General features: G+C 40.6%; 1 protein-coding gene and 1 pseudogene across 1 annotated transcript; both read left to right on the top strand.

The window, feature by feature from the left end:
- The first annotated feature begins 16976 nt into the window (after nt 1-16976).
- Nucleotides 16977-17158, top strand: LOC118665633 (annotated as a pseudogene).
- A 5715-nt stretch (nt 17159-22873) lies between these two features.
- On the top strand, nt 22874-55898 carry CFAP300 (cilia and flagella associated protein 300). Its single transcript, XM_036324601.1, has 7 exons — nt 22874-23012; nt 23233-23314; nt 35231-35303; nt 43082-43248; nt 47831-48003; nt 53127-53193; nt 54003-55898. Exons 1-7 carry the CDS (start codon nt 22903-22905, stop codon nt 54129-54131), a joined length of 801 nt encoding a protein of 266 aa, XP_036180494.1. The 5' UTR covers nt 22874-22902; the 3' UTR covers nt 54132-55898.
- Nucleotides 55899-69306: the final 13408 nt, after the last annotated feature.

Below are 69306 nucleotides of genomic sequence, written 5' to 3'. Positions count from 1 at the left end.
TTAGCAATGGTCATTACTTGAAAAAAAAAGAAATTTAAAACATTTTAAAGCCAAAGAATCCCCTTTGCAAGTAAAATGTTACCCAGTACTTCTATTTCTAAAACAGATTAGAGTAGGGCTGTTTTAACTGAATTGGAAAGCAAAGACCATACTCTCGTTTCTCCATTCCCCAAAATAGAGCCTAAGATACCAAAAATTCAGGGTTTCAAGGGAGACAGACTGAAAAACATTGAAGTAGACAGAGAGGTTGCCAGAGACCCAGTGGATCTTAAAGCACCTCATGATGTTCTAGTAGACAAGGCAGATAAATGTGACTTGTGAGACAGTACAGTTACTTGCAACAGTAAACCTGCCTGCCTAATGGAAGGTCTTTAGTGTCAGACGACTTTATATCTGGTTCCATCTACATTTTTCATCAATAACTTGGATGAAGTCATGAAAGGTATGCCTTTGGAACAAAATGAAAAACACTTGTACATTATCACCAAACATAATCAAAGAAAGTGTGAGCTGCAAACAGTTCGGGAATATACATTTTAATTTGCTGAATATTTTCCACAGAAATCTGTTCTGGTCAGATCTAGTGTGCAGCAGTAGCCCCCTGAAGGGGTCAAAACCCTCAAGATTTCATCTTCATTTTAACAACCCGGAAAGCTCACTCACCTTCTTCTTACACAGAGTTAACTTTCCAGCTGTGTGAATCCCTGCCCCCTTCCCAGGCTGCAGGAATGGAGTGCTCACAAGACCACAGGGGATGCCAAAGTAAAAAAAAATAAAATAAAATAAAAACAGAAAGCTAAACTTCAAAAAGCCAGAGTGAACTGCAAATTAAATGGTTTAGAGGCAGATACTAAAACCAGTGTAAGGCGCCAAGAAGAGTACAAAAACCAGGGAAACAGGCATAACTGATCCATGGATACAAAGAGAGCTCTGGGTCAAATGTTCTTTTGTTTTGCTTATGTAAACTGCCCAGAGTGAAAATAGACACCATTCTGCCCTGGCCTGTGTGGTTCAGTTGGTTGGAGCATCCTCCAGTACACCTAAAGGTGGTGGGTTCGATTCCGGGTCAGGGCACATACCCAGGTTGTGGGTTCCATCCCAAGCAGGAGGCGACTGATCAATGTTTCTCCCTCATATCTCTCTGTCTCCCTTCCTCTCTCTAAAATCAATTTTTAAAAATAGACACCATTCTCTCCAACGTAGGGTAGAATCAGCATTTTCCTAGTTTTCCCAATGGGGAGTTGTAAGAAGTCCCAGGCTATTCTTGAAGTGAATGCATAGTTATATGATCTCTTTCAACCCCCCAATCACTATTGTAAATGTACTAACTACTTAGCTGAGTTAGTACCCAAAGCCATCCAATGCTTTTCCATTCTACAATTTAGTTTCCCATCTCAAATTAACAGAGTGCAGGGAAAGGGCAGGGTTTCAGCTGGCTGGGTGAAGCCAAGATGGTGGTGAAAGATGGGGCAAATAACCATGGAAGAGAGGAATTACAGTGGGAATATCGTAGCATTAGTGAAAGTCCACAAAGATGAAAGACCTAATCTCCAGTTGTTGCTGTCTTTGTTGCTGTTTTTGTTTGTTTGTTTTAATATATTTTATTGATTTTTTACAGAGAGGAAGGGAGCGGGATAGAGAGTTAGAAACATCGATGGAGAGAAAAATTGATCAGCTGCCTCCTGCACACCTCCTACTGGGGATGTGCCTGCAACCAAAGTACGTGTCCTTGACCGGAATCAAACCTGGGACCCTTGAGTCTGCAGGCTAACACTCTATCCATTGAGCCAAACTGGTTAGGGCTGTTGTTTTTTATGGGAAAGCAATGCTACATGTTGGAAGGAGAGATAAATAGTATCTCCCTTGTTGCCCAGTAACAATAGGTCTGTGCTTTGTACTATGAGTAATACCCACATAACAGTGTTTTTTGAGAGAACTAAGTGATAACCCAGGGAAAATGTTTAGAATAATGCCTAGCAAACACAGTACATGCTCAAAAATATTAGCTATTGTTTTATTATTATACTAATGGCCCGGTGAACGGATTCGTGCACATTGAAAGGAAATGAATTAGAAGAAAGATTCATGCGATAATTACATTACTGCAAAGAAGTACAAGTCAAAATAGTATATATAATATAGTATTATAAAATTAAAACACGCATTCAATTGGCGCCAGCGAGAGCTTTATATGTAATGGGCATGCGCAAGTCAACATTTATTTTTAAATTGCCAGTGCACGTCATATGTACCGGCTGGTCGGTTGGTCAGACAATCAGAAGGATGTACGGTCAGTCACTTAGCCTTTTATATATATAGTTTATCATCACTATGATTATCATCCTGGAACCTATCTATCCTCTTCAACAGCCTCTAAATTCTTCAGTTACTGGCCAGCTACTGGGACTCAGAGAGATCATGCACCATGAAGCAGGAGTGTTTCAGCCCAGGTCTGGGATAAGGACAAGGCTAGGTCTAGGACAGTGATGGCGAACCTTTTGAGCTCAGCATGTCAGCATTTTGAAAAACCCTACCTTAACTCTGGTGCCGTGTCACATGTAGAAATTTTTTGATATTTGCAACCATCGTAAAACAAAGACTTATATTTTTTATATTTATTTTATATATTTAAATGCCATTTAACAAAGAAAAATCAACCAAAAAAATGAGTTCGCGTGTCACCTCTGACACACATGTCATAGGTTCGCCATCACTGGTCTAGGACGTATACGAATGCCAACTTAAAAACTGATTTCAACTGCCTAAGGTATGTCATCTATGAGTTGCCCTGTCTGGACCACATGAATGGTGATGCTTCCTGTAGGCCTAGGCTCTAGGGAGTTTGTTTAGATTGGAGAGCAGAGTAAGAGCAAGTGATGATCTAGGATGCTCATTAAACTAGTATCTAAGTAATGGTAGCACAAAAAGAGCACTAGGAAAGAAGAGTGATGAAATCTTTACACGTTTGCAACTAGATAAGTATGGATATACTTCGTTTTAAACTTGAATAGTGACTATACAACTCACACCCTGACCACCAGCTCTGTTTTGAATGACCCCAATTTAGGGGATCACTTTCATTCCCAGCCAGAGTCTGAAAATATCCTTTGGTAAGTGCCCATTGCTCAGGATTCAAGGCCCATGTGGGTTGGGAAGCTGATGGAGAGGGAGGTTGTAGAAGAGTTTATAAGAGTCACAGATACTGGCAGCATTCACGTGTAAATGGAGCGCAGTGTGGGTTTCCAGGCACAAAAGACTAAAGAGCTAGAGGGCAACATATGAGGAAACCAATCAGTTCTCATAATTCAATCCCATGGCCTTTAGCAGAAAGTGTCCACCAACAGAGACAACCTCTCCCAGACCAAATTGGGTTTAAGGAGCAGCTGGACCAGGATTCGCAGTATATTCTAGTCTTTTTTTCTTTTGTATCATATGTTTTTACAAATAATGGGTTCATCATCACATATCTTTCACTTAGCTGCTCTTTTTTACCTAACAATATCAAGAAGCTCTTTCTATATCATTAAACAGTGCTTTATCAAATGTTTTATTCATTCAACAAATATTGACTGAGCACACACTATGTGTCAAGTGTTGTCTTAGGCCCTAAGGATATGACAGATTAGGTTCCCAGTCTCACAGAGATCTCAATCTGGTGAGGGAGAAAATCCTATCTAATAATAGAGAAACATGGTAATTAACCCTAACTTCACTACCCTTCCCATTGGCTAATCAGCGAGATATGCAAATTAACTGCCAGCCAAGATGGCGGTCGGCAGCCAGGCAGCTGAAGCAAACATGAACACTAGGCTTGCTTACTCCAGTGATGGAAGAAGTCAACATTCCCCGCCTGCCACAGCTCAGCTCTGAGCTCCGGATGAAACAATGTTGCAATTATAGAACCTAAACAAACCCCAGAAACCTGCTTTCAGCCAGCGCGGCCTCAGAGCTTAGAGCGCCAGTGATGGCAACAGAGTTTTAATTATAGAATATAAAAAAACCCAGGTACCTGCTTTCAGCCAGCAACAGCCTCATAGCTGGAGCCTGCTCTCAGCTCCAGTGACAGCTATAGAAGGTAAATTAATCCCAGAATAAAAGAAAAAGAAAAAAGGAGAGGCTGGGAGCTTCAGTCACCCACCAGCCTGAAAACAGCCCTCAGCCCCTCATCCAGACTGGCCAGGCACCCCAGTGGGGACCCCCACCCTGAAGGGGGTGTGACCAGCTGCAAACAGCCATCATCCCCTCATCCAGGCTGGCCAGGAACCCAAGCAGGACCCCCACCCTGAAGGGGGTGTGACCAGCTGCAAACAGCCATCATCCCCTCATCCAGGCTGGCCAGGAACCCAAGCAGGACCCCGACTCTGATCCGGGACACCCTTCAGGGCAAACCAGCCGGCCCCCACCCATGCACCAGGCCTCTATCCTATATAGTAAATGGGTAATATGGAAACTGACCCTAACAGCAGAAGGACTGGAAATGACTGATCACTATGACACACACTGACCACCAGGAGGCAGACGCTCAATGCAGAAGCTGCCCTCTGGTGGTCAGTGCGCTCTCACATGGGAGGAGCTCTGCTCAGCCTCAAGCCAGGCTGATGGCTGCCAGCACAGTGGTGGTGGTGGGAGCCTCCCTGCCTCCTCAGCAGCCCTAAGGATGTCCGACTGCAGCTTAGGCCTGCTCCCCGCTGGCAAGTGGACATCCCCCGAGAGCTGCAGGGCTGCCAAAGGGATGTCTGATTGCCATCTTAGGCCCAATCCCCTGGGGAGCGGGCCTAAGCCATCAGGTGCTCATCCCCTGAGGGGTCCCAGACTGCGAGAGGGCACAGGCCGGGCTGAGGGACCCTCTATCCCCCCCAAGTGCACAAATTTTTGTGCACTGGGCCTCTAGTAAGTAAATAATAAAGAGAAAATGAAAATGCTAGGGCTGACAAGTGCTATGTAAAGGATAGAAACAAGGTGATGTGATTGTATCTGAGACTACTTCCCATTGGATAGTCAGAGAAGGCTTCACTGATGAGGTCTTATTGAGATCTTATGACAACAGCCATCTATGGAAAGATTAGGGTGAGAGAATTTCAGAAAAATAGAAAACTAGGGCAAAGGCCTAAGGCAGAAACAAGCTCAGCCCATGTGAGAAACAGTGAGAAGATATAGTGGGGAAGGGAGATGAGGTTGCAGAGATTAGGAAGGCCTGGGTCTCTACTAGAGAAGAGAAGCATGTGGAGTTCTGTTCCAAATGTGAAGGGAAGCCATTGGAGATTATTGCCTATAAAAGTATATGTGTGTGGATCAGTTATAGTAAAGTATAATTTATATACAATAAAATTTCCCCAATTTTAAGTCTATAATTTCATTAATTGTAATAAGTGTATATGGTTGTGTAATCAATGCCACAATCTATGATGTAAAACATTTTAAGTACTTTAAAAAATTTTCCTTCTGCCCTGGCCGGGAGATTCAGTTGGTTGGAGTATTGTTCTGTGCACCAAAGGGTCTTGGGTTCAATTCCCAGGCAGGGCACATACTTAGGTTGTAGTTTTGATCCCTAGTTGGGGCACATATGGGAGGTAACCGATTAATGTTTCTCTCTCTCTCTCTTAAAAAAACAACAACATATCCTTAGATGAGGCTTAAAAATTAAATAAGCAATGAAAGTTTCTTCCTGCCTTTTTGTAATCAATCTCCTCTCCCCTAACAACCACTGCACTGCCACGAGAATTTTAACCTCTCTAGAATGTCTTTTCAGTGGAATCATACAGTCAAAACAGCTACACAATATGCAGGGCCCAGAGAAAAACAAAAAAATGTGGATCTCCTTCTTAAAAAATGATTAAGAATTTCACAGCAACAAAAACAGAGCACAAACCAACCACAAGTCCCTGTGTGACTGCACATATTGCACAACCATGAAGCCAGACCTACATTCAATATGCAGTTTTTATGTCTGGCTTCTTTCACTTAGCACGGAGATTTGTTCATGTTGCATGTTTCTGTAGTTTGTCCTCTTTTATTACTGAGTAGTATTCTATTGGATGAATGTGTCACAATTTATTTATCTACCAATTTGTGTTGTTTTCAGTTTGGACCTGTTATGAATAAACTGCTGTGAACATTCAAATACAAGTCTTTGTGTGATGTCTCTTTTATATATATGTGTGTATATATATATACATATATATATATACACATATATTTTTTAGTATTGATTTCAGAGAGGAAGGAAGAGGGAGAGTGAAAGAGAAACATCAATGATGAAAGAGAAGCATTGATCAGCTGCCTCCTGCATGCCTCCTACTGGGGATCAAGCCTGCAACCTGGGCATGTGCCCCAACTAGACTCGAAACGTGACCTCCCAGTTCATAGGTCAAAGCTCAACTACTGAGCCATGCCAGCCAGGCTGTGTGTGATGTCTTTTGAAGAAAACATTTTTAATTTTGATGTAGTCCAATTGATCAATTTTTTTCTTTTATGGTTCCCACTTTTTGTGTCCTAAGAAATCTTTACCTAACCCAAAGTTAAATATTTTCTTCTACGTTTTCTTTCAAGAGTTTCATAATTTTAGCTGTCATATTTAGTATGCTTCATTTTGAATTAGTTTTATATTTGGGGGGGAAAGCATGATTCAAAGTTTGGGGTGGATTTGCGGCGTGCGGGGGGGGGGGGGGGGCGGTATATGGATATTTAATTGTCCTAGCTAAATTTGTTGAAAAGGCCATCTTTTCCCATGAACTGCCTATGCACTTACATTTAGATCTATGATCCATTAAAGGGCTTTAAACAGAGGAGTGACAAGATCTTTTGCCAAGATTATGCAGGTGCTATGAGGAGAATGGATTACAATGAAGCAAAGGTGGAAGCAGGGAGATCAGTTAGAAGACTATTTCTAGTGCAGGTGAGAAATGATGACAGCTTGAACTGGTTTTCAACAAAGCAAAGACAAGATGTCATTGTGGTTTTAGCTAGCATTTTCCTAATAACCAGTGATACTGAGCATGTTTCATGCGTTTATTTGCCATCCATTTACATCTTTGGCGAGGTGTTTATTCAAACTATTTGCCTTTTTGTTGGTTATTGTTGTTGTTATTTTATATTTAGGTCTAACATTTACTGCAGGGATTTAAGCAGAGGACTGATGAGATCTCATTGCTGTTTTAATTGGCATTTTCCTAATATCTAGTGATGCTGAGCATGTTTCATGTTCTTATTTGTCATCGTTTAATGTCTTTAGTGAAGTGTCTAGTCAAGTCATTTCTCTATTTTTTTATATATATTTAGTTCTATGATCCTTTGAAAGGTTTTAAGCAGAGGAATGAAAAGATCTTTTAACAAGATCATGCAGCTATCAGGTCATTTAACAAGATCAGTTCCTATAAGAATGGATTACAATGAAGCGAAAGTAGAATCAGAAAGATCAATTAGGAGACTACCTGTATTCCAAGTGAAAAAATGGAGTGGGAGTGGGAGTGGGAGAGACTAAGGAAAATGGATGGGTTTGAAATAGGTTTTAGAAGTAGAGCTGATGGCAGCTGCTGGTAGATTAGCCGTGGAAGATAAGGGAAAGATGCAAAATCTTGGGTAATTCTCATATTTGAGACTTAAACTGCAAAGAAGATGGAAAGGCTGTTTACTAGGATGGGAAAGACTAGAAAGTGGTGGAAGAAGCAGGAGTGGGAGGCGGCCTCTTTGGGCCGTGTTAAATGGAGGTGCTTGTTCCTTATCCATGCCCGATGTTAAGGAGGCATTTGGAGATACAAGTCCGGAATTTCAGAAAGAGGTTAGAGCCAGGGATTTAAAAAAAAAAAAATATATATATATATATATATATATATATATATATATATATATATATATATATATATATATAGCAAGTTGATGGTATTTAAAACTAAGAAAACTTGTTAGGTATGAAATTGTGTGTCCTCCCCACCCCCCACCCCCCCACCCCCCATGTGATTGTATGTGGAGATAGAGCCCTTAAGGAAGTAATTAAGGATAAATGAGGTCATAAAGGTGGAGCTCTAGTCCAGAACTGGTATCCTTATAAGGAGAGGGAGAGGCACCAGTACAAAACACCTAAAAGGTCACGTCAAAGGAAAATAAAGAAGAAGCAATAAGATTTAGAAACATTGGAGCTTACTTTTGACCTTGACAAGAGCGGTCTTAGTGGATTGATGCAGAGAGAAGTTTTACTGGAGCAGAAGGAGGAGAACATGTGAAATCAGATGGTGACTAAACAAGTCTTCACGATGTTTTGCTGTGAAGGGGAATAATAAATGGGATAAACAGAAGGTGATATGGAGTCCAAAGAAGTTTTTATGGATTTGTTATTCTTTGTTTTGTTTTTAGGATGGGAAGTAACCATGGATGATGTGTTTGTGTGAATGAACACGTAAAGAAAATTAAGTAGAGAATCAAGTAGAAAATGCAGGGGCGGGGGAGGGGGGGAGGTAAGAGGTCAACCGAAGGACTTGTATGCATGCATATAAGCATAACCAATGGACGGAAGACACTGGGGGGGGAGAGGGGGGGGTTAAGGGCATGTGGGGGGGTAGGGGAGGCTGGGGGCAGGTCAATTGGGAAAAGAAAGGAGACATATGTGCTACTATTTGTAATACTTTAAACAATAAAAAAATTCTTTGGAAAAAAAATAAAATACGTTTCTTACAGAGAATAAAAAAAAAGATCTAATGCAGGTGAAAGGAAAATAAATGCAGAAGGTAAGTTCTTGAAGAAGTAGAGGAGGGGGGATCTAGGTGAAAAGTTTGATGTCTGGCAAAGTTGATGGTGTGAAAATGAAGGGATTGGCTCTGATTGCTTCTATATTTCACATTCAAATATGAGGCAAGGTCACCAGCTAAGATGGGAATGGGAATGTATAATTTAGAGGTTAGAGGAGAAGGGATGGTATAGTTGTTTTTGAAAGTGGAAAAGTGAACACACTAGAGAAATCTCATATGACAATCCAGGGAAAAAGTCTTCTCTAAAAGGCTTCCAGCTGACTTGCCTTCTATTTCTCCAGCCTACATGAACTTCAGATGTACCCCTCAACCAGGGACTAGAACTGCCTTCATTGAGAATATTGACCTCTATCTAATCTGAAAATGCATAAGTCTCTTACTAAAGAAGAAGCCTGGGTAGGCAACCAACAGTATCTGCCATACTTTGCCAAGTTGCTAAGTGAAGAAAAAGAACATCATTATTTTAATTTGCACTTATTTCTTTGATAATTAGAAATACTGGTGGGGTGAGGGTGTTTTTCATTTGGTTGATTTTTTAATGTTTTTTCTTTTGTGAATTGGATGTTCATGTACTTTACCCAACTTTCTATTTTTAAATTGATTTTTATGAGCCTTTCCTGTATTCAGAATAGCAATCCTTAATTTATTTTATTCATTTCAAAATACATTTTCCAATTGTCATTTGGCTTTCTTTTTTTGGTTATGGTGTTTTACATGTGCAGATGTTTTTATTTTCATCTGAATCTGTCAATCTTTTTCTCTCTTGAATGTAATGTCTAAAAAAAATGTCTCCAGATAACTCCTATGGTGTCATGCTTTGAGGGACAACCCCAAATTTCTATAAATATTTACATATTTTTATAGTAAGTTTAGGATTTTATTATGTGTGTGTCTTTAATTCACCTGGAAATTGTTTTATGGTGTGAGTAGATTTGATTTTTTTCTAGGTATTTAGTCATTTACCTCAATGCAGCCCTGATGATGTTAGGCCTTTAATTAAATACTATCAGTACTGCCCCTACTCTCCTAACCTTAACTCCAAAATATGTCCAGATTTCCTGTCCTGGCATTCAATGCACTCAATGGCCTGACCCTATTTATTTCCTGCCCTATTTCATGGATTCTGATTTTCCTACTGGTTCAAACTGTACTCAGATGAGACCTAGGACATGTGTGAAGCCCTCTGAGAACCATTTTGGCATAGAACAAGGGAGCCAAACAGGTAAGGACCTCAGCACTCACTCTCACTACAAGCACAGAAACTTCCCTTTCACCTGATTTACATGTTGATGCTTCCAGATAATAATTTTATTGAAGATTCAAATGCTTTATAAGAAAAAAAATATATCTCTTTTCTAGACCAATTAATTCTTTTATGCAAGTCTCACCATGTCTGCTTATCATAAATCAAGTTCCATAGAAAACAGACTTTGAGGCAGACATTTATCTATAAGAGATTTATTGAGGCATGTACCCTATAAAGCAGTAAAGGAAGTGGGACTAAGCAGAGGTGTTGGAACTAGGAGGCAGTTACACAGAGTCCAGTCAGTTAGAAGGAACTGAAGCTTGGGTGAGATGTCTCAAATTGAGGTCAGGGGGGCAGCATTGTCTGATCATTGGATTGTGGCTGACCTGACAATTAGTGTAAACTTGGATAAAGAGCTCTTTTTGGTTGTGAGCATTTCCTGGAGAGAGACTCAAGAGATGTAAACCATCTAAAGACCACAATTCCATCCGTTAGGGAAATGAGTGCCTCATTTCTGCAAGGGGTTCCGGATGGCACACATAGCAAATGCACTTCTATGCATGGACTCAGGCTATTTTTATCAAGGATAACATTTGTCACCACCTCCAAATCCTACCCATTCGTTAATCCTAGCTGAAATACTATATCCTCTATTAAATATTGCCTGATTCTTGTCATTGTAAATAATATTTTTCTCCTCTAAATTTCGAGCCCTCTAACTATATTCCTCTTATGGTACTATGGCATTTATTTTCATTTACCTTCCATTAGAACTATTTCTTACTTTTAGTAAATTGAGACCTTTCAGGGATACAGGTAATCAACTAGGACCTGGGAATACAGAATGAATAAAAAAGCTATAATCCTTTTCATACTATATAATTGGAAGTTAAAGAGTTTACAGTAGTAAAAGAGCATGTAGAACAGAATTTAATTAAAACAAAGGCATCAGGGACTGACTCTAAAGAAGTGATAGCAAATGCAAAAGAAAAAATAGAATAGCTCAGTGAAAGGAAGTGGTAGGATGAGGAGTGGGTTGCATTTAAATAAAAGAAAGCTGCAAATGCTAACGTTGACATTTATGCAGCAAATATAAATATATTGATCTCTTCTTGTGTGCTAGACATCATCTCAGGTCTGGGTAGAGTTCCATCACTAAGCAAAACAAAAAAATGTTTTCCCTCCACCCCCTCCATTTAGCTTACATTCTTTCTAGAAAATGAAAGAATCCAATATAGCTAGTGTTTAGAGAACAAAGGAAAAGGGGGTTCAAGATGGGACAAGCTGGGCCTATAAAAGTAGGTAGAAGCAGATCACTACTAGTGGCTTGTTATGAATTTGAAGATGTTAATATCCTAGGATCCGATCAGATTGCACTTTTTTCAGTTACGGTTTACTTTCAATATTATTTTGTATTGGTTTCAGGTGTACAACATAGTAGTTAGACAATCATATACTTTACAAAGTGTTCCCCCCTGATATTTCCAGTACCCACCTGGCACCATACACTGTTATTGCAATATTATTGACTATATTCCCTATGCTGTACTCATATTGCTTTTTAAATAATCACTCTGACTATAATATACATGTCCTGTCCCCCCTACCACATTATAAACTTTTAGAATATTACTCTGTAGCTAATAAGCAAATAGACCCTTTTTAAAGTAATGGGCACCCAATAAATAACAACACTTGATTGTTTTCTATGTGCAGGAGACTGGTCTAAACACGTTCATTAATCCTCACAGCCCACCATCTCAGTTGACTGGATGAATGGGAGGAGGTATGCTTATTCATTTGAAGCATTGGAACATGGACACACCTGAGACTCTACAGCAGCGGTTCTCAACCTGTGGGTCGCGACCCCTTTGGGGGTCGAATGACCCTTTCACAGGGGTCGCCTAAGACCATCAGAAAACACATACATAATTACATATTGTTTTTGTGATGAATCACTATGCTTTAATTATGTTCAATTTGTAACAATGAAAACACATCCTGCATATCAGATATTTACATTATGATTCATAACAGTAGCAAAATTACAGTTATGAAGTAGCAACGAAAATAATTTTATGGTTGGGGGTCACCACAACATGAGGAACTGTATTAAAGGGTCGAGGCATTAGGAAGGTTGAGAACCACTGCTATACAGAGTGACTCTCTGTGCATGGTAGAGGGAGAGGGAAGGAGCAGGGGGAAAAAATCAAAATGCCATACGTTCAACTCCATATGCTTTCTTATTCAGACCTTATTCAAACAAAATCATTTTAAAATATTCACAGGGAACTACAAAGATTAAAAAAAAATACATGGACATGCCTGGCTGGTGTGGCTCAGTGATTGAGCATTGATCCTTGAACCAGGGGGTTACGGTTCAAATCCCTGTCAGGGCACATGCCTAGGTTTCAGCCTCGATCCCCAGCAGGTGTGCAGGAGGCAGCCCATGGATGATTCTCTCTCATCATTGATGTGTCTATCTCTTTCTCCCTCTCTCTTTCTCTCTCTGAAATCAATAAAACATATTTTAAAAAATCTATACTAATAAAAGGGTAATATGCTAATTAAACTGGGAGATTTTCCAGGAGACCAGCCAGGGAGGGCAGTTGAGGGCCATGAGGCTGGCCGGAGAGGGCAGTTGGGGGCCATCAGGCCAGCGGGGGCAGGAGGCAGTTGGGGGTGAGAAGGCCGGCAGGCAGAGTGGTTAGGGGCGATTGGGCAGGCGGGCAGGTGAGTGGTTAGGAGCCAGGGATCCCAGATTGCAGAGGGTGCAGGCCAGGCTGAGGGAAACCCGCCGTCCCCCCACACACACACAAATTTTGTGCACCAGGCCCCTAGTAAAAAATAAAAGAAAATATTTTTTTGAATACATGGACATGAAAATGGCTTGATCCTATAGTCAAGAAAGACTATATACACATTTGCACATCTTTGAAACCCTCACCATATCATCTGTTTTAATAATTATTGAAGCGTATGTCTATAGAACCTGATGAGCTGGTTTATCAAAATGACTGTGCTTTCTGAGGAGCCATTTATTACAAGCATAACAATCTCATGAAACATCAACAATAGTCTATCCCTCTCAAAAAATATATACATTTTTAAAAATCTCCAGAATGTTGCCGAAACCGGTTTGGCTCAGTGGATAGAGCGTTGGCCTGCGGACTGAAAGGTCCCAGGTTCGATTCCGGTCAAGGGCATGTGCCTGGGTTGCGGGCACATCCCCAGTAGGAGATGTGCAGGAGGCAGCTGATCGATGTTTCTCTCTCATCGATGTTTCTAGCTCTCTATCTCTCTCCCTTCCTCTCTGTAAAAAATCAATAAAATATATTTTAAAAAAATAAAAATAAAAATAAAATCTCCAGAATGTGTTACCTGGGATCTGTAAAGAGACCTGCCTGACTGGAGACCCCTCCCCCTCCTCCCAACACGCCCCGACATTGCAACACACAAAAGAAAGGCTCCCCTGTGGCGTGGAAAGAGCCTAACCGCCTGAGAAGTTAGATATTACACTTATGAAGGGGCACCAAGAAACAGTCACAGGCTGAGCCTCCCGAGTGTAGTCCTATTTCCAAACCAGAAACAATGAGCCAGAGCATCTCAGAAGATGAGGAAAGGCAGTGAAGGTGTAAAGACGTGGCTGCTGGGCGAAGGGCGTCCCACTCCCAGTTAATATTGATAACTGGGACGGCGAGCTGAGGTGTTTTCCCGGGTGATAAATGAGCTCTGAGGAACTGAAGATTTAAGCAAAAGTGTGGAAAATTTATTACAAGCAGATTCAGACTCCCCACAAGGGGAGGGGGACTCAATCATGGGCTGCCCATGAAAGCCTTGTGTCCAGGGGCATATATTTGCTACAAGCCTACTTCTGCATTCATCCCTGTCGTCGCCGGATTGATTCCCTCAATTGTTTTTTTGCCCAGCAACTGACCTGAACTTCCCTGTTTCTATGTGTTCTTTCTCTGTTCCTATGCTGAACTTTCTCTGTTTCTATGCATTTTTACACCTTGTGACTAGAGGGCCCTCCCTTGGTTTCCCATGCCTCCCGTTTTGAGTCCTGAAATATTTTATTATTTCTGCTTGGTTGGTTTCTGTGATTAGGCCGGCTCAAACTGCTGTGTCTGGCCCTGCCTGTGTTCCACCTGCCTTTGTTTCCCACTGGACCCCTGCCCTATCTGCCTGCGTTTCAAGCTAATCCTCTCAATATGGAGGATCTTCGACCAGAATTCCATTTTAATACAAAACAGCATTAGAGGTCCTTTCCTGCAAGCAATCCAACAGTCAGTTCTTGGGCTAAGTATGGTTCAGGTATAGGTTTACCCATAAAGAAAAACGTATAAATAATCATCATGAGCCACACCCTCCCCCACTTGAGCTTAGAGCCTTATTTCTGTGCACCAGTTTCCCTAAGATTCAACGCCAGCTCGTCTCCAGCTTCTCCCTGGAAGGCGATAGGTCATAGCCCCCGCCCCCCTCCCCCGCCAGCCCTATCTCCCACTCAGTGCTGAAGGCAGGGTGGACTGATCTGAATTGGAAACTGGGGTCCCTTGCTTGATACCATTTCATAAACTTCGTTTAAACAAGTGTAACCAGGATTTTGCAATAAAAAACATTTGTGTAGAAATCAAACAGGACGAGGAAGGCAAAGGGACTGCTTTCCCAACAGCCATAAAAAGCTTTAAGTTCATGTCAGAGACAGCAGCTCTGTCACAGAACAGAGACGTGTTCCAGCTCCTACTTGTTTATATCTTCCTGGGGCCATAACTCCACCCCACCCAGCCCCCTCCACACCATCCCCCTGGGAGACAACTTCCAGAAAAAGGAGGCGGTCAGATTTAACCCTTTCCTTTACCACAAGGCCTTTTAACTGCCAGCAGAAATGTGACATGATGATGGACAGGCTGCTGCTCTACTGAACGTAGTCAAGGTCAGTAAGAAAATAATAATAATATTCTTTAGTCAGCACATACCAGGAACTGTGATAAGCACACACGTACATTTCCTCAATAAATTCTTGCAACAACCCAGTTGAGAAAACTGAGGCTTAGAGAAGGTAGCTTGCCAAGTTACCTTCACACAATTAGCAAATGGCAGAGTGACGAGCAGATTGGCTTGATTCACCTTAAAAACCTATGCTTTAGCCACAGTGCCACCCTACCTACAAATTAAATCTATAAAATGTTATGGATCAATAGGCTTCTCAATCCTTAATAGCTCAAATGGTTTGAAATTAAATATACCCAGACATGCAAGTGTGCCTCTGGCTAAACTTAATGCTTACAACAAAAATACAACTAGTTAACCTCGTCAAATTGTCTTTTTCACACATAATACATAACATAGATCAGTAAAATCAGAATCATTGATTTGCTCAATAAATTTTTTAAAATTTCCTCCTATGTAAACAATCACCAAGAATGCAATGTTAAGTAGAATTATCAATCTCCAATCTCTTGAATTTTATGGGCTAGTGGAGATAAACATTAACTACAGAAAAACACAAATATTTAAATAATTGCGCATTGTTGTACTGCTCTGAGGGACAAATATGTGTTATGAGAGAATAACCAGGAAAGCCATTATTGATTGGGTAGTCAGGAAGATCTCTTATCTGAAACCTACAGGTTGTACCAAAAGTAGCTGGGCTAAATGTGGAGGGGAGGAAGGTCTTCTAGGCAGACGACATACTTTCTACCAAGGCTCTGAGCAAGAAGAGTTTGGCTCTTTCCAGACCAGTGATCCCTGAACAGGGGACATGGGTGGGAGATAGGAAATGAGGCTGGACAGGGAGAATGTAGAGTATCAGGAGTTTGGATTTGACCTTCGTGCAATGAAAACTCATTAAAGAATTCTCAACAGTGTAGTTTCAGAATCTGATTTATCGTTTTTAAAAGCTCAGTCTGGCTGCTGGGTGCAGAATGGATGTCAGGAGTACAAGAGTGGAAGAGAGGGACCAGTTAGGAAGTTTTACTTACAGTCATCCAAGCCAAAAGATAGTGGCTTGGACGCAAGTGGCAACGGTGGAACCTGGAGAGGGGTGGACAGATTGTATACATATTTAGAAGGTTATAACACGTAATGATGAATTTGATATAGGAGAGGCTACAGTGACGGCGAACCTTTTGAGCTCGGCGTGTCAGCATTTTGAAAAACCCTAACTTAACTCTGGTGCCGTGTCACATATAGAAATTTTTTGATATTTGCAACCATAGTAAAACAAAGACTTATATTTTTGATATTTATTTTATATATTTAAATGCCATTTAACAAAGAAAAATCAACAAAAAAATGAGTTCGCGTGTCACCTCTGTCATAGGTTCGCCATCACTGGGCTAGGAAGTGGATGGGATCAAAGATAAGTTCCAGGTTTCTAAATTGAGCAATAGGCCGATGGAGGCAGAGTGCAGCTTGAAAAGAGGATGGGACTAGTAGGTACAATCGATGACTATTGTATAGACCGCCACTTCTCATGTAATGTGTATGTGAATCGCCTGAGGAATCTTGTTACCGTGCAGATTCTGATTCAGTAGGCCTGGGATGAGACCAGAGACACTGCATTTCTATAAGTTCCCAAGTGATAATGCTGTTGGTCCATCAACCACATTTTGAGTAGCAAGGTTCTACTCTAGCAACACACAGGTTTGTAAACTTTTTGCCACATAAAAAACAAACCAAAAAACAAAACAAAAAAAAAACCTCTTTTTTTAATTATCATTATTTCCTAAAGAAAGGCTATTCTAATTACCAAAAGGTGAGAATAATTTTAAAATAAAGTTCTTTTATAAAGTTTTAATTTTAAAAAAAGTACACCACTCTTATTTTTCATTTGGCCACAGATGAAGTGAATTTTTTATTAGGAACTGACTTTGAATACTGATCTAAATAAAACAACTTATTGATGAATGACATTTTTCAAGTTTCAAATAGCTATGATCATAGTCACTGTTTCATTCTTCTATAAAAGTCAAAAATCTATCATTATCAGCTTTGCGCAGTGGCAGTATCATAGCCAATGAGGTTTATCCGAGGTGTGATGATTCTAATTGGAAAAAAAAAAATCTATCATTATTTATCAGGAACATACAACCACCAGAATCAACCCAATATTGTTCTTGGTTTCTAAGTCTGTTTGGTAAATCTTTTCCAAATCATTAAAACCATAGAAAATTTACACCAAGTAGAACCACAGAAAGGGCTGCTTTGGAACATGGATATAATTTGATATTACAATTAGCTCCCTCTTCATTTTATTGAATGTTTTTATCAGATTTACTATAGGTCAAATATGTGTGTATTCTAAATTAATCAGATAAAAGCTAGTAGCTTGGCAACTTTAAACAGTGACTAGAGAGCAAGTGCACGGCCAGTGAGAACAATAGTATTAAATTTTAGATAGATGAAAAGGAGCAAGCAGAGTTTAAATACATGAAATAAGAAGGTGACAAAAACTGTTCAATAAATTCCAACTGATTTGTAAGGGCTTTGTAGGCAGAATCAATATTTTATACATTTTGTAATTCCCATAATGCCTAGTATGTAGGGCATATGCTCATTGGCCAGAAGAAAGGAATGTAAAACCTGAAGGAATAATAACAGCTAATGACAGAAAGATGTTTCACTTGGTAAAATTTTACAGTTAAATGAAGTGAAGAGGAGCCAACACGAATAATTAATACATTTATCTTGTGCCAATTTACAATCTAATGAGGCAGTCAGTACTAGTGTGTATGTTTTAAAGATGCTAAACTGAGGTTCGTAGAGAAAACAATCTTTTTTTATAATTTTTTTATTGTTGAAAATATTACATATTCCCCCTTTTCCCCCCAACTGACTCCCTCCAGCCCACTGCAGGCCTTCAGCACCCATATCTGTGCCATGGGTTATGCATATAGCATACAAGATCTTCGGTTGATTACCTCCCACCCTCCCCCGCCTTCCCTCTGAGATTCCACATTCTGTTCCATGCTCTATGCCTTTGGATCCACTCCGTTCATCAGTTTATTTTGTTACTTAGATTTCACATGTGAGTGCGATCATGGGATACTTGTCTTTCTCTGACTGACTTATTTCACTTAGCATGATACTCTCCAGGTCCCTCCATGCTGTCTCAAAGGGTAAGAGATTCTTCTTTTTACTGCTGCCTAGTATTCCATGGTGTAAATGTACCACAGCTTTTTTATCTACTCATCTACTGATGGGCGTTTGGGCTGTTTCCAGATCTTAGCTACGGTAAATTGTGCCGCTATGAACATAGGGGTGCATATGTTCTTTCTGATTGGTGCTTCAGGTTTCTTAGGATATATTCCTAAAAGTGGGATCACTGGGTCAAATCGTAGTTCCATCGTTAATTTTTCTGAGGAAACTTCATACTGTTTTCCATAACGGCTGCACCAGTCTGCATTCCCGCCAGCAGTGTACAAGAGTTCCCTTTTCTCCACATCCGCCAGCACTTGTCATTTGTTGATTTGTTGATGATAGCCATTCTGACAGGTGTGAGGTGATACTTCATTGTCATTTTAATTGGCATCTTTTTGATGATCAGTGACACTGAGCATCTTTTCATATGTCTCTTGGCCATCTGTATGCCCTCTTTGGAGAAGTGTCTATTTAGATCCTTTGCCCATTTTTTAATTGTCTTCCTTTTGTTAAGTCGTATGAGTTCCTTATATATTTTGGATATTGACCCTTTATCGGATGTATCATTGCCAAATATGTTCTCCTGTACAGTGGGTTCTCTTCATGTTGTTGATGGCTTCTTTGCTGTGTAGAAGCTTTTTGTTTTGATGTAGTCCCATTGTTTATTTTCTCCTTTGTTTCCTCTGCCTTAGGAGATGTATCTGTAAATATATTACTACGAGAGATGTCTGAGATTTTGCTGCCTATGGTTTCTCTTAGGGTTTTTATGGTTTCATGACTTACATTTAGGTCTTTTATCCATTTTGAGTTTATTCTTGTGTATGGTGTAAATTGGTGGTCTAGTTTCTTTTTTTTTTTTTGCATGTATCTGTCCAATTTTCCCACACCCTTTATTGAAGAGACTCTTTTGACTCCATTGTATGCTCTTACCTCCTTTGTCAAATAATAATTGAGCATAATGGCTTGGGTTGATTTCTGGGTTCTCTGACCTGTTCCATTGGTCTATATGCCTGTTCTTGTGCCAGTACCAGGCTGTTTTGATTACGTTGGCTTTGTAATCTGGTATTGTGATTCCTCCTTTGTTTTTCTTTCTCAAAATTGCTGCAGCTATTCGGGGGTCTTTTTTGATTCCATGTAAATTTTTGGAGTATTTGTTCTAGCTCTGTGAAATATGCCATTGGTATTTTAATAGAGATTGCATTGAATCTGTAGATTGCTTTGGGTAGTATGGACATTTTAATGATGTTGATTCTATCAATCCATGAACATGGTATATTCTTCCACTTGTTTATATCTTCCTCTATCTCTGTTTTCAATGTCCTATAGTTTTCCGAGTACAGGTCTTTTGCCTCCTTGGTTAAGTTTATTCCTAAGTATCTTAATTTTTTTTGTTGCAATGGTAAGCGGTATTGTTTGTTTAGTTTCTCTTTCTGAGAATTCATTATTAGAACAATTGTTTCTAACTCAATATCTCTAGAGCAGCGATTTTCAACCTTTTCCATCTCATGGCACACATAAACTAATTACTAAATTTCTGTGGCACACCAAAAAATAGATTTTTTGCCAATCTGACAAAAAAAGGTAAAATTTTGATTCATTCACACCAGATGGCTATTGTTTTGTTGGCTGTTGTCATTTTTTAATTTGACAATCTAAGGGGAAATAGGTCAGTGCCCCTTACTAGTCAGGTATTACATGTCTTAAAAATTCTTGCAGCACCCCAGTTGAAAATCGCTGCTCTAGAGAATAACCATAAATTGAGATATGTCAACTCAAACCTTATTTCCTATATACACAAACTATATATTGAGATTCTGTTATTAGAAGCCCATATGAAAATAGCCATTAATATTAATGACTGCCATACATTGTAAGTTTTAGTGTCATTCATTGTGGTAATCACTTCATACCAAGTAACTAATTTAATCTTCATGATAACCTCAGGAGGTAAAAAAAAATTTATCTTCAATTTACAGATGAGGCAACCCAGTAGAGCTAGAATTGGGTTTCTGATCTGACTTTATTTCCATGCTATTAAGCATAGGTATACTATGAAAATACCAAAACTGATCATAAAAATCAATAAAGATAAAAGAAACCACAAACATATGTGAAATTAAACACAATATGAGAACTGCTTTGTAAATATGAAAGGTTGTTTTCTCCCCATATATACTTGTCTGGCCAAAGTTTGTTAAAGTGAAATTTAGACTGAAGACATCTTTATCTGGTAAATCTCCCTGTGAAAAATATTCTTTATTGCTCTGAAAACTAGAAAAAAAATTAATCTCTGTAATTATGGGTATTTGTACTCTTTTTGCTTCTTTGTTGTTTTTTTCTCTATTAAACATGTGCTGTTTCTGTGATTATTTTAAAATTTAGAGATCATTGGGAGATACTAAAAAAAAAAAAACCAAAACCATTGTCAAGCCTGAATTAATAAAGGTTGTATAGACAGAATATATACCATTCATGTATATTTAAGTGACAACTAACAATTAGAAAACTATCAATTTCCAAGTAAACACTGAACTTTAAGACTATGCACTCAAAATATAATCACTGATTATAAGGTTGAAAAAAAGATGATGAATTTCATCAACACAATAAAATGATTTACTTTTGAATAATGGAAAAAAATAAGCAAAGAAGTTCCTAAACTTAAATTAGTATCTTAAACCCAAAATGAAAAGAACTATAACTCTATTTTTATTTTGGGATTTAAAATAAAACACAAAGAGCACATATATCAAACTTCATCACATTGTACATTTTAAGTATGTGCAGTATATCAATTATATCTCAATAAAGTTGGAAAAACCTGGAAAAAAATTACTATGTTGTTAGGTCCTGTGGAAAATGCTTTTATAAAGTATTAAGCAGAAATAGTCACCAGATTTTTTTTTAAGGGCCATTTCAATTCAATGGGTTAGAAATCTTCAGTCTGCTTATCAATATACAGAGCTAGGTTAAATGGGAAACCATGTAGAAAAAATTAAAATGAGCTTAAAAAATTATTTTGAGCTGAATCATGGACATACTAATAAATGTGAGACTATTTCCATGAGTCTATGTAGGCAAAAAAGCAAACATGGCACATAAAATAGGCTTAATTGTGCTTCATTAAAATTAAGAATTTCTGGTCATCAAAGCTACGAACAAGCTACAGACAAAAAAGAAAATATTTGCAACACATATAGGGTGTCCCCCCCCCAAAAAAAAAAATGTATACACCTTTAGCAGCTGATGGCTGTAGATTCTATTTCATTTTGAAAATTAAATGTATTTTAACATACACTGCCTTTATAGTGTGTATGAATGTTTGGAGGGACACCCTGTATATCTGGCACTGGACTTAAATTATAAACTTCCCTTAAATAAGAAAAGACTGACAACCTTCCATGGGCAAAACACGTGACTAAGCACTTCCCTGAAGAAGATACCCAACCCATCACTATGCATATAAAAAAGCGCTCGACAACATTAACTATCAAGGAAACGCAAACTTAAACATCACAATGAGAAATTAATACAACCTCACCAGCGTGGGCTGTTTGCAAAAATGCAGAACAACTGGAAATCTCACATTGCTAGTTGGTGTGTAAGTTGATCTACTTTAGAAAACTTCTGGCAGTGTCCAGTAAAACCAGTATGCCCGATGGCTAAGCACTTCCGAGCGCGGATATATTCCCAAGGGGAATGAGTGCATCAGCCCATCAAAAGACATGCGCCCTGCTCTGGCCCCACCGCTTAGTTGGTTGGAGTGTCTTCCCAAAAGGTTGTGGGTTCTATTCCCCGTCAGGGCATACATACACCTAGGTTTCGGGTTTGATCTTCAGTTGGGGTGCGTACTGGAGGCAACCCATCAATGTTTCTCTCCTCTCTCGTTCTCTCTCCCTCTCTCTCTACCTTCCTCCCTCTCTCAAAACATATCCTCAGATGAAGATGTAAAAAAAAAAAGGCAAGTACCCAATGTTTGTGACTGCTTCTAGAATACCCTCCAAGTGTAAACAACCCAAAAGGATAAACTGGTTTAGTAATACAATGGAGTACTAATCAGTGTGTGTGTTTCTCTCTCCTGCTGCTGTGGACAGCAATAATCAAGATCAGTTCTTGAAGACTAGGGGGAAAGGAAAGGGGATTAGCAAAGAGGTGGGAAAAAACGATCCCCACATTCCGAAGCCAGATCCACCGCAACTAGACAAAACAAGAATGATAGATACAAAGGTAATTTTTCAATACAAAATAAGAATTGTGTGTCTATTAAACAGCCTATTGCACTGTGGTGTGTATGTCAACATTGCTTTAGCCTTCAGATGTCCCTTTACAAAAAGCCAGATGGTAAAGCCATAGTTTCCCCGGTAGGTAGTCACGTCGTCGTAGGCATTTGTCTTCCAAAATAGATAAACCTAATTAACTCAGAATAATTTTTCTTCAGAAATGTTTGAGTCATCACACTTAGATAACTATAAATCCAAGATTACCACCACCTTTGAGACAAGGAATGCAACCCGCGCACAGTTTTTATTATCAGGAGTTCATTCCTACAAGAATGCATTGGCAATTTTTCTAGTTATCACAGCCGCTAGGCCGGGGGTGGAGGAGTGTGAGTGCTGGCGCCCTGCCCGCCCGGAGCTGGGACCGAGGACCCGGCGGGGGAAGACGCGTGGCCCCGCCCCCGCCCCGGCACGCCCCGCCCCCGCCCCGCCCCCACGGCGTCGGCCTCCGCGTCTCTATGGAAACGGCGCCCACTACAGCGCAGCGGGGACCACGATGGCGGCCGGGGAGCCGGGCGATTTGGGCGGCTACTGCTTCAGATTTCTGCCCCAGAAAACCTTCGCGTCTCTGAGCACGCAGGAGACCCCCAGCCGGCTCCGCCAGTGGTGAGGGGCCGGGGGGCGAGGAGGAGCGCCCCTGGGCCTTCGCGGCTGTGGAGACGCGGGCCGGCGTCGGGGTGTCGGGGCGGACGGGGCGGGGCGGCCCCATCTTGAACGGGACCCCGAGGGCCGGTGACGCGCGCAGGGGCGGACTCCGGGGGTGGAACTGGCCGCTGTGCCTTCGGAGGGGCCGGCCCCAAGCTGACTTTCCCCTCCTGTGCTCCAGGTCCATGCTGGGCAGAATCCAGGCCCAGGCGTTCGGGTTTGACCAGGTGTTCCGGGCCTACCGGAAGGACGACTTCGTCATGGTTGGTATGGGGGCTGGAGAGCTTCCGGGGTCCCTGCCGGAGTTCAATCCCCCACTTGGGCGTAGATTGTATGAACGCTCCACCGCGCAGGGACGTTGTTTCTTGGAGTTGCAAGTGATAAGTTTTTAAAGGAACTTCTACTTTTCCCATCACCATACATTATTAGCTCAATTTTGGAAAGTCGGCCTTTGTTTTTAATAGGCACATCTCAGTTTTGAGTATTTATTAACCCAGCTTTATCCCCAGCTTTCATCACTAGGCTTAGCTTCAAATTACTTTTTTTTTTTAAATATATACAGAGAGGAAGGGAGAAAGATAGAGAGTTAGAAACATCGATGAGAGAGAAACATCCATCAGCTGCCTCCTGCACACTCCCCACCGGGGATGTGCCCGCAACCAAGGTACATGCCCTTGACCAGAATCGAACCTGGGACCCTTCAGTCTGCAGGCCGACACTCTATCCACTGAGCCAAACCGCTTAGGGCTCTAATTACTTTTGTTTGGGCAAACCCAATCTGTCTTTGAGAAAACAGGCTCAAAGAGCAGTCCCAAATGAGGAATCAAAAATAAATAAATAAATAAAATAAGTGGTTTGAAAAGGCAAAAGCTCACTTGAAACAAGTTCTGGTGTGTTGGTTAAAATTAAGTCACATTATTTTTAATTCCTGGGTTTTTTCCTCAGTCAAATGGAAAAAACGGTTGTGGTCTGTGATACGATCTTTGCTGTTTTTGTCCTTCGGGCGCTGATTTATTCAGTCATCCACCAGCACTTCCTGAGGGCCCACCATGTGCTAGAAATGTTGTCAAGTGCTGGGGATACAAGACCCAACAAGACCGACAGGAGCCTGGCTTTCAGGGATCCCACGGGCCGTGGCAAGACTGTCAATAAACAAAAATCCGATCCTCCCAGAGAGAGCGAAGGAAATAGTAGCCTACTGAGTACATCAGTGTATTGACTGTGAGGGTATGTTAGGTTCCCAGGACTGTTGCACCAAAATCTCACAAAATAAGTGGCTCAATACAACAGAAATATATTATCTCGCAGTTTTAGAAGCGAAAGTCCAAAATCAAGGTGTCGGCAGAGTGATGCTCCCTCTGAAATCTGTAGAGAAGAATCCTTCCTTCCCTCTTCCTCGCTTCCAGTGGTTGCCAGCCATCCTTGGCACGCCTTGGCTTGCCACTGCACAACTTTCATCTCTACCCACGTCAGCATCCCTTAGCCGTCTGTCTTCATGTGTCTATGTCTGTGTCTCTTTTTATAAGAACACCAGTGAATATTAAGGGCCCACCCTACACTAATTACATCTGCAACAACCCTGTTTCCAACTAAGATCGCTTTCTGAGGTTCTAGGAAGGACATGAGTTTTGGTGGGCACACAAATTCAACCTTTAATAGAGGGTAAGTGGGTTAAATGTCTATTTCTCTTTCCCTAAAATAGTGTTATAATGTTAACATAATATGCTAATATAAGGCTACTGATGATGACATGAATGATGTGTCTCAAATATTCATGGTTAGATTTTTATAGTTTTATATTTTTCATTTATACCAGTACTGGCTCTCAATAATTTAAAAAAATATATTTTAATAGGCACATCTCATTTTTGAGTATTTATTAACCCAGCTTTATCACCAGCTTTTTAATTCTGAATTTGAGAGTGTTATAAAAATTTTTAAATATATTTTTATTGACTTCAGAGAGGAAGGAAGAGGGAGAGAAACATCAATGATGAGAATCATTGATTGGCTGCCTCCTACACACCCCCTACTGGGGATTGAGCCCGCAATCCAGGCATGTGCCCATGACCGGAATCAAACCTGGGACCCTTCAATCCACAGGCTGACGCTCTATCCACTGAGCCAAACCAGCTAGGGCACAAAATTTTTAATGTAAGTCACTTATTCAGTAAGTATTTATTGAATACTTACTATGTCCCTGCTCAGGGGTGTTAAAAAGATTTGATCCCAGCTTGCAAAACATATACAGTTTGGAAGCTAGAAATGTAAAATACTCTCTACAATACAATAAAATAATTGCTATAATGGAGGATATATCAGGTATCCTAGGCAAGGAAAAAAGACCACTCCATGGGGAAGGGCATTTGTGTTTGGAAAAATTTCATGGAGGAGAGTGTAGAATTCATATGGGTTGTATATTAGACACAATTCCTCAGTAGATTCAAGACTCATTCATAAAGCACAGCCAATTTTCTTAAAACCAGGCGATTTTTTTTCTTCATGTTTGTTAACCCTAATTTATTTTTCCTATGAGATAGATGCTATTATTTCCATACTAGAGGCCGGGTACACGAATTTGTGCACAGGTGGGGTCCCTCAGCCTGGCCAGAAACCGGGGCCGATCGGGGCCATCTTGCCCAGACCTATCTGGGCCTGGCGGGGGCTGGCCAGCCGGGGGGAGGGACCGCAGGAGCTTGGCCAGCCACCTGAGGTTGGCTGTGGGAGCGCACTGACCACCAGGGGGCAGCTCTGGCATTGAATGTCTGCCCCCTGGTGGTCAGTGTGCATCATAACTACCAGCCAGTCGTCCTGTGGTAACAGTCGCTTAGGCTTTTATATATAACAGCGGTTCTCAACCTGTGGGTCGCGACCCCTTTGGCAGTCAAACGACCCTTTTCACAGGGGTCGCCTAAGACCATCCTGCATATCAGATATTTACATTATGATTCATAACAGCAACATTACAGTTATGAAGTAGCAACGAAAATAATTTTACGGTTGGGTCACAACATGAGGAACTGTATTTAAAGGGCCAGAAGGTTGAGAACCACTGATATATAGAGATTCCAATTCAAAGAGATGTACTCATACAATCATCATTGTTACTTGTGTAACTAATTTGGAGGAAATAAAGCATTGTGGCTAAGAGTGTGACCCAGGAGGGGATTTGAATCTTCAGGGCCCCTCACTAGCTCAAGCTCCTCAGTTGCAGAAACCCTTTCCAAGGAACTCTAAGAGACTACAAATATGGTCACATGGTCATATGCTTTTGAAATTTTTCAAAAATAGATGTTTTTGTATTCTTAAAGCCCCTAAAATTATATAACTTAAGCCCTATAAAACCTAGATTCTTTCGATTTGTCCTCTAGTCAGATTCTAACTCTGCCACTTAATAAGCTATATAACATGGGGCAAGTTACTTAACCTTCCTCAGCCTCCATTTTTCTGCAAAATGATCATATGCTTGAAAGTATTTTTTTAATATTAAAATAATGCTCAGTTGCTGATAGAATTGTTATGAAGATTAAAGAAAATAATATAGAAAAATATTTCACAAATGCCTGGCTCGTATTGTTAATATTTGTATACTACTTTACAAAGTGTTTTTTCTTTCTTTTTTTTTTTTTTTTTTTTGTTAATCCTTACCTAAGGATATTTTTCCATTGATTTTTAGAAAGAGGGGAAGACAGAAAGAAATATCTATGTGTGAGAAACACTTCGATTGGTTGGCTCCTGCATGGGCCCTGGGGCCCGGCCTAAGGAATCGAACCCGGAACCCTTTGGTTTGCCGGCCGACATTCTATCCACTGAGACAAACCGGCTAGGGCAGTGATGGCGAACCTATGACGCATGTCAGAGGTGCCACGCAAACTCATTTTTTTGGTTGATTTTTCTTTGTTAAATGGCATTTAAATATCTATATATATAAAGGCCTAAGCGACCGTCTGACCGTTAGCTATGACGCACACTGACCACCAGGGGACAGATGCTCAACGTAGGAGCTGCCGAGCGACAGCAACTTTGTAGAGTGCCCTCTCTCATTCTGGGACCCCTCGGGGAATGTCAGACTGCCAGTTTCGGCCCGACCCCCACAGGCCAGGCCGAGGGACCCCACCTGATGGAGGGACCCCGCTCACTCCGCAGATGCCCTTCGAGCCCCGGTCACCCCAGGTGCGGCCAGCTAGGGAGGGACCGAGGGAGGTTGGCTCCAGGGCGTGTCTGGCCCATTTAGCCCAGTCCTGCCCTGCCGGCCACCTTCTAATTAATTTCCTTTCAATGTGCACGAATTCGTGCACTGAGCCTCTAATATAAATAAATATCAAAAATATAAGTCTTTGTTTTACTATGGTTGCAAATATCAAAAAATTTCTATATGTGACAGCACCAGAGTTAAGTTAGCGTTTTTCAAAATGCTGGCACGCCGAGCTCAAAAGGTTCACCATCACTGGGCTAGGGCCAAAGTGTTTTTCTATAGCAATAGTGACTACTGTTTGCCAGATTAGCTTTCATCACTTTTTACACATTTGTCACTAACCTTTTCAACAATCTGGTAAATTTGGTGTTTTGATCCCCATTTTATAGCTTAGGAAACTAAAGCTCAGAATAGTTAGATAATTTGTGCAACAATGCCCAGCAAATGGTAGAATCCAGGCCTTCAGACTTAAACATCCATGTCATTTCTACTACAAACCTCATAGCTGAACAAAGGGTATTGTTAAACTAGAATTCCAGATCCTGGATTTTTCTTTTCAGTTTAAAAATGAATTCTGTTCCAAAGTTCATTTGTGAGGTAGTAAATGGATGGAAAGAAGGAAGGGAACATTCATCCAGCAAACATTCTTTTAGTTCCTAGGTCTGTGCTGATGAACAAGATAGTTAAGGCGAGGGGAACACCAAAGACCTCATTGCAGAGTGAACAGTGATATCAAACAAAGCGTGTGCACAGGTACTGTGGTGGCACAAACGAGAAAGTGACTTTCTGACTGCAGTGGTCAGAGGAGGGTTTACAGAAGTCACTTGAAAGAAGTGGAGAAGTTTGTCAGGTGGACAAAGTGAGGAAACAATGTTAGACAGCTGGGTGGGGCAATATTTTAGAAGACCTCTTGAGCCATGCAAAGGAGTTTGAGCTTTAGCTAGCTAATGAGGAGTAACTGAAAGGTTTTTAGCAAGACAATAAAATGTAAAATACTGAGATCAGTGTGGTAGAAGTATATAGGTTAAGCAAGACAGTAAAATACTGAGATCAGTGTGGTAGAAGTGTGGAGGGTACATTGTTAGGACTGAGTTTGGAAGCAATGAGACCAAATTGGAAAGTGCTTCTCAATTATGATGATGTTCTCAGTTAAGACAATAGCACCAAGTTAAAAACAACAACAACAAAACACCATAATAGCTTGAAGAGATGTTTATGAAAAAGGCAGTACACAAGGACTGATAAAATATTCAGAGTAAGGCACTAAGTTTCCCATTTGGTTGACTGGAGTGGCAGATGATGCAAACAAATAAAATGAATTCAGTTTTAGGCGTGCTAAGTTTGAGGTGTATCAAAGCGGCCATATCCTAGATGGGTGAATATAAGATCTCACTCTGAGTCTTAAGAGAGCACCGGGCTCAGTATACGGTGTTGGCATCCTCGCCACGGGCTGGGGATAATGGGAGGGGAATCTTTCACAGGAACTGCAAGGAAGCTCCTCAATTTACAGGGCTCTCCCGAAGACATGCACAACACATCTGCTTACATTTCATGACCAGACTGCATACCTCTCATGGTTACAGCCACAGAGACGAGAAGTGCAGACTTTTAGCTGAGCACCTACATGACTAAACAAATTGTGATTTCTTGAGGGAGAGGAGAGAATTGACATTGGATTAGAAACCAGCAGTGTCATATAGATAAAAATATCAAATATTATATTTCACATGTGTGGCATACAGTAGGCATACATTAAGAATTATATAGAGCCCTAACTTGGTTTCGGGCTTGATCTCCAGTAGGGAGTGTGCAGGAGACAGCTGATCGATGTTTCTCTCTGTAATTGATGTTTCTAACTCTATCTCCCTTCCTCTCTGTAAAAATCAAATATATTTTTAAAGGAATTATATAGGAAATATATTAATTTTAGAAGTATTTTTCAAACTCATTCTATGAAACAAGTTTATTCAAATCTTCACATGCATTTTATCATCAGTATCTTTGTTATCACTCTAGTTTATGAGTCATCTAATATTTTTCCAAAACACATCAGCTTTCCTAAAGTTATTTGAGATATAGAGAATCTCTTCTAATGCCTCACTGGAAATTCTCTAACAAACCCAAAATATATTTGCATACATTAAGGTAGGTTTTGGGTTTTTTTATTCGTTAGGTGTGTAATTTTAATCCCAATGACAACTATCATATTGCTTTCTTTAAGGAGCCTTTATGAAGACTTACTTCCATTAGCTCCACATCAATTCATTGCAGGCCATTTAGCCTACTTCCATTTATAATAACTTAAATGTAATTTGTAAGTTAATACCCCTCCCGAAAAATGACTAAATCTTAATTAAATTCCCTGCTTTAGAGATTTGTTCAGAAGATGTCTAAAAAGCATTCAAAACCAGTATTGATTGAGAGTCATTCCAGCTTGTTACTTTTTTTTTTTTTAATGAATTCATACCCTGGCCAGTGGGCTTAGTGGTTAGAGCACTGGCCTGTGCACTAAAGGGTCATGGGTTCAATTCCCAGTCAAGGACATGTACCTGGGTTGCAGGTTCCATACCAGGCCCAGTGGGGGCACGTGCGGGAGGCAACTAATTGACGTGTCTCTCTCACATTGATGTCTCTCTCTCTCTCTGCCCCTCCCTCTCTCCCTTCCACTCTCTCTAGAAATCAATGAAAAAAAAATGCCCTCGGGTGAGAATTAACAACAAGAAAAGGACCTGTCCATTGATTTTTAGAGAGAGAAACATCAATGATGCAGCATCTATAAGCTGCCTCCTGTACACACCCCCACCGGGGACCAAACCTGTAACCCAGCATGTGCCCCTGACTGGGAATTAAAAGGCCAACCACCTGGTGCCCAGGATGGCAACATCTGTAAGCTGCCTCCCGTACACCCCCAACCAACTGAACCACACTGGCCAGGGTGTAGCCCTTTTCTTTTCAAACATGTACATTATATATACTAAAATAGATGTGCAAACACTACTTTGAAACTTTATAAGGCAAAACTTGCTTTTTTTCTGAGGAATAACTTTGGGGAAAACTTACTTTGTAACTGGGCATGTATGATACCTGTAACATGTTTGCCTTTATCCTCCACCACTAAATGTAAACTCCACGGGGACAGGGACTTTGTTTTGCTTGTCATAATGTAGACAGACATTCACAAACACTTGTTGACTATTCATCTTCACACCTGGTCCCTTTCTCATTAAATGCCAGGCATCCTGCCTGGTGTTTTCATACAAAATTCCCAGGAGTCACCTTTGATTCCTCTGGCTCCCTTTGTTCCTTCTTCCTCAATATGCTTTGAATCCATTCACTTCTCTACCTCCCTACTTGCTATGGGCTTGACTGATGTGAATATTAGATATTCTGAGTTATAGCATAATCCTCTCTCCCAACTAGTCTCTATAGCCCTTCAATTTATTCTCTATACTACACCCAAAATTAACTCTTAATGACTCTAATCACCTTTCTTCTGCTTAAATCCTTCAGTGTCTTCCTCCTGACCTTAACTCAAAATACTGATCAACCTAGATAGATCTTAGATCAACATCAAAATTTTTGACCCGGCCCTAAACAGTTTGGCTCAGTGGAGAGAGCACCGGCCTGCAGACCGTAGGGTCCCAGGTTCGATTCCAGATTCCGGTCAAGGGCATGGTTGCAGGCTCCTCCCTGACCCAGGCTCGTGCAGGAGGCAACCAATCGATGTGTTTCTCTCACATCAATATTTGTCTTTCCCTCTGTCTTCCACTCTCTCTAAAAATCAATGGAAAAATATCCTCGGGTGAGAATTTTTAAAAAAAGAAAGAAAATATTATTTAAAAAAAAAAATTTTAACCTTATCTACAAGGTCTAGTGCAAGCATGTCAAATTCAAAGGCTAACACAGACCAAATAAACAAGGTTTAAGTTTATGTGGGCCGCAAAAAAAAACAAAAGCTTCAATTTTCATAGAAACGTAGGTTTATTTTGATAGAGACATGCTGAATACAAAGGGCTGAAATAAATGAGTAATCGTTAACATAAAATAATAGGACATTTAAATAAAAATTAATATTTTTCTTGAACATTAACTTACCAGACACTGAATAACTGCACAAATTAATAAGTGTAACGCAAATGAACCAATTTTTCTTGTTCTCTGAAAGCAAAATATTTCCTGTTTCACACACCAAGTCAGTCCAAGACTAACGACATGGTGATCGGCTGCTAAAATATTCTCTGCTAGTATTAGTGGAGAGAAATGGTGCGCCTTTGCGTAAGGCATGTAAGGGAAATTAATGCAACACGATTATAGTAATCAGTCATTAGCCAACGTAGTTGGTTATTAATAATTATGTATAACAGGATATTGTAAAAATTAAGTTACGAAATTTTTATTAAAATGTCCCTTTCATACTGTTACATTGGCTGGGCCGCAAAAATATTTGTTGTGGGCTTGATGCGCTTGGTCTAGCGTAAGTCCCCAGCCTCATCTGGCCATTGCCCCTTGGACTCTGGTCACACTGAACCTCATTTCCTTGAATGGGATGCTCCCTCCTTTCTCACATTATGGAGTTTAAACTTGCCATTTTTTCCACCTTAAATTATATATATATATAATCTCCAGTGTCTTGCTAGAACCATATCAGGACAGCTTGACTGATAAATTTTAAATAATCTTTGCTGATTGCTAAACTATTGGGTCATGGAATCCACCATGGAAATCAGCAGATGCTACAAATCAGGGTTTTGGCAGAGGAAGGGATATCAGTTGTTAAACATTTAGCAACTAACCTGCTACTCACCTTTCTCATCTAAACCTAAATGTTCTTTCTGTATTAACCTTTCTTCCCAACATTATTAGATTAGTCTGCCTATTATGTACTTTTATAACACCCCGCACTTCATAATACTCATGGCAGGGACTGTGTCCATTTGATTTTGGAATTGGGAAGTCAGGTGGAGTCCATTAGTTGAGTAGTGGAGCAGCAGCCAGATACAGAAGAATAACTGGTAGAGAAGGGAAACAAGAAGCTATTTAGGAAAAGTGTGATGGCTTGAAAGGAATGTTGAAATAAGAGAAATATTTATTGCAACAATCTAAGCTCTAAGAACAATTCATAGAGTCAACAATCTCTATCCCCTACCTTCTCTGCACCACCACCCCACCCCCCGCCCCCGCTCCCGCACAACACTACAACCACCACTTCTGAGGTAACTATTAATGTTTTGGTATATGTTCTTCCATACTTTTCTTTATTTTCATATAAATAGAGACTTTATCTTGTTTTTTTTGTTTGTTTTTTGTTTTTTATCATACATATTAAACTATTCTTTTTCTACTCAAAACGCTCATGGTTTTCCTTCAGAGTCAATGCAGCAGATGTTTATTGAGTAACTGCTCTGTGCCAGGCCCCACTCTAGACCCTGGGAATATAGCAGTTAGTAAGAAAGACAAGGCTCCTACTCCTGTGGAGCTTACATTCTAACATGGACTCTCTCTCCAGTAACTGCATGCCACCTAGTGTAAATGTACTGTATGTTATTCCACCTTTCTTATATTGATGGACATTGAACCTGTTTCTAGGTTTTGTCACTACAAACAATACTATAAAAAATTTTATACATAAATCTTAATCTATTGGTTATTTTATTTATGCAGGACACATACCCGAAAGTGGAATTTGTTGGATCATAAGATATGCATGTTTTTAATGTTCAAGATTAATATCCAGTTCCTTCTCAAAAGGTTATAAAAATTCATACTTCCACCAGCAGTGTGTGAGAGTACATAGTTCCTGGTACTTCTGCCAAAGTTACCAGTCTTTAAATCTTGCCAGTGTAATGGGTAAAAGTGATGTCTCTTAGTTTTTATTTTCATTTCTCTATTCTTTAAGTTGAGCATATTTTTGTAAATTTATTGGCTATTTGTATGTTTATATGACTTTTTATAGCCTTTGTCCATGTTTAGTTTTTTATAGTTTTTTGTTTTTGTTTTTTAGAGAGAGAGAGAGAGAGAGAGAGAGAGAGAGAGAGAGAGAGACATTGATGTGATAGCAAAACATCAATTGGCTGCCTCCTGCACACCCCTTACCGGGGATCAAGCCCAAAACTGGACATGTGCCCTGACCTTTTGGTGCTCAGGAGGAAGCCCAACCAATTGAGCCACACCAGCCAGGGATATTTTAATTTTGTTTTTAATCCTCACCCAAGGATATTTATTTCCATTGATTTTTAGGGAGAGTGGGAGAAGGAAAGAGAAACATCGATGTGAGAGAAACACATCAATTGGTTGCTGCCTGCATGAGCCCCGATAAGGGCCAGAGCCAGGGAGGAGCCTGCAACCAAGGTATGTGCCCTTGACTGGAATCAAACCGGGGACCCTGTGGTCCGCAGGCCGATGCTCTATCCACTGAGCCAAACTGGCTAAAGCTTTAATTTTTATATACTTACTGTTTTGAGAGAGACAGAGAGGAACAGAGAAACAGCGATGAGAGAGAGAAACATTGACCAGTTGCCTCCTGCACACACCCCGACCAGAGATCCCATAACCTTTTGGTCTACAGGGTGAAGCTCCAACCAACTGAGCTACACAGGCCAAGGCCCTTTGGGCAGGTTTAAAAAGCCCCTTATTTATTTATTTATTTATTTATTATTTTTTTTAATATATTTTTATTGATTTCAGACAGGAAGGGAGAGGGAGAGCGAATTAGAAACATTAGTGATGAGAGAATCATTGATCGGCTGCCTCCTGCACTCCCCACACTGGGGATTGAGCCTGCAACCTGGGCATGTGCCCTGACGGGGAATCAAATTGTGACCTCCTGGTTCATAGGTCAGTGCTCAACCACTGAGCCATGCTGGCCAGGCAATCAGCCCCCTTTTAAGAAAATCTTAACCATTGGGGATGTCAGCCAAAGATTTTTTTAAAAAATCATATTTGTTGCAAATATTTTTCTCCCAATCCATTGTTTTTCTTTTATTGCTTATCACAGATAACATTATTTTTACTGACTGTCCAGTACCTTTTGAACATATATGTGATTTGAAGGTAATTTTACTTTTAGGAAGTACAAAGTGGAACCCAAAACATTTGCCTCCTTTGCATTCCAAGCACAAACCTGGGGTCCAGGTTTACCAATCAGACTTATCAGTGAAGACCTGAGATTTCAAAGTGAGCAACTTAAGGAAAGAGGTGCACAGAGAATCCATTTCACTGGCAACAGTGATGGCAGAGGCGTCCAGGTCTCAGGCAGGGCAGTCCTGGCAGGAGCGGCCTTAGTGAGGAGAAGGGATGGTGAAAGCTTCCTTTAATGCTTGATGGAGTTGCAACAAGGATGACTGTTTCTTCATCAGGCAGTTCTACAGAGGGTGATGGGTTGTTCCCAGGGCCCAGCCTCTAGCTGATTCTCTCCACGCCCTGAAAATTATGTGGACTGCCTGATGAAGTTTCTCTTCTGAACTTTCAGCCAGAGTCAGCTGCTGGTGCTTGAAATTAAAATTCAACTACTTTATTTTCCTTTGTCATATGGAAAACTTTCTTTTTTAGGACGTCAAATCTATGACTTACTTATGGTGCTCCATGCATAGATTTAAATTGACAATCACTTTTAGATTTAGATCTAGTTGGGGAGGGGTGGTGGTGATTACCAAGACAATTAATTGGGAAAGCAAGATAGAAGGAAAACCAAATTTCAAACATTATATAGCCTCCTCCTTTTCACTGTAAATCATTTTTTTCTATTTATTAAATTAAGTGTCAAAGATGTCTGTACTTTGACATAGTGTTGTTCAAACTGTTCCAACTTGAAGGTAACAAAACTTCACTTCTTTATAAAGCGTTTATTACTTAGACATTTTATTGATTTAAAATTGTCTTTCCCCAATTGATTTAAGTGAGATTTTACTATAGTTATTTTAGAAGTTAATTCTTATTATTGTTTATAGTAAAGTATCTAACTTGTTTCCTCAAATTTGTATTTTAGGCTTTTTTCAAAGACCCAAATGTTATTCCCAATTTGAAGTTACTTTCAGATTCTGGACAGTGGATTACATTAGGTAAATAAAATTTGTTTTTATATTTTCAGATGACTATTTTACTGTCATAACAAAATTTTGTCCCAGGAATTTTTATTAAAATACATATTGTGAATAGTCATTGTTTGGTAACATCAAGTCAAGTATGAAAGCTGTGCCAGGCCTGACCTGCATTTTTTCCTGGCTTGGCACATAAGAGCAGTTTTTCTCTTTTCATTAATTTGGAAAGTATTTATTTTGCACTTTCCATGGACTCTGCCAGATACAGGGAACATTAAGAGGAACAAAAGAAAACCTGTACTCAAAAATTTGACATGTGGAAAAATATGTGCAATAATCTATCACTGGGGCTACCAAAGCATTGGGAGCAAAAGAAGGGAAATGGTCAATTGTACACAGGAAGAAAGGGTCAGGTAAGATGCCACTGGTTTGAGGATGCTTAGGCAAAATCTCATTTGGGGCAGGGTATTGGATTTCTGATGGGAACTAGCCACTCTGGATCAATTCTTTTATATATAAGATCATTCTTTTTTTTCCAGAGTGGAAGGGAGAGGGAGAGAAAGATAGAAACATCAATGATGAAAGAGAATCATTGATCTGTTGCCTCCTGCATGCCCCACAAAGGGGATCGAGCCCGCAACCCAGGCATGTCCCCTGACCAGGAATCAAATCGTGACCTCCTGGTTCATAGGTCAACGCTCAACCACTGAGCCACACCGGCCGGGCTATGGATCATTTGTTGAAAAATAATAATACCAGCCTGGCCGACATGGCTCAGTGGTTCTATTACTGGTCAGGGCACATGCCCAGGTTGTGGGCTCGATCCCCAGTGGGGTGCATGCAAGATGCAGCCAATTAATGATTCTCATCATTGCAATTTCTGTCTCTCCTCCTCCCTTTCTCTGGAAATCAATGATAAAAATATATTTTAAAAATAAAAAATAATTCTGTAGCGATAATAAACTTAATTTAAAAACAATAATAATATGTTAAATCTTGGAAAAGTCTTAAACCCTCAAAAGAAGAACTTTATATAGCTAATGTTTTCATGGTACATTGAAATACAGCTAGAAATCTTTAAAGAAAATTACCAAGACACTTAGCAACATTCAAACCTCTAAATAACTCTCAGGTCAGGGACTAAGAGTGTTAATAGAAGACTATTTTGAAAACAAAAACATGAGAAATATATATTTTTTAAAATATCTATTTTATTTTTAATTCTAAAATTAAAGTTGACATACAATATTATTTTAGTTTAAGGTGATTAGACATTTATATAACTTATGAAGTGATCCTCCTGATAAGTCTAGTACCCATGTGACACCAAACATAGTTATTACAGCATTATTGACTATTCCTAATACTGTACTTTACAGCCCCATGACTGTTTTTATGACTGGCAATCTGTACTTTTTAATCCCTTCTCCTTTTTCACCTATCCCCTAAACCCCTCTCATCTGGGCAACCATCAGTTTGTACATGAACACTATATTTTAAATTTTAGATTGAGGCCTCTTAACAATCCATTTAGAAGGAAAATCTGGTTGATAATGTGAATTTGTGCTCAAGAACAAGCAAGTTGATTTTAAATTGGATGGGGTTGTTTCAGTGAATTCTTACATTGCATTTTTATGGAATTCTATTAGCCTTGCACAAAAATAACTTTTCTTGGTATTAGTCAAAAACAAGATTACAAACAGTTCATGATGTTAGACTTAGTGGGTCAGATTTTATTGCTTTTGGCTAAAGGACTACTGCAAAATTTATAGAGTAAAAAGCTGGTACAGCATGATCTTCAGATTACTTACAAAGTTAAACAGTATCTGACCAAATGTATTTACCAATTCAAAATCTTCAAAAGGAAATAATTAGAGCCATGTATCACTGTGTTTATAAAGCATGTTTACAGTAACCAGTCAATCCATTTACAAAAATAAGGTTCATTGTGAAAAATGTTCAACCTTCCCCCGTGTTGGGTACATACTTCACAAAACACTCACTTTTTTCTAAATTTTAAAAAAGGCATTGCAAAAGGAGAGGTTCTAAAACCCACATGCTCCTGACAGAATCAATTAGAAGTACTCTGAAAAACAGGGCAGAGGAGGTAGCCCTCATTTCAGAAGCAGACGTTTCTAGTGGATTGCTAGTATTCTTCCATTAGCTTGTTTTTATCTCCCCCTACTTACTTTTCTTCTTCTGAAATACGGCCTTCTCTCTGATTTTCCTCGGGGGGCCTTGATAAACGAAGAAATGGCTTTTTAAAGTGAAAGAGAACATTCTTCTAGGAAGTGAACCAATGTTAAAGAAAGTGAGATGGAACCTCCTTCACTACTGGCTGCACTGCTTGATTGCCATTGAGTGCTGTTTCATCCTCTCAGCCAGCTGCCATTGCCCCCTTCATTTAGGCACAGTTTGCCCTTTTTTGACTTACATGTAATGGATGCTTTCTATCTGCTCAGCTAAGAGCATCATATACATTATTCATTCTCAAAACAACTCCGAGAGAGGTATTATTATGTTTTTATTTCACAAATAAGGAATCAGAGGCATGAGCTAAGTAATTCGCAGTTTTTCCCAGCTGACTGCATAGAGTTGAGATTCAAATCCAGGCTCTAGATCAAAACCTTGACCACTGCATTCTCCTACCTCTGCCGCTTCCACATTAATCAGTTTGCCAGAAAAGCGCCAACTTGGACACAGATACAAGACACACAGTGTATTATAATGCCAGGTGGAAAATAGTACATTTTTAACTTTCTGTAGGATCATAATGATGCATTATCCTATATAATAAAGATGTGATATGCAAATTGACCATCACGCCCTCACATAAGATGGTCTCCCCCATGTAGTCCAAGATGGCCAGCAGGGGAGGGCAGTTGTGGGCGATCAGGCCAGCAGGGGAGGGCAGTTGGAGGCAACCAGACCAGCAGGGGAGGGCTGTTGGGGGATACGAGGCCGGCAGGGGAGGGCAGTTGGGGGCAACCAGGCCTGCAGGGGAGGGCAGTTAGGGGTGACCAGGCCAGCAGGGGAGGGCAGTTGGGGGTGATTGGGCCAGCAGGCGAGGGCAGTGGGGGCGATCAGGCCAGCAGGCGAGGGCAGTGGGGGTGATCGGGCCAGCAGGCGAGGGCAGTGGGGGTGATCGGGCCAGCAAGGGAGGGCAGTTGGGGGCAATTGGGCTGGCAGGCAAACAGTTAGGTGTCGATCAGGCTGGCAGGGGTGTGGTTAGTGGGTGATCAGGCTGGCAGGCAGAAGCGGTTAGGGGCAGTCAGGCAGGCAGGCAGGTGAGTGGTGGGAACCAGCAGTCCTGGATCGTGAGAGGGATGTATGACTGCCTGTTTAGGCCCGATCCCACAGTGATCATCCCCTGAGGGGTCCCAGATTGGAGACGGTGCAGACTGGGCTGAGGGACACCCCTCCAATGCACAAATTTCATGCACCGGGCCTCTAGTATAACTTATAAATGCTAGAGACATAGTGTAACCAAATTCCTACATAACAGATAGCATGTGCGATGGACTGAATTGTGTCCCTCCAAAATTTTTATACTGAAGCCTTAATCTTTAATGTGGTGGTATTTGGAGATGAGGCCATTAGGATATAATTAGGTTTATATGAGGTCTGAAAGGATCCTCATAATGGAATTAGTGCCCTTATAAAAGGAGGAGGAAATAACAGAGCTCTCTGCAATGTGTGGACAAAATCATCTGCAAACCAAGAAGAGAGAATCACAGAGGTGGAGCCACTGCCCTATGGATCTGGAATCAAATCAGCCAGCACCTTGATCTTGGGCAACTCAGCCTCCAAGCTGTGAGAAATAAATGTCTGTTGTTATACCACCAGTCTATGGTATTTTGTGATAGCAGCCTGATCTAACTCATATAGACTTTGGAAGTGGAGTGCTGCTATAGCAAATACCTAAAAAAGTGGAAGTGGCTTTGAAACTGTGTAATGGAAATGGGTATAAGCTGGACAAGTTTTGAGGTGCATGCTGGAAATACGGATGTTAGAGTTGATTCTATTTAGGTTTCAGATGGAAATGAGGAACATGTTGTTGAAAACTGGTGGAAAAGCAATCCTTGTCATGAAATGGCAGAGAACTTGGCTGAACTTTTTTAGTATTTTGTGGATAGTAGAACTTACAAGTGATAAAATTGAAATTTAACTGAGGAAACTTCTAAGCAAAGTGTCAACTTAGTTCCTCTAGAATGCTTATAGTAAAACTAGGGACCCAGTGCACGAATTCGTGCACCTTGAAAGGAACTGTGGGCCACGAGGCACAGGGGCAGGTCTCAGCCCATCCTCCGTGCCCCCTGGACCCTCCCGCCGCACCTCCCCTCCCCCCCCCCCCAGTCCCTTGTCTGCCGGCAGCCCCACTCCCGCTGCCGCTGTTCTCACACACTGACGGCACCAGCCCTGCTCACACCCACTGACAGCGTGAAATGATTGGGGCCAGCACCATCAGCGGGTGCGAGTGGCAATTGCTGCCTTGATCGCCCCTCAGGAGCAAGGGGAAGTGGAGAGGCCCTCAGGGGCAATCAGGGCCGACAGCCTCTGCTCACACCTGCTGATGGTGCCGAGTGATCGGGACCAGCACCGGGCAGGGCACCGGAGCAGGTGCGAGTGGCAGCTCCAGCACCAGCTGCGGGTGTGAGCAGGGCCGGCGCTGGCAGCAGGTGCAAGCAGGGCCAGCACTGGCAGCAGGTGCGAGTGCCGGGCAGGACCGCGATACGCAGGAGCAAAGAGTTTTCAGTAACCACCAGAGTCTTGCCCCGATGACAGTGACCAGTGCCTTGGCCTGGTTCCCCCACTCACCTGCTCCACCATCCTGCCACAGCCAGTGCCCGCCATGTTCCGTACATGCCCCCTGATGGTCAGCGCACATCATAGCAACCAGTTGTTTGGTTGTTCCACCGTTTGGTCTATTTGCATATTAGCCTTTTATTATATAGGATATGAAAGGAGAGCAATGAATTGAACAAGTAATTGTTAAGCAGAAAGGAACCAGAACCTGAAGTTTTGGAAAATTCTCAGCATATTCATATTGCAAAAAATGAGAAAGCCTGTTCTAAAGAGAACACTAAGAAGGTGACTGAGCTACCATTTGATAAAGAGATCACGGGTTCAATTTATGGACTTAACTGGCCATTTCAACAGAAGCCAGAAAATGAGATGGGGATTGTACTAGCAAAGATACTACCAGTTTGAACAAAAGGAAACAGAAAAAAAAGAAAAAAAAAGACAAAATAAAGATTGTCAAACATCTTAGATCCTACAGGAATATACATACCATAGAGCCATTCGGCTGTAAACATGCTCTATCTATAATAATAAAAGTGTAATATGCTAATTAGACCAGACATCCTTCCAGACGACCTTCTGGACGAAGCCAGGGCTTTGAGGGAAGCCCGGGTCCCAGGTGTCAGAGGGAAGCCGGTACCAGCAGCCAGGGGAAGGAAGGCCTACTCTTGCATGAATTTCATGCATCGGGCCTCTAGTTTCTCAATAAAAGAAAACTGAGAATGCAATTCAGAGATCATCAGAGCCACCCCCTCAGTTTCAACAACACACTTCACCTTGAGGAATCACAAAGGTGGAGCCACTGCCCTGTGATTCTGGAAGGCAGTGCATTGAACCAAAAGGATTAGTCTTGGGGCTTAAAATCTAATGGAATTTGCCTTGATAAATTTTAGGCTTGCTTGGAACCATCATTCCCCCTTCTTTCCTATTTCTCACTTTTAAAATGGAAATGTCTATCCCTATGCCTGTATCACCATTGTATTTTTAGAAGCGCATAACTTGTCTGGTTTCACAGGTTCATAGCTGGAGAGGAATTTTGCCTCAGGATAAATCATACCTCTAGTTTCACCCATACCCGATTTAGATGATATTTAGATAAGACTTTGGACTTTTAGAGTTCATGCTGGAATGATTAAAACTTTTAGTGCGGTTGGAATAAAATACATGTATTTTGCATATGAGAAGGACATGAATGTTGGGGTCCAGAGACAGAATGCTATGGACTGAATTATGTCCCTTTAAAATCCATATGTTGAAGTCCTAACCTTACTCATCGCCTCATCTAACCCTAATTACTTTCTAAGGGTCTAATGTCCAAATACTGTTATATTGGGGGTTGGGGTTTCAACATACTAATTTTAGAGGGACACAATTCAGTCCATAACAAATGCTGTTTCTGTGCCTCAGATTAAGTGGTTTGTATTTAATTACCTTCTCCCATCATCCAAACCCGTCACGCCTCAGATCAGAGCTCGGGTACATTTGTTAAAATGGCAGGTTGCCCAACGTTTGTCTCTCATTCTGTGGCCAACAACCCATTTTTGAAGACTGTCTTGTTCTCCACTGCTCTTGTTCTTTGACCTTTCAATATTGCTTAGACCTACTCTATCATTTTCTGTGGACTTTTCCCTTTATTCCCCCAAAGGTTTTGCCTCTAAAACAAAAGGAGCTTTTCTTAGCAGCATTGCTTTAGAAATTACTGAGTATCTAGTTATTGGCTCTGGGCATCCTTCTTGCCTTTACACTAGCCCAGCTCAGGTCCTAGCAGGATTCTAGGTGGACAGCCAGAGGGAGGAAGTGCAAATAATTGCCACTATTACTCCTCTGAATCTCAAGCGACTTCTTGGGTTAAAGATCTGGCAAATGTATGAGGAGAGGACACACCAAAAACCACCATGCCGCAGTCTACAATCTCCATAGAACTTTGAAGAAAGAAGACCAATACCCCTCTATATCTGAGTGAGAGCATGTGTACATGTGGATGCATAAAAGAGGGGAATTGAACAATTCATTAAGGAAATAATAAAAATACTCACTTTAACCTTTATGTACTTCTGTAATTCAATAGAACTTCTAATAACAGAAAATCCATCCCTGAAAGACATATTCAGGAAATAAGAGGGGACGGGGGAGACCTAGAACTACAAGAGAATAAGACAAAACACCATGATTTCACATTTCTCTAATCCCAAACTTGTGATGACTGGGGCCTGGTTCAAAATATACCTTATAAAGGAAAATTGTTTTTTGCAATAAACACTGTAAATGAGATCATAATGAAGAAAATTTTAAATGGAAAGGGACATTTTTGAGACATCCTCAATTACTTTAGAAATACCCATTAGTTATATTAATTAAAATTTTGTAATATGCATTAAGCATAATATAAATCCAAAGTCATAAAGTAATTCCTGTGCTTTTATAGGCAATTATAATATGTGCATTAAAACTGATCTAAAAACCTACAACACACAAAAAAAGTTATTTTAAAGCACTTTCTAATTTACATATCCTTCATCTAGGCCTGAAATGGTGAAATTTTGTTATAAACTTTCAATGATTTTTTTTAAATCCTCACCAGAGGATATTTTTCCATTGATTTTAAAGTGGAAGAGAGAGGGAAAGACAGAGAAAAACATCGATGTGAGAGAAACACATAGGTTGGTTGCCTCCTATACATGTCCCTGACCAGGGCTCAGGCTGGGGAGGAGCCTGCAACCAAGGTACATGCCCTTGACCGGAATCGAACCCAGGACCCTTCAGTTGGCAAGCTGAAGCTCTATCCACTGAGCAAAACCGGCTAGGGCATAAACTATTAATGATTAATAAAAATGAAAAGCTGTAAAATAATAAAATTCTTAAACTAATGTATCTTTTAAATGTATCAAAACATACCTGATGTCATTACTTTGAACCTCTGCATAGTAATGCTTATTTTGGAAATAATTGCAAATATTAAACTAATTTTTATATGTCTATAAAATATCTTTTTTCAGGAACTGAGGTGAAAAAAATTGAAGCCATAAATGTTCCTTGCACACAGCTTTCAATGTCATTTTTTAAACGGTTATACAGTGAAGACATTGTACGAGACAGTGGACATATTGTTAAATGTCTAGATTCTTTTTGTGATCCCTTTCATATTTCTGATGAGTTACGAAAGGTAAGTACAGAATTGTTTAATTTCACAATAAAATTTTATTTCATAAAATGCTTCATGTCAAAAACTTTGCCTGTCTAAAACCCACAAAATACCTCTTAGCAATGAATAATGATCAGTACATTGGTAGGTTTCTTGGATGAGACTTTTACCATCAACTTAATTACTTGTGTATTTCAGTAGTTCTCAACTGGCTGCTACTGGCATCTAATGGGCTGAGGCCAAGGATGCTGCGAAACATCATACAATACACAGGACAGCCCCTCACAACAAAGTTATCGGGCCCAAAATGTTCAGTAGTGTAAGGTAACAAAACCCTGACCTATGTAATAGATGGCTGGTTTTCTTCAATGTGGGGCTCTTAACATACCAAACGAGTATTTAAAAACATAGCTGGAGTAAAAGAATATTTTTATCTCATCTCTGAGATTTTTTAAAAAGCCATTTGATTACGTTAATTTTTGTTTTCGTGTGGGGTATTGAACCTGGAATCAGAAGACATGGATGATTTTACCTAATTTTTGAGTTATGTACAAGATAATAACCATAGGTAAATCATTCAATATGTTGGGCCTCAAGATCTTACCTGTAGAGATTAAAATGTCCATTCTAGGCTTTGGGCAGGTAGCTCTGTTAGAGTGTCATCCTGATATGCTAAGGTTGCTCGGTCAGGGCACATACAAGAATCAACCAATGAATGCATAAATAAGGGGAACAACAAATCTCTCTCTCTTCTCTCTCTCTCTCTCTCTCTCTCTCTCTCTTTCTCTCTCCCCCCTCCCTCCCTCTCTCTCTCTCTTCCCTCTCCTCTTCATTCCTCTCTCTCTAAAATCAATAAATTTTTTATAATGTCCATTCTACCTTCTTCCTGGAATCATTGAGAAAAATTAGTGGAGAAAGCATTTAAATACACTTTTTAAAAAGTATAAAATGCGGTTGAAATATTATTATTTTAATTACTGAGAAAGAGTATTTACAAAGTGGTTACAAATTAGGGCTTTGTTATCAAATTTTCATAGGTTCAAATCCAGGCTCTGCCACTTTATAATTGATAATGTCTATAAGCCTCAGTTTCTTTATAAAATGGGAATAATGTACGAATTATGAAAGATAATGCATTTAAAGTGCTTAGCACAATGCTTGGCACTTAGTAAGCTTTTGATATTATTAATTAATAATTACTGTTCTTATTCTACATTATGAGAATGTGCAAATCTAATGTGTTGCAAGTCCATATAGAAATGAACTAGGGAAGCTACTGATGTACCATAATAGACACAGCAATGCTGTCTGTAGGAGACCAGGAGGCATCCAGCTAGTCTGTACATTGCTCTACACTAGTACAATACTTAAGAGAACTCTTAGTTTAAGAAAATAAAATGAACTAATTGAGAATAACCAAACTCATCCAATTGAATGAGACTACATATAGTTTGGTCTTAAGTGAAGTATATTTATCTATACTAATAAAAGAGTAATATGCTAATTAGACTGGGAGACCTTCCAGACAAAGACAGGGGCTTGGCCAGCCTGCAAACTGCCCCCAAATGGCCCTCAGCCCCTCGCCCTGGCTGGCCACGCCCCCCCACCCCCCCAGGGACCCTCACCCCGACGGGAGTGTGGCCAGCCTGAAAACAGCCATCAGCTCCTCGCCCAGGCTGGCCACGCCCCCCCAGCAGGGACCCTTGCCCCCATAGGCCATCAGCCCCTCACTAGGCTAGCCACACCTCCTAGCAGGGACCCCCACCCCGATGGGGGTGTGGCAGGCCTGCATACCACCCCAGCCCCTCGCCCAGGCCAGTCAGGCCCCTAAGGGGACCCCCACCCTGATCCAGGACCCCCTTCAGGGCAGACCAGCTGGCCCCACCCATGCACCAGGCCTCTATACTAATAAAATGTTAATATGCTAATTAGACCAAGAGACCTTCTGGACGTCCTTCTGGACAAAGCCATGGTGGCAGGGCCAAGGCAGAGGCAGTTAGGGGCTATCAGGCCGGGAGGAGAGGGCAGTTGGGGGTGATCAGGCCGGCGGGGGTGGGGGGGGGGGCTGTTGGGGGTTAGCATGCCAGCCGGGGGGGTTATTTGGGGGCAATCAGGCTGGCATGGGGGGCAGTTGGGGGCAATCAGGCCGGTGCGGGGGGGCAGCTGGGGGAGATCAGGCCGGCAAGGACAGGGCAGTTGGGTGTGAGAAGGCCGGTGAGGGGGCAGTTGTTGGGTGAGCAGGCTGGCGGGCAAAGTGGCTAGGGGCAATCAAGCAGGCAGGCAGGCAGGTGAGCCGTTAGGAGCCATCAGTCCTGGATTGTGAGAGGGATGTCCCAGATTGGAGAGGGTGCAGGCCAGGCTGAGGGACAACCCCCTGTGCATGAATTTAATGCACCCAGCCACTAGTGTATAATAAGAATATAAATACTATGCAGTGAGGATCTGATAATAATTTCTACTCCTTCTTACCATGTATTGGAAATTATCTTTCAAACGGTGTCTAGTCTAGTCTGGGTTTCTCTCCTTTTGGGTACAATTAATCTCAGCTCTTCTCTCTGTCGCTGATCTGTGTTCGCATACTGAACTTTTTTTGTCTCAAGGCCCTTACCCCTAATTTTGGAGAGTTTTACCAACACTTCTACAGAGAACCTCAGCAATGGACTTTTTTAAAAAGAGGATTTGATTTCCAATAGAGTCCTCTGTTTAAAACTGCCTGCTGTGGCTTGTCTTAGTTATGCCATGAATAGTGCACCTTTATTCAGGAAGTGCTGGGACTCAGTGTTTTTCTGGTAGTTGCCTGTATGTTTTGCTCCTGTGTTCTTTGCCACCCTGTTCTTTTAATTTGGTTGCTTTCTGGCTGAAAAATAAATAACTTCCAGATTTAGCATGAAATAGAAAGGGCCCCCCATTGTACAGCAATACGGATTCTATTGGCAATACTGTATAGCATAAGTACTGATGATAATAACCTCCTTTCTGACTGCAGCTCGGAAGTTGGCTCCTTAACAGTTGCATACCAAAGCACTAAACACATCTACATGTGAATGGAGAGGAATGTATTGTTTAACATTCATTCCAAAAAAAAATGTCTAATTATCGTAATTTTTAAATTGCATAACCTAGTCAACTCAACATATGGGAGTGCTTGTAAGGAATGTGTTAACAATTCATTCTTTTTAAAAATTAAATGTATCGGTGACATTGGTTAATAAGATTATATACGTTTCAAGTGTACCTTTCTATGGTACATGAGCTGTGTATTGATTGCATTGTGTGCCTACCACCCAAAGTCAAATCATCTTCCATCACCATATATTTCAACTGTTCATTCTTAAAGGCTTTAGTCACCCAGGTATTAAGCCAGATCAGCCTTGGGTTTTAGTAGCTACAACCTTGGGCTTTAGTATCACAGCATTCCTTACAGAAGGGGAAGAAGGGAGAGAAGGGAGATGTACAAGTGACACACCCAGGGAGCAGTGAACTACGGACCACTTCCCCTTACCTATCTTTTACTATATATACTTTGGCTTTCATCAAGTCATTATAAGTAAACTTTATATAGACAGCACCATAGAGTTTATTATTTTTTAAAATGCCTCATATAACGACATTGTGATGAATTTTCATTTGAGATTGGGGTAAATAGAATGTTAAGCTTAATCAGTTTTCCTAATTAAGTGTACTTCTTGCTACTAGACAGTGATTGTTGTATAACTTATGTTTCCCTCTTTTATCTGTATGGTGGTGTTAAGTGTACTAGTATGTATGATATTTATAGCTTTTCTCCATTTAGAGTTTCTTATGTGTATTTGTTTTCTCTTCCCATTTTATTTCTTGGTAAGAGTTTTTAAAATCTTTTATTATGTTTATCTAATTTTATCTATATTTTACTGTTAGGTATTTACCGTACTTTAAAAAGTATTTGGGATATAAACAATTTAATAAAATAAATATATGTTATAGCATACATTCATCACCTTGTTCATGTCCACCACAGTCAACAAATTAATCAATTGCCTGTAATGCCCAATGGTATAAAAAAATCCCCAACATCAGACCTAGTCAAACTATTTTCTGAAAGAGAGCAGGAAAGGGAGAGGTGGTTATGAGGCTCTAATTACCTGAATAGTTCAAAATGGAGTAACTGGGGGGGTAAGGAAAGTAGTGACCCAAACACCGGAAGGTGAGAGGACATAGAAAATGACCATTGTGTTTAGCCTCCATAGAAGCAAAGACTATAGACCTAATTCGATGGAGAAACTTCTCCTTTTATTTGTGCTCCAGTTGTTTCTAAATAAGATTTTCTTTGACTCAACACTAAATTGCAACAGCACTAAAACAATTACTGAAGATACAAACTAGAACAAAGAAATAAAGTAGAAGAGAAGGTTTAGATTTAGATTTATTTCTTTCATTGAAGGTCAGTACCTAAGGATAAAATGGGGGTGGAAACCAGCTGCAAGTCTCTCAGATCACTCTCGCCAGTTGCCTAGGGATTGGTTATTAAAATAGGACTAAGATGATATAAATTGAAACTTGCAAAAACATAACAATTAGAACCTCAAATTACGTTACATTAAGATGAATTTCTCATCTTACATAGGTTTTGCTAGTGGAAGACTCAGAAAAATATGAAATATTCAGCCAACCAGATAGAGAAGAGTTCCTGTTTTGTCTTTTCAAACATCTTTGCCTTGGTGGAGCCCTTTGTCAATATGAGGATATGATTAATCCATATCTGGAAACAACAAAGCTTATCTATAAGGATCTAGTAAGGTAATGTTGCTAGATTACGATATGTAAACCTCTAGTTAATAGAACAAATTATTTGTTAAACTATGGTGGGATTACCCAGCATCTGTTTGTGGTCCTATTAGTAATCAAAGTAAATAAAAATGGCACCACCCTAACCTCCTCATAGCCTCCTCCTCTTCCAAGCTAGAAAATGTCTTGATTTCTCTGTCCCTTTTTTTAAAAAATATTTTTTTAATTGATTTCAAAGAGGAAGGAAGAGGGAGAGAGAGAGAAACACCAATGATGAGAGAGAATCATTGATCAGCTGCCCCAGCTGGAATTGAACCCCGGACCCTTGAGTCTGCAGGCTGATGCTCTATCCACTGAGACAGACTAGCTAGGGCTCCCTGTCCCTCTTTTAGTACTCAGTCCCCTCATTCTTCACCTGCCTCTTGTTTCCTCATTCAGACCTGTTACCCGCTCCATTCCTCATTAGCAACTGCCATCTTCCAGGTCTCCTCCTTTACCCCAGGCCTCCTATTAAATCTCAAGAGAACAGAAGATCCCTCAGGATGTTTGAATTTGCTTGACTAATAGTTTAAAAAATTACCTTTGTAATTTTTGGAAGAATTTTCATCGAAGTGTAATCTTTACTTTTTAAACTAATCCCAAATCCCAATTTGTTTTAAGTATTCTAGGTGTGTTTTTTTCTTTATGAAGATCAAATGCGGATAAAAACTTTATATCTTTTATTTATATTTTAATTTTAAATAAAATGAAAGTTCTTTGGTTGGGTTTTTCACTGATAAAGATATTGGATCATCTTTATAGGCAAAGGGGATAGGAACAAGTGAAACAAAGGGCCCCAGAGTTTAGCTATAAAAGTTACTTTACCAGAAAAAAAAAAACAGAATTTACTTCTATCAAACTCCTGATTGTTACTTAAACTCAACACCTCAGTTTTCTTATCTACTTCATGTGTCATATAGCTATACAAAAAACTACACGATTTAGCTATTTTATTTTAGTTAATTTCTGACATATGGTTTTAAAAACAAAAATATTTCTATAAATGATCTCTGAAAAAAAAAATGATCTCTGATTTTTATGAAAAAGTCATTAAAGGTTGCTGGATGAGATATATTCGAAACAGAATTTCAGAAAAAGCACACACATACTTACATCAAACATTCTGTTCTTACCATTTGCAGTTCATGAAAACTTGCAAGACCACTTCTAGCACTCCCTGTGGACACTTCTCATTATACCTAGACATACACACACCCCACTGCCACCACAGTGTGTGGTTTCTCAGCAGCCACATGAACCTGTGGAATTCCTCACTACCATGCACTGTGGAGGAGGAAATTCTATTAGAGATATTTGAAATAGAAGTAACTTTAGAACCTAAACATTGAAGAAACTTCTGTTTTCTCCTACATTCCCTTCCCTGGGTTCTTATTTGCAATTCTCTTCTATACTCTTTGGGTGCTAAAAAAAAAAGTATGCCTCAAAGACTAATTAAATGAGTAGCCAAAATTCATGACATCTTACAGACAAATATAAATTGAGTCCATGGAATCACTTAATCAGGCAGCCAGTAAGTGTTAATATTGTGCACAGAACTCTGCCAAACTCTAAGCTTCAGAGTCTTTAGAACCTAAAGAGACTACAAAAGGAGCATCAGATAGTCCTTGACCTTAAGGAAATTACAACAAACTAACATTAAATAATAGTAATGTAAATTGTTTAAAATCTTTTATAAGTAAAATTTTTATATAATCAAATGTTCAATTAATTATAGGCAAGTGTTAATAGCATTTTATACTTTATACATGCTCCAGAAATTCAAAAGAGGAAATTGTCAGTGTCAGCAGTCAGGGAAGTCTTGAATCAAATGGAGCCCATGAGAGCCAGCGAAGAGGAGGGCAGCCTATTCCCAGCGCAGGGGAGATGCACACAAGTCCTCATGGTGGGGGAGGTGGGGAAGGCGCCCAGCCCAATTAGAGCCAATAGAGGGCTGATCCTCAGAAATTAGCCCAAATGATATCAATAAGAAATCATTCATTTATTATTTTATTTCTAGACCCTTACATAGTTTTTAAAAGAACTATATGGGTCCTGGCCTGGTAGCTCAATTGATTAGAGTATCATCCTAATACGCCAAGTTTGCAGGTTCAACCCCTGGTCAGGGCACATATAATGCTTAATTAAGTGAAACAACAAATTGAGATTTCTCTCTTCCTCCCTCTTCTCTCTCTCTCTCCCTCTCCCTTCCTCTCTTGAACTTATATACATATATGCGTAGCCCATGGCCAGACAATAATGCTGAGAAGTCTGGGGAGGGGAAGGGAGCAGGGTGGAGGGGGTCAGTGGGAGTTAAAGGGGGATATCTATAATACTTCAACAATAAGGATAAATTTTAAAGATAATAAAATAAAATTAATTAAGAATGTTTAGAAAACTCTCCCACCATTTAAAAAAATGAAAAGAGCAATATGGAAATTATGTCCCAGCATCCGTCAAAACCATTGTTATCTGGAGAGTGAGTTAGTGATTGCTAACACCTGATACAATGCAATTATTAGTGGCATACCTGAAATCACTAATTAATATCACTTTACATTTCCTTTTATTTTTTTCTTAAGAGACATCAGATGGATGTTACTGTACTTGACCTATAAAATTAGAAACTTATGAGATATTTTAAAGTAATAGCAATATAGGATTAGAGGTAATAAAATGGAGTAATTGATTTATTTCTGTTAGGAACCAACTTTTAATGTATAAATCATAGTTTCTTTTTTAAATAATACACTTAGAGGTCCTGGCTAAGTAGCTCAGTTGGTTAGAGCATTGTCCTGATACACCAGGGTTGTGAGTTCAATCCCTGGTCAGGGCACATACAAGAATCAACCAGTGAGTGCATAAATAAGTGGAACAACAAATTGATGTTTTTTTCTCTCTCTCTCCCCCCTTCTCCTTTCCCCTCTCTAAAATCAATAATTATTTTTTTAAAAGAAATGTGGACTTTTTAAAAACACACTTATGGTACATGTTAATATGTGTTAAGTGGTTGTTAAATGAAGTATCAAATACTAAATTTTCCTCTAAGTTTATTTGATAAGCACGAACTTTTACAGGGTGTTTTTTTTAGATTTTTTTAAATTGAGGGGTAATTTCCATACACTAAAGTGAACAAATCACAATGTACATACAGGTTGGTGAATTTTTATATATGTTTACATTCATATAAACACCTTCAGATCAATATTTAAAATTTTAAAAATAAAATTAGATGTAACTGTAGATAGGTTCTGTATTTTGATCTGGTTGATTGTGTAGTGTATACACGTGTTTTATATGTAACTGTTATAGCCCAGAATTTTAAATGTACTCTTCAACTTTTAAAAAGTATATCTTGGCCATTAGGTAAATAAAGAAAATTACCTCAATCCATGTCATATAAATATATGGAAATCAGTTTAATTACATGAATCCTGGGTTTAAGTCAGAATGAAATGTTTTAGAAGTGAAAACAGCCTAAGAATCTTGAACCCTGAAATGTCTTAGGTCTGGCCATTCCCAATAGCTGCACAGGCTCAAACACAAACACACACACACACACACACACACACACACACACACGCACACACACACCCTCACCCTCCCACAAAGTCCACCCTCTTCCTCCTTTCTCTCTTCTCCCATTACTTTTACATAAGTAGCAAAGGAGAAGCAGTGCTTTCACCTGATAAAGTGAAGAGGCGGGATAGCTCCTTTAAATTTAGCCTACACATCACATCTGAGTAATACCCTTGATGCGTATGTAAGGATAGAATAAACAGGTGAGGTGTAGAAAGAGAGAACTGGACTCTGTGTCAACTAGATTCTATTCCCAGAAATACCACTTTTAGTTGGAATGTCTTAAATACATCATTTAACTTTTCTAGTACTATCTATAATAATAACAGCGTAATATGCTAATTAGACCAGATGACCTTCCAGACGAAGCTGGGGCTGTGAGGGAAGCCTGGGCCCCAGGTGCCAGAGGGAAGCTGGTGCTGGCAGCCGGGGGAAGGAAGGCCTACACTTGCACGTATTTCGTGCATAGGGCCTCTAGTTGTTTATAAAATTGGTGAAGTGATGCCTACCTCACTGAGTTGTCTGATCTTTATGAGGTAAATTATATAAAGGTATTTTGCAGATTATAAAGCATTATAAATATAACCCATATATATATTTACATGTAGATATCTATCTGTAGTTTATTTCCTCTATCCTCAGTTTGCATTCTGACTATATATTGGTAATGTTTTGTGGAGAGTATAACTGAAAGACAGTTACTGAGAGGGAATGCTTTTTTAAATTTATTTTTTATATATTTTTATTGATTTCAGAGAGGAAGAGAGAGGGAGGGAGGGGGAGAGAGAGAGAGAGAGGGAAAAAGAGAGAGAGAGAGAGAGAGAGAGAGAGGAACATCCATGATGAGAGAGAATCATTGATCAGCTGCCTCCAGCATGCCCCCCACTGGGGATTGAGCCCATAATCCAGGCATATGCCCTTGACCAGAACTGAACTCAGGACACTTTAGTCCACAGGCCAACACTCCATCCACTGAGCCAAACTGGCCAGGGCTGCTTTTAATATTATATAATTTAGTAATACATAATTTAACTAATAGCTTCCATATACATTATCTTACTTAATTCTCCTATAATCCTAAAAGGAACCATAGTATGCCTCATTTACATATGAGAAAATTAAGGTTCAGAAATATTAATCTTGACCAAAGTGAAATAACATCAGTGGCAGAACTGGCATTTGTGTTTAAGTTGTGTAGTTAATGTGTATTTATCTACCCTTCCAGTTCTCTATGCTTCAATCTTTTACCAATTCTCATTTTTCCAATAATTGTCTCTGGCCTTGGAGTCATGTCGTTTGAATCTCAGATTGGCCCCAGCCTTCTAAATTCAGATTTTTGCAATTCCAACTCAGTTGACTTTGCATCACCCTTGAATGAAACCGCAGCTGCCACTCTCTTTAAATCACTTTAGTTGGATGTTATATATTTCCATATTACATATGATTAAGAACACCTGAATACTAAATGCATTATGCCAATGCTCATTATATTTAAAATGTATCTTTCTCCCTTATTTTAGTGTTCGAAAGCATCCTCAAACCAAGGAAATACAAATTACCTCTTTCATCTTTAAAGTTACAGCATATGTAAGTGGAGAGGAAATTTACTACCAATGAATTTAATTACTTGCTATTAACAGGGTTGTTACAACTGGAGTTAGCAGTTAGGGCTATGTTATGCCTATGAAAAAAGATGATGATATTTAGCTTTTTGTTAAATTTAAGGTATGCTTTTATTTGGAGAACAGTATGAACTTTTCTCCCTACCTTCCTTTCTGTTGTACATGTCTAATAATAGTCCTTAGTAAGAGCTAAATCTGTGACTCATGGGAAGTAAATCATAGTTCTCTGTCAAACCACAACTTATAGGTCAAATAAGTAAGAATGCCATGAATGTCTTTGTGCCACAGAGTTGGATGCTTGAGTTTTAGTAGCATACAAAATATTACTGACACGTCTCAGTGTCTTCATTCGATCAGTTCAGTGTTTATTGAGTGTTCACTGTGCTGGGTAGGTGCTTTTTATTGATAAACACAAGAAATACAGTCCCTCATGGTACATATGAACCATGTTTTAAAAGAAAACAAAGATGGAAGAAAATTGCAAAATGGAAATTTTAGCAATATTAGCACTTTATAAGAACTTTTTCAAAAGAGGGATTTCTTTTTAGACTACAAATTCCTTAAGGTAAAAAATTATGCATGTTTGTGTAGTAATGAACATATGTATTGTTAGCATAGTAGACTGTTGATATTTCTTAAAAAGTACTTAACTGCCAGTTTATTGTCAAAGATTTAATGTTTCATGACATTTTAACAGAAAATATATTAGCTAAATATGTTGACTATTATTTGAATACTGTTGTGTACTAAATAATTTAAGTTTATCTTTTTCAGGATTCTGATGGTGTGTGCTACCCTTCAAGAAAAAGTCACGAACAGACATTTTCTTACTTTATTGTGGATCCTATCATACGTCATGTTCATGTTTTATACCACTGTTATGGCGTGGGAGAAATGTCTTAGTAGTATTCTTTCAGATAATCTATATTTACTATATTTTTATTTACCAATTTTTATTTTAGTACTTACTTATAGATAAGCAATTACTTTGCAAGGTAATTAAAGTAAAATGTAAAGAACCCACTTAGAGCAGAAGCAAATGCCAAGATGCTTTTCTTTTTTTTTAATATGTTTATATTGATTTTAGAGAGAGAAAGGGAAAGGGGGAAATAGAAACATTGGCTGCCTCCTGCACATCCCCTACTGGGGATTGAGCCGCAATCTGGGCATGTGCCCTGACCGGGAATCAAACTGGCAACCTCTCTGTGCATGGGAGAATGCTCAACCAACATGCTTTTCTTTAAATTTGTCTTTTAAAAAGCTAACATAGGAAACAGACTCTATCCCTAACATAGTCTATACCAATGCATTTGGGAAATTTTTATAGACGTTACAAAGAACTAAAACTCTAGTTAATATTTGTTGCATTCGAATTCAAGCGAGTCCTTAATTTTCCATGTATTTTATTTTAGAAGCTAATTAATTCCTGATTGAAATTGTGGAAGAAACTTAAACATCTCTACCATGTATCATTAATATGAATTATTAGCTTTTTAAATTTGAATTTTATTTAATTACACTTCTACATTGTATAAAGATTTATATCTCAAGGGCTGTCAAAAATATAACAGTTTCTTTGCTTCATTTGTCCCACTTAAAATCCTCAATTAAAAAAGAATGTTCTGAAAGTAATTGTAAACTCTTTTAGCACATAATAATTAAAATTGCAGCTGCCCACCGCTAGTACAAGATCAGCATGGAAACATAGAGAGTTGCCCTGATGGTATTATTAAGTTGGCAAAAGAATAAAGAACAGGTCTCTTAGTACTGTTTCCTCATTACATTCATAACATGAATATCTAACTTAGATGTTTTTTAATGGAAAAAGTAATTGACACAAAATGTTGAGACTTTAAGGAGAGGCAAGTTTGGAATATTTGTTTCTATGTTGTAGGGATAAGGATGATAATCTTGGATTTGAACTTGTGGATATACCTGGAAGGCAACTGGCAAGCTGGGTATAGAGGTCAGGAAAGAAAGTTTAGCTTTTAATACCTCGCACAGTGGCTTGGCACGTTAATAATTTATTGAGTGAGTATTTTCCAGATATGTTAAAAATATCCATAGATTTTTTTAAAAATCATATAAAAGACATAAAATCAAGAACTAAAATGCCTACTTGCTACCAGTCTGGCTGCCTGCCACACAGGCCCCCTACAATCTGGGGACCCTCTCTTTATCAATCAGTTAGTCAATCAGTTATTTTTGAGTACCAATTTCATGCAAGGCACTGTGCTATTTACTTTGAGGAAATACACACTCCCTATAAACTTTGTAGAGAAGGTCATCTGTAAGAGTATGTCTGTGAACAGTGATTGTTACATGAATTCAGAGATGGAAAAGACCACTATGAACTCGGCCTGGGAAGGGCTTGGTCTGGCTTCTACAAAAGAATGCATGGGGTTCCAGCACCTGGCAAGGAGAGCAGGCCAGCCGAGTAGAGGAGCATGCTGTGGCAGAGTGCCCTGAGCCTCGCTCTCGATGAAAGTTCGGAGGCAGAAGATGGGGACTGATGCGGAGGAGCTGCCGATATTCTCTCTCTGCTTTAAAGGGGGAGGTGAATACACCTTTGAAGGAAGATCAGTCCATTTTTTTGGGAAAATAATTTTAATGACCTATCTGTGATTATGCAGGTTTTTGTATTAAGAGGTAGTAATAAAGACTTTGGGGTAGCCAAATTGCCTGGATTCTTTCTTCTGCCATTACTTGCTGTGTGACCAAGCTAGTTAAGACCTTTCTGTGCCTTAGTTGCCTTTTCTATAAAAGGGGAAATTAATAGGACTCCTGCATAGATTATTGTGAAAATTACATATAGACTAGTATACACACACACACACACACACACACACACACACACACACACACACACATATATATATATATATATATATATATATATATATATATATATATATATCTTAGAATGGTGCCAAGCACATGGTTTAAGTGTTCATGAATTGTGGCTTTTTTCATTCTCTGTTGAAGAAATATGAAAAAATCTGGCCAAAACCGGTTTGGCTCAGTGGATAGAGCGTCGGCCTGCGGACTGAAAGGTCCCAGGTTCGATTCCGGTCAAGGGCATGTACCTGGGTTGCGGGCACATCCCCAGTGGGAGATGTGCAGGAGGCAGCTGATCGATGTTTCTCTCTCATCGATGTTTCTAACTCTCTATCTCTCTCCTTTCCTCTCTGTAAAAAATCAATAAAATATATTTAAAAAAAAAAAAAGAAAAAAGAAAAAATCTGGAGCTAAGCAGCAAAATAATGTAAAAAGCTGTCTTCCTTAAGGTCAGAATTGCTTTTCTTAAGATTATTATTATTGATTAATCCTCACCCAAGGATGTTTTTTCCATTGATTTTTAGAGAGAGTGGAGGGGTGGAAGGGAGGGAGAGAGAGAGAAACATCAATGTGAAAGAGACACATTCATTTATTGGTTGCTCCCACATGCGCCCCCCTCCCCCCTTCACTGGGGCCAGAGATCAAACCTGCAACCCTTGCCCTTGACTGGGAATCGAATCCAAGACCCCTTGGTGGACAGGCTGAAGCTCTAATCACTGAGTCATGCCAGCTAGGGCAAGATTATTATTTATAATTTTATTTATTTCAAAGAGGAAGGGAGAGGGGGAGAGAGAAACATTAATGATGAAAGAGAATCATTCATTGGGTGCCTCCCGCAAGCCCCCACTGGAGATCAAGCCACAATCCTGGCATGTGCCCTGACCAGGAATCACACAGTGACCTTCTGGTTCATAGGTCAACATTAAAACACTGATCCCACAGGCAAGGCTTATTTTATTATTAATTTGACTAGATAGAGTTTAAGAGATGGGAGCACTTTTTCCCTCTTTCTCTGAGCCCCAGAGAAGATAGAGGACCTAAGCTTGGATTCTAGTTGTTTCTTTGGCAGCATTTTGCACACTTAGAATTATTTTCTCAACTATTTGTAATTATTTAATGTCTTGTCATGAAAACAGCAACTGTGTCTATTTGGTCCCCCCTGGTATCCTCAATCCCTAGCATATTGCCTGGCACTTAACTGACACTGAATCTGTGTTCCCTGAGCGACACAGTCCACGTGACGGGCGTGTGACTCAGGTGTGGAGACTGAGGGAGCAGGGAAGAGTGGTGAATATGGTCACAGGGCGTCAGTAGTACAGTAGGTCCACTCGTTATCCCTAAGCCTGTGCAAAATTGTGCACACCGGTATAACCTGGATGGAGCTGTACTGTGTGGAATCAGACCAGCAGCCTGGGACAAATTATCCTTGGAGAACAGCAGCAGCCTTAGAAGCCAGCTTTAAAGAGCACGCTGTGCCGAAACCGGTTTGGTTCAGTGGATAGAGCATCAGCCTGTGGATTGAAGGGTCCCCGGTTCGATTCCAGTCAAGGGCATGTACCTGGGTTGCGGGCACATCCCCAGTAGGAGATGTGTAGGAGGCAGCTAATCAATGTTTCTAACTATCTCTCTCCCTCTCTGTAAAAAAATCAATAAAATATATTTTAAAAAAAACACGCTGTGATCAACTGAGGATAGGGTAGTATTCTGGAGTGAGAAACTGACCACGATGACATGTGACAACACAATGGTTTTCTGGGACTTGACAGCATTTTTTCAGAAATTCTAAAAATGACAAGAAGAGAAGGCTTACGGAATTATAATGTGGACATTCAAACAATGGATTCAGGATGAGAACTGGGGACACTTAGGTCTGTCTCATGAGCAAAAAAATAGGCAGAAGAACACAAGGTGATTTTTGGGGGGACATGAGTACATCTGATGCGTTGGGACTGAGGAGTCCTGTTCAGGAGTTCTGGGTAATAACACAGAGAAGACAGATTAATGGGGAACCGGTCACTGAGGGCTGTGGGTACAAAGCTAAGAAATGTAAATCTTTTAAATAGATGACATATAGCAGTCATTAAAGACTTTGGAGCAGGGTGGTAGCATCATGAAAGTGATACTCTGGAAAGATCAGTCTGGCAGTGATGAATTGGGGTAAGGAAAGTCCAAAGTCCAAAGATCAAACAGAAGATTATAGTAGTTGTCAAAGCACAGAACTGACGGATCTAAGTTCATAGCAATGGAAACCCTTTTTGGGATCATGAAGTATGTGACAATGGAATGCAGATTAGAAAAAAATGAAATATGGGCCCCAGAAAGGCTAGCAGCTGGGTGAATTATGAAGTGCTGGGTATTTGAGGTAGTGAGGACTGGGAAGTGGGAACTGTGGTAGGAAGATGTGGTCAGAGTGGGGAAATCCCTCGTCCTGCCTTTTGTTCCTGTCCCAGGCCACGCTCGACCAACCTTGGTCCTTACAACTTTGAAAACCTAGGTCTGAAGTTTCTAAAAACTGACTGGAAGTTTCTTAGGAAAACTATTGATCCTGAAGGCTTCTTAGTCATCCAATTAATCAGCAAGTATTCATTCATTCTTCCACAGATGTTTATTGATTACTTACTGTGTGCTGGGCATTTCTAGGCACTGCACGTACAGCAATGAACAAAACAGACAAAACTTTCTATATTTGGAAGTTTACATTCTAGTGCTCATAATAGTGGTAGGTGCAATGAGAGAAATACCCAATTACTCCTATGAAACTTGAAGTTTTTATTGGAGACATGACACACATTTTTAAATATTTTTCAATCTGATGGGTGTGAAATGATACTTATTTTCTTAATTACTCTGACTTTTTATATAAAATAGAGCATTGCCCTAACCGGTTTGGCTCAGTGGGTAGAGCATCAGCCTGTGGACTCAGTGGTCCCAGGTTCGATTCTGGTCAAGGGCATGTACCTTAGTTGCGGGCACATCCCCGGTAGGGAGTGTGCAGGAGGCAGCTATCGATATTTCTCTCTCATCAATGTTTCTAGCTCTCTTCTCTCCCTCTCCCTCTTCCTTCCTCTCTGTAAAAAAATCAATAAAATATATATATTTTTAAAAATAGAGCATTATTTTATGTATTTTTACAAACGTGTATTGATTCTGATGGGTAATTTCAGGGTTGGGAACCACTGCTCTACTCTACTTTTTTTCTTGTTTAAAAAAAAAGAGTGGGGAGAAAGAATACATGAAACGCAAAAACCAAAGGAAAGAATAAAAGACAGGGAAGTATGCTGTCTCTTACTGTAAAAGCTGCATTAATTAGTACTAAAAGCTGCATTTAGGGCCACATTTAGCAGTGTCCAACTGGCAAACTCTAGCAGCCGGAATACCTGATATCCTCTAATGTAAGCCTTCAATCTCCTGACTTGGCACACAAGTTAAAGTCCATTCAAATAGGCTGGCTAGCCTGGGTTTCAATAAGGCTGAAACTTACCATTCCTGTTTATCTTGTCTTTTTTCTCTTGTAAAGAGAGAAAAAATGTCACTGAGCTTTAGCAAACACCAAGCATCTAAATTATTTTTCATTACTAGAAAGGTGTGTGAGAGAAATAGTAGAATGGAAAGCACCTATAGCAATATAAATAGACTTTTATTCAATCAATTTTTTTTATCAACTGGCACCCTTCTATGCCCTTAACATATTGTAGAATAAAACACGTATTCTTAAAATACTTTGTACATATAAAATAAGGTGAAATATAGCATTGCCGTTCTGAGGGATCCAGAGTGATCAGTCAAGGGTGATCCACAATGAAAGGCTTCCTTGAGAAGGGAATGAAAGTACACCTTAAAAGAAGCAGCAGTCATGGATTGGCTGAGGGGAGGAAATGTTTCCAGGCAGAGGGAATGTTCCTCGCTAGTAGTGTGGAGGTAGGAAAGGCATGTGGTATTACAAGCTGTCTTGAATACAGCAGCAGATATGCCTAGAAAAGTAGATCATTCCACTAATGTCTACTGTGTCTAGTAAATGGAGACCATCTGGACATCATCTCTGGCTAAGAATCCTTCATATACTTGAATGTAATTATTAAGTCTTCCCACAGTCATTTGTCTAAACAACCCCACATCTTTAGCCTTTACTCAATGTTTTGTTTCTCGGTTCTTTAATCATCTTCTTCAGTCTGCTAAGTCCTCTCCAAGTACCGCATGTTCTCCGGTTGTCAGTGTCATAATATATGCTACCTACTGTCCAAAAAGTCATTTATACACAATTGATTACAATTTGTGAGGGTCATTATTTACGCAATTTCTGTGTATCAGGTGTATAATTTAACATTCATTAGAACTGTATCTTGTTTTAGGAAGTCAAAAGTTAAACTCTTAAAATGTACATCTGAATTTGTTGTGCTGAATTAGAATAACAGCATTTTAGAACTAAAAGGCACAGGAGATCACTTAGTTCAACTCTCTTTTTTACACAAGAACTTGGGGTCTTCAGAGGTTTTTCTGCTCTGTCTAATACAATAGTCACTAGCCGTATATGAAATAGAAAATTCTATTCCTTAGTCACACTAGCCACTTCAAGTGCTCAGTAGCTACACATGTGGCTAGTAGTTCTGGTTTTAAACAGCACAGATATAGATCATCCCTTCCCCCATCACAGAAAGTTTTATTGGGCAGCACGGGGTTAAATGACTTGCCCAAAGCCATAAAGCTCTTAGAACGAGAACTTCCAGTTCCTGGTCCAGAGATCCCACCATACCTTTTTTAAAAGGCAAAATATGATAGACGACTTACCCTATCTGCAGCATTGAAGTTTTTGTACAAAGCATTGTGCTAGGCGTGGATCCTGACCCCAACAAGGTTTTAAGAACATTACTTTAGGTGGGTTGCTGCCTATATAGAAATTCCTGCAGTTTTGAGTTGGAGAGGAAGGGTGAAAATGGCACTTGAGGGGAATGGGTGTAGAATCATAGAAGATTGATGGGAGTGGGAAAGACCGGATGGAGCCTGGGAGACCAGCCAGGAATTGAGGTGTGAGCTGAAAAGTGTCTGATGCCTCTGGGAAGGTCAGAAGGACTGGAGACATTTCAGTAAACAAACCCATCTCCCCCCAACCCCTGACACACACACCCCCCCACACACACACACACATTTACATACATATATGCATTAAATAGCTGGAGACCAGAAGGGAGATGTAACTAAAACAACCTGCCACAACCTATATACTAGTAGGCAGCAACCCACTTAAAGTAATTCGGTAACATTCACATTTTTAACATGACATGTGGCACACACACAAATTTTTTTTGTTCTTATTATTTTTAATGTTTTTATTGATTTCAGAGATAGGAAGGGAGAGGGAGAGAGGATCATCAATCGGCTGCCTCCTGCACGCCCCCTACTGGGGATTGAGCCAGAAACCCAGGCATGTGCCCTGACCAGGTTCATGGGTCCATGCTCTACCACTAAGCCACACCCACTGGACACAAAAAATGTTTTTAAAACCATTACGTTAAAAACTATCTCTTAAGAATACATCAACCTCTCTGATGTGCCTCTTATTATCTAACTTATTTCCCCTTTAATGGTTTTAAAAACAATTTTTGTGCCACATGTCTTGTTGAAGATATGAAACAATAGTCACAGAATGTTAAAACTGCAAACATATCGGAATCACTGCTTAAGAGACCTTCTAAAATAGAATTAATTGTTACCTTTCAGGTAAGATTCAAGACATCGCTTTTTGAGATTCATTACAACATGAATGTTATCAAATAAATAGATTTTTTTTCAATTGTCAAAAACATATACCAGATATAGATATTTATGGAATAAATAATGAGATTAAAGGGATATTTATCCATAAAAATTGTAAAGGGATTTTACCTTGATGCATGATGTTTACAAAGCAATATTTATAGAACAAAAACAGAATGTGGAATATAATATAGAGTAGTGTCCTCAAACGTTAGCTTGCATCAGAATCACCTACAGGGACTTGTTAAAGCCCAGATTGCCCTGTCTCCCTCCAGAGCTTCTGATTCAGTGGGTCTGGCTTATGGCCTGAGAAACTACATTTCAAACAAAGTTTCATTGACGCTGGTGTTGGTTTGGGGACTGTGGGAAGTCATCCATTGCCTTCTCTATCAGAGGGGTGTGGACAAGGATCCCGGAAGGCTGGTGACCCTTGAAGCCCTGGCGGGCTGTGCACCCCCTGTTAGTTCAGACAATGGTAGCTGAAGCAACTTCCCCATTTATTATTATGTAAATCCTTGCTGATGGGCTAGTCTGCCTGTTACTGGAAATTGCCTGCCAAAGGGCTATGCTATGGGTGTACCCAAACCAATAAAAGGTTGGTGAGGCCTGAGCACCCGTGGACGTCCTTCTCCTGGAGTTGGACTTACCCGCCTGGCCCCCCAATATTTCCAAATTATCTCTTGTCTCTTCTCTCATTTGTGTGAGGCTCCTCTTCCAGATCCTGAACCCTGAACCACGCAGGACATGGGGGGAAACATTTACAACAGGGGACTATACCTTGAGAAACACTGGTAGGTAACCTAATATGTTTAGTACTTTTAGAAGATAACCTTTTCATTTTCTGTGTAACTTAGTAAAGTGTGGCTGATGATGAGACCTCCTGACCTTTACTTTCAAGCCTCGATGTAGAAAGCACAAGTCTGTATTGCTCACTGCACGGGTGAGGCTCTTTGGGGCCTCCATTACATGCTGCACTCGGTTCTGCCCTAAGCCTGAAGGGCTTCATACTCTGACATTCTTCACCTCCAGCTCTCAGAACAAATAATTTCTCCCGTATGGACAACTTTAGCTAGGTTGTAGAAGAAAAATAAATCTGACTTAAAATGATATTTTTACTGCAGTATATAGGACATTTTATTAAAAAAAGAGAAGCCTATTAACCAACATGCATCTATTGTGGTATCATATGAAAAATACATATAGTATTTGAAAGGAGTGGGTCTTTCTGTAATAGGTCTGACAGAGCCTCCAAGATACCAAAAAAACAGGATTGAGCAATTTACCTGTGTCCCCAACCCTTTCTGGAAGGTTGTCTTAACCTGGTGTGTGCTTATCAGTTTAAGCAACTAGCTCACCCAGATAGTAATCTGAGTAGAGTTGCTCATAAATATTTTTTCTGCTATCAGGGAAAAATGTCAGAGAAGCCAAGTTAAATGAGTGAAAACTTGTCATAATTTTTTTACAAAGAAGTATTATCATAGATTGTAGCTTATCTCTCTTCTAATCCCAGTTCCCCACCCCAACTGATGTTGTGTAACTAAACAGGGATGAACATGATCTTGTGGGTTTATTTTTTAAATAATTACATGTAAATGTTCATTTCTTCTAAAGTGCTTTAAAATTGCTTGTTCTCAAAAAAAAAAAAAAAAAAAAAAAAAAAAAAAGAGAGAGAGAGAGAAAGAAAGAAAGCCGAAACCGGTTTGGCTCAGTGGATGGAGCGTCAGCCTGCGGACTGGAGGGTCCCGGGTTTGATTCCAGTTAGGGGCATGTGCCTGGGTTGCCCAGTGGGAGATGTGCGGGAGGCAGCTGATCGATGTTTCTCTCTCATCGATGTTTCTGACTCTCTATCCCTCTCCCTTCCTCTCTGTAAAAAATCAATAAAATATATTTTTTTAAAAAAAATTGCTTGTTCTCTAAAATTGGTAAATAGATGACACTTTGAGACTTTTTCTTTCTTACTTAGACCTATAGCTATGGCCTAGGAAAAAGAATTCCAGTCTACAAATGAGTGACATCATGTGATATTTATCTTTCTCTGACTGACTTATTTTGGTAAGGGGGAGAGATCAACCAAAGGACTTGTATGCATGCATAGAAGCATAACCAGCGGGGTGAGGGCATGAGCGGGGGAGGGTTGGGAGGCAAGGAGGGGATAAGGACACATATGTAATACCTTAATCAATAAAGAAAACAAAAACAAAATTCCAGTCTAACAACACCTTTTGTAACATACCTCAAAGTAATGGATTCTGAATAAATAAATACCCCAGGAGTTGCAGAACCTACCCTTTAGTTGCATATGTAGTTTTGCAGGGACCCTGACTTCAAATATCTATCTGTATGCTAAATTTATTTTTCAATTCTGATAATATCTGTTAAATAATACGAACAATAATTTGTACTAGTTTTTGATTTTTTTTAAAGTGGGTATTTTCCATCTATAATTTAGAGGTGGAGCTATGACGTTTGAGATTCCCTTCTCCCTATAACTAGCTGAAAAGCAGTTTTTAAAACCAACAAAGCTCCTGATCATTACCCTATGCATTTACTGTTCATAGTAGTTTCTAGCTATTTCAGAGGGATCTCCTTCAAGCCAGAGTCTAGCTCATAATTATTGATTAGTGTTTAATGTGTGGCATGGATAATAATTGCTAAAGGCTGTGGTAATAAACATTTTATATCTGAGAATTCAGAACATGAATTAGAATAAAAATAATTTCAGGGCTATGTTAATTCTCAAGTACACACAAAATATCTTCTAAATATTAAAGTGGAGAACTCTGAAATAATATCTGAGTTGAATAGTTGAGTCCTATCGGGCCAAAGAGAACTTTCTTTAGCAAACTGTTCCTTAATTTCTCATCACATAATTATATCAAGTCAATTCAAATCAGACTTCCTTAATCTACATGATACAATAATAAAAACTCATTCACACTTCTTATTTAATCCTCATTATTACCCTGTGAAATAAGCATAATTAAACCAATTACTGCCAATTCCTGGCACATAATCAGCACTTTCGAAGTACTTATACAAACGTTTCATCTTAATTTCATCCACTCAGTGCCAGACAGACAGCTCGCAGGGAGTAGGAAGATCCAGAAACAGAAGGGAATAAGCAGAAGCTTTGAGGCTATTGAAGCCATGAGTGAACAAAATCATGAGTAAGAGACACAGGGACTTCTCCAGTTTTAGCAGGAAGGGAAGCCGAGTCCCAGTAGTGGATCACTCTGACAGGGGAACTTACAGAGAGTAATTGATTCTAGGGGTTTGGGAGATCACCACCAATGTGGTTAGAACTTCAGTAAATCCCAAGCAAGACCTAGAGATCCACAAAGCCCAGCTTCACATGCTAGGACTGTTTCTCCCTTTCTGTGAATATATATATATATACTAGCGGCCCGGTGCACAAAATTCATGCACGGGTAGGGTCTCTCTCTAGGCCTGGCCAGCAATCAGGGCCTATCAGGGCCTTCCAGCTGCCAGCCAGGACCTACCTTTTCTGGCTGCCAGCTGCTGGCCGGGGCCTTCCTTCATTCCGCACTGCCCACTGGTGGTCAGCACACATCATAGCGAGCGACCTGGTCTCCCAGTTGAACTCCTGAGAGGACACTTTGAATATTAGCCTTTTATCCTATACTAGAGGCCCGGTGCACAAAAATTTGTGCACTTGGAGGGGGGAGATGGGGGTCCCTCAGCCTGGCCTGTGCCCTCTCGCAGTCTGGGACCCCTCGGGAGATAACGACCTGCTGGCTTAGGCCTGCTCCCGGGAGGCAGAGGGCAGGCCCAATCCCTAGGTGCAGCCCCTAGTTGGGCTCAGAGCAGGGCCGATTGGGGGGTTGGGGCACCGCCCCCTGTCACACTCAAGGCAGGGTCGATGGGGAGGTTGCGGCGCCACCCCCAGTCATGCACAGAGCAGGGCCAATCAGGGGGTTGGGGCACTGCCTCCTGTCACTCACAGAGCAGGACCCATCAGGGGGGTTGGGGCTCTGTACCCTGTCACGCACAGAGCAGGGTCGATCAGGGGTTTGAGGAGCTCCCCCCTGTCACTCACAGAGTAGGGCTGTTAGGGGAGTTGGGGCTCTGCCCCCTGTCACACACAGAGCAGGGCGGATCAGGGGGTTGGGGCGCTGCACCCTGTCACACTCAGGGCAGGGCTGATGGGGAGGTTATGGCTCTACCCCGTCACACACAGAGCAGGGCCCGTTGGTGGGGGGGGGGGGGGGTTGGGGCGCTGTACCCTGTCACACTCAGGGCAGGGCCGATGGGGAGGTTATGGCTCTACCCCGTTACACACAGAGCAGGGCCCATTGGGGGGGGGGGGTTGGGACACCGCACCCTGTCACACACAGAGCTGCAGGGCGATCAGGGGGTTGGGGAGCTCCCCCCATCAGGCACAGAGCAGGGCTGATCAGGGGTTGGGACACCTTCCCCTGTCACAAACAGAGTAGGGCGGATAGGGAAGTTGTGGCCCCGCCCCCTGTCACACACAGAGCCACAGGGCAATCAGGGGGTTTGGGCGCTGCCCCCTGTCATGCTGATCCCGGTGCTGGGAGGCATATTACCCTTTTACTATATAGGATAGAGGCCTGGTGCATGGGTGGGGGCCGGCTGGTTTGCCCTGAAGGCTGTCCTGGATCAGGGTGGGGGTCCCCACTGGGGTGCCTGGCCAGCCTGGGTGAGGGGATGATGGCTGTTTGCACCTGGTCACACACCCTTCAGGGTGGGGGTCCCCACTGGGGTGCCTGGCCAGTCTGGGTGAGGGGCTGAGGGCTGTTTTCAGGCTGGCGGGTGACTGAAGCTCCCAACCGCTTCTTTTTTTCTTTTTTCTTTTTTTAATTCTGGGCCAGCTTTAGCTCTTAGGCCTCAGCTGCTGAAAGCAGGTATCTGGTTTGTTTGGGTTCTATAATCGAAACACTGTTTCAACTCCAGCTCTGAGATCCCAGCTGGCTGAAAGCCGGTTTCTGGGGTTTTGTTTAGCTTCTATATTTGTAACAATGTTTCAAACTGCAAGCTCAGAGGCCCACAGTGGCAAGCGGGGAACATTGGAGTCCTTCGTCACTGAAGCAAACAAGCCTCATGTTCAGTTTAAGCTGCCTGGCTGCTGGCTGCCATCTTGGCTGGCAGTTAATTTGCATATTGCCCTGATTAGCCAATGGGAAGGGTAGCAGACGTACAGCTAATTACCATGTTTCTCTTTTATTAGATAGGATAACAAAAGCCTAATATGCTAAGTGTCCAGTCATCTGGTTGGCCGTTCAACCAATCAAAGCATAATATGCTAATGATATGCTAAAGCAGCTCAACTTCTCGCTATGATGTGCACTGACCACCAGGGGGCAGACACTCCAACCGATAGGTTAGTTTGCTGCTGGGGTCTGGCCAATTGGGACTGAGTGAGTCAGGCTGGACACACCCTGGACCCCTTCCGCTCTCCCTCCCCAGCTGGCCAACCTCCTGTGTCCCTCCCCGGCCCCAACTGTGCACCAGTGGGGTCCCTCGCCCTGGCCTGCACCCGCTTGCAGTCCAGGACCCCTCGGTAGATGTTGGAGAGCCTGTTTTGGCCCAATGGTGGAACGACCGGTCGCTATGATGTGCACTGACCACCAGGGGGCAGACGCTCAATGCAGGAGCTTCCCCTTGGTGGTCTGTGTGCTCAGCCAGAAGCCGGGCTCATGGCTGGTGAGCACAGTGGTGGTGTTGGGAGCCTCTCCCGCTTCTGCAGCAGTGCTAAGAATGTCCGACTGCTGGCTTAGGCCCACTTCATCAGTTAGACATTCCCCAAGAGCTCCTGGACTGCGAGAGGGTGCAGGCCAGGCTGAGGGACTTCGCCCCTCAAGTGCATGAATTTTGTGCACCGGGCCTCTAGTATATATACTAGTATATATGTGTATATATATATGTGTGTGTGTTTGTGGTATATATATGTGTGTGTGTGTGCGTGTATACATATACATATCTATATATATTTCAGAGAGGAAGGGAGGGAGAGAGAGAAACATCAATGATGTTGAGAGAATCATTGATCAGCTGCTTCCTGCACGTCCCCCACTAGGGACCAAACCCACAACCCAGGCATGTGCTCTGACTGAAAATCAAATGGTAACCTCCTGCTTTTTAAGTTGACACTCAACCATTGAGCCATACCAGCTGGGCTCCCTTTCTGTGAATTCTTAAGGTAGAGCCTCCTTAACTGAGGTAAACTATGTCCCTTGCAGTAGGAAAACCCCTAAAAAGTATACTGTCCATTAATTTTTTTCTAAACTCCTTTGGAATGAAAGACTGTCTCTTCACACTTTCAATCTGACTTTCTAGAGATCAACCTAGCTTTGTCCTCAATATTTAACATTAAGACTTCATAACTTGCCCTGGCTGGTTTGGCGCAGTGGATAGAGCGTCGGCCTGGGGACTGAAAGGTCCTGGGTTCGATTCTGGCCAAGGGCACATGCCCAGGCTGCGGGCTTGGCCCCCAGTGGGGGCCGTGCAGAAGGCAGCCAATCAATGACTCTCTCATCATTGATGTTTCTGTCTCTTCCTCCCTCTCCCTTCCTCTCTTAAATCAATAAAGAAATATATTTAAAAAAAAAAAGACTTCATAACTCTAAACCAGCATTTGAACTGTCTGAAATTAAATATAATGTTCCTGATGGGGCATTTGAGCTCTGGAATCAGAAATGTAGATTCAAATTCAGTTCTATCACATACTAGCGGTACAACTTTGGGCAAGTTATTTAACTCTCTGTGCCTCAGTTTCTTCATCCAGAAGAGGTTTTTGTTGTTGTTTTTAAAAAATGTATTTTTATTTACTTGAGAGAGAGAGGGAAAGGGAGAGAAACAAAAGAGAGAAACATCAACATCGATTGACTGCCTCCTGCTGGGGATTGAGGGTCATATGCCCTGACCGGGAATTGAACAGGCAACCTCTTGGTGCATGGTTGATGCTCAACCACTGAGCCACACTGCAGGGCTATCAGAGGTTGTTTTTAATTTTAACTTTAAAGAATTGTTATAAGGATTAAATGGGATATGCCATTTAGAGCGCTCAGCACGTCTGATCCAATGTTAACTGTTACCTTTATGCCATCAAGAACATTCTAAAACTCAAGCAATTTATTAAATGTTGTGAAGTCTTAGAAGTATATGATTGAGAAACATCTGTGTGGCCTGTGGAAACGGAATGAATTTTCAAAATTGGAATTATGGCAGCAAGTTAGTTGTTTGACATTCAAACCCATGCCTCTATTCTTGGCCTCTGGGGTACCTCCTTAGCGTCCTCCCCTCCTTGTCTTCTGTGTTTGCTGAGAGCCTACTGTCAGCATTGCTGGCATGGGGACAAAGAGAGGGGAGACCCAGAGTGTTACTGGGGACACAGACACACAAACAATCACAACAAACTATGGTAAGTGCCATGATGGAGGAGGTGGGTGAATTATGTGAGCCCCAAAAAGCAGCCTCTCTCCGGGTGTGTGGGGTGGGGACCACTGAG

The sequence above is a fragment of the Myotis myotis genome, unplaced genomic scaffold, assembly GCF_014108235.1.
Source record: "Myotis myotis isolate mMyoMyo1 unplaced genomic scaffold, mMyoMyo1.p scaffold_m19_p_10, whole genome shotgun sequence".
In the NCBI taxonomy this organism is placed as follows: Eukaryota; Metazoa; Chordata; class Mammalia; order Chiroptera; family Vespertilionidae; genus Myotis; species Myotis myotis.
Note: the sequence above shows the minus strand (reverse complement) of the source record. Positions and strands in the feature narration are given on the sequence as shown.

Coding starts and splice junctions, on each gene's coding strand:
- CFAP300 (XM_036324601.1), top strand. CDS start 22,903: ATGGCGGCCGGGGAGCCGGGCGATTTGGGCGGCTACTGCTTCAGATTT. Junction 23,013..23,232: donor CCCAGCCGGCTCCGCCAGTG/GTGAGGGGCCGG, acceptor CCTGTGCTCCAG/GTCCATGCTGGGCAGAATCC. Junction 53,194..54,002: donor TCTTTAAAGTTACAGCATAT/GTAAGTGGAGAG, acceptor TATCTTTTTCAG/GATTCTGATGGTGTGTGCTA.